The sequence below is a fragment of the Ammospiza nelsoni genome, chromosome 23 (genome assembly GCF_027579445.1).
Source record: "Ammospiza nelsoni isolate bAmmNel1 chromosome 23, bAmmNel1.pri, whole genome shotgun sequence".
NCBI lineage: Eukaryota > Metazoa > Chordata > Aves > Passeriformes > Passerellidae > Ammospiza > Ammospiza nelsoni.
Genome location: NC_080655.1, coordinates 2815669 through 2877406, shown reverse-complemented (window position 1 = coordinate 2877406; position 61738 = coordinate 2815669). Strand labels below are relative to the sequence as shown.

At 48.7% G+C, this 61738-nt stretch overlaps 3 protein-coding genes across 16 annotated transcripts in view; all 3 read right to left on the bottom strand.

The window, feature by feature from the left end:
* Positions 1-11994: 11994 nt before the first annotated feature.
* SNRPE (small nuclear ribonucleoprotein polypeptide E) lies at positions 11995-16117 on the bottom strand. 2 transcript variants are annotated; one of them, XM_059487999.1, is made up of 5 exons: positions 15891-16117; positions 15730-15756; positions 14951-15013; positions 14168-14246; positions 11995-12185 (listed from the first exon to the last, which is right to left on the bottom strand). In XM_059487999.1, the coding sequence occupies exons 1-5, from the start codon at positions 15942-15944 to the stop codon at positions 12130-12132; spliced, it is 279 nt and encodes a 92-aa protein (XP_059343982.1). In that variant the 5' UTR covers positions 15945-16117; the 3' UTR covers positions 11995-12129. The 2 variants fall into 2 exon arrangements, with proteins under 2 accessions (XP_059343982.1, XP_059343983.1); XM_059488000.1 differs by lacking the exon at positions 15730-15756 and having other exon boundaries at positions 15909-16005.
* Positions 16118-17626: 1509 nt separating this feature from the next.
* ZC3H11A (zinc finger CCCH-type containing 11A) lies at positions 17627-48929 on the bottom strand. 6 transcript variants are annotated; one of them, XM_059488125.1, is made up of 19 exons: positions 48838-48929; positions 46611-46676; positions 45612-45663; positions 41646-41821; positions 36251-36370; positions 33669-33792; positions 32410-32607; positions 32073-32189; positions 30901-30981; positions 30564-30674; positions 30159-30221; positions 29917-30018; positions 27628-27693; positions 25321-25815; positions 22802-22875; positions 22377-22680; positions 20600-20751; positions 20094-20158; positions 17627-18726 (listed from the first exon to the last, which is right to left on the bottom strand). In XM_059488125.1, exons 4-19 carry the CDS (start codon positions 41697-41699, stop codon positions 18426-18428), a joined length of 2427 nt encoding a protein of 808 aa, XP_059344108.1. In that variant the 5' UTR covers positions 41700-41821; positions 45612-45663; positions 46611-46676; positions 48838-48929; the 3' UTR covers positions 17627-18425. The 6 variants fall into 6 exon arrangements, with proteins under 6 accessions (XP_059344108.1, XP_059344107.1, XP_059344105.1 ...); XM_059488124.1 differs by lacking the exon at positions 46611-46676 and having other exon boundaries at positions 48838-48901; XM_059488122.1 differs by having other exon boundaries at positions 45612-46676; positions 48838-48893.
* A 3230-nt stretch (positions 48930-52159) lies between these two features.
* The window catches only part of ATP2B4 (ATPase plasma membrane Ca2+ transporting 4), a 65598-nt gene continuing 56019 nt past the window's right edge, over positions 52160-61738 (bottom strand). For 5 of the 8 annotated variants that reach the window (XM_059487928.1, XM_059487929.1, XM_059487927.1 and 2 more), the window contains one exon: positions 52160-56280. In XM_059487928.1, the coding sequence (XP_059343911.1) occupies positions 55984-56280 (297 nt within the window). In that variant the 3' untranslated portion in view covers positions 52160-55983. Of the gene's footprint in view, positions 56281-60542; positions 60733-61738 lie in introns of all 8 variants that reach the window. The other 3 variants (XM_059487932.1, XM_059487933.1, XM_059487934.1) reach the window with 2 other exon arrangements.

Sequence of the window (61738 nt, the reverse complement as noted above, 5' to 3'; positions counted from 1 at the left end):
GGACAGGGACAGGGACAGGGGATAGGGACAGGGACAGGGAGAGGAACAGGGACAGGGACAGGGACAGGGACAGGGGACAGGAACAGGGGACAGGGGACAGGGGACAGGGGACAGGGAACAGAGACAGGGGACAGGGACAGGGACAGGGGACAGGGGACAGGGACAGGGAGAGGGACAGGGGACAGGGACAGGGACAGGGGACAGGGGACAGGGACAGGGACAGGGGACAGGGGACAGGACAGGGACAGGGAGAGGGACAGGGGACAGGGGACAGGGACAGGAACAGGGACAGGGACAGGGGACAGGGGACAGGGACAGGAACAGGGGACAGGGGACAGGGACAGGGGACAGGGGCTGCCTCGGGCACTGTTGACAAGGAGCCTTTTTTTTTCCCCCCGCCGTGAAACCTTTAAAATGTTGTGTCAACACGGAAGGGCTGTTTATGTTTCAGCAGCCGGGAAAGTTCCCATTGACTCCCGGCTCTTTCCTCCCCCACACCGTTATTTTCTGTTATTTTCTTCCCTGGGAATTTCTTCTTTTTTTTTTTTTTTTTTTTTTTCCAAGTGTTGTTTCTTTTTTTTCTTCTTTTTTTTTTTTTTTTTTTTTCACTCAAGGGCAGGGGAGAAGAGGAAGCAATGGAGCTGCTGCTGGGATTTGGGGGTTGCTGAGCTGGGCTGGGGGTTCTGGAGGGGTTTGGGTGCCCACATCCCACTCCCAGAGCAGTGACCTGGGATCATTTCCCATCCTCACCCCGAGGATTTCACAGGAAATGGGGGAAGTGGCTGCACCCACAGCCCCCAGACCCTAAAGGGGCTTAGTGGGACATTCCCATTAAACCCTTTGGGACATTCCCATTAAACCCCATGGGACATTCCCATTAAACCCCAGTGGGACATTCCTGTTAAACCCTATGGGACATTCCTGTTAAACCCTGTGGGATATTCCTGTTAAACCCTGTGGGATATTCCTGTTAAACCCTATGGGACATTCCTGTTAAACCCTGTGGGACATTCCTGTTAAACCCTGTGGGATATTCCCATTAAACCCCAGTGGGACATTCTCATATTCCAATTAAACCCCATGGGACATTCCCATTAAACCCTGTGGAACATTCCCGTTAAACCCTGTGGGATATTCCCGTTAAACCCTGTGGGATATTCCCATATTCCCATTAAACCCTATGGGACATTCCCATTAAACCCTGTGGAACATTCCCGTTAAACCCTGTGGGATATTCCCATTAAACCCTGTGGAACATTCCCATTAAACCCTGTGGGATATTCCCGTTAAACCCTGTGGGATATTCCCATATTCCCATTAAACCCTATGGGACATTCCCATTAAACCTCAGTGGAACATTCCCATATTCCAATTAAACTCCATGGCACATTCCCGTTAAATCCCATGGGACATTGCCATTAAACCCCAGTGAGACATTCCCATATTCCCATTAAACCCCATGGGACATTCCCATTAAACCTCGTAGGACATTCCCATATTCCCATTAAACCCCATGGGACATTCCCACATTCCCATTAAGCCCTGTGGGACATTCCCATATTCCCATTAAACCCCATGGGACATTCCCACATTCCCATTAAACCTCTTGGGACATTCCCATTAAGCCCCATGGGACATTCCCATATTCCCAATCCCACCTGGACAAGTCCCCCCCAGCCCCTCTGAGCCCCCTCGCCGTCTGGGGGCACAGCTGGTCCCGGTGCCACCCCTGGCACGGGCAGCCCCGAGTGTCCCCAAAGCCACCCCCCCTCAGTGTCACCCCCTGACCCCGAGAGGACCCCGAGAGGCCCCGAGAGGGAGGGGGGTTTATGGGAGACCCCTCGACCCCAGAGGTCCCCAAAGCCACTCCAGGGCAGGGAGGGGACAGCAGGAGCGGTCCCCAGACTGGATGGGGACACAATTCCCAGAGTGACGGAGCCCAAAAAGAGGAGCGGGAGCTTTGTTGGGGTGGCCATGGCAGCAGCCGGCCCGGCCCGCTCAGATTTTCACTCTCCGTTCCTTCTGCGCCCACCCGGTGGCCCCGGGGCTGGTGGCTGTCCCCCAATGCCACCAGCACTGCTGGCACTGCCCATGGCATCCCTCGTGGGCCTGCTGGGCACTCCTGGGACCAGATGGGCATCGCCAGTACCAACTGGGCATCCTCAACATCCACTGGGCATTGCCAGGATGTGCTGGGCATTCTCAACACCTACTGGGCACCCTCAGGACCAGCTGGGCATCACCAGGACCTATTGGACACTCCCAGGACCTTCTGGGCACCTCAGGACCTCCTGGGCACTCCTGGGACCTGCTGGGCATCCTCAACACCCACTGGGCATTGCCAGGACCAGCTAGACACCCCAGAACATGCTGGACATCCTCAGGACCTGCTGAACACTCCCAGGACCTCCTGGCCATCCTCAGGACCTTCTTGGCATCCTCAACACCCACTGGGCATCCTCAGGACCTGCTGGGCATCTCCAGAACCTGTTGGACATCCCCTGGATCAGCTGGGCATCCCCAGGACCAACTGGGCATCCTCAACATCCACTGGGCATCACCAGAACCTGCTGGACATCTCCAGGACTTTCTGGACATTGCCGGGACCTCTTGAGCATCCTGCTGGGAATCCCCAGGACCAACTGGGCATCCTCATCGCCCGCTGGGCATCCCCAGAACCCATTGGACACTCCCAGGACCTCCTGGCCATCCTCAGGACCTGCTGGACACCCCAGGACCTGCTGGGCATCCCCAAGGCATGAGGTGCCAGGTGGGGACAAGGGCACGGCCTGGCTCCCATCGCTGCCGCTGCTTTCCCGGAGCTGTCGGGGCAGAGGAAGCCGGGACAATGCCCGGGGGGCCGGGAGCAGCCGGGCAGCGCTGCCAGGGCAGGGGGCGCGCAGGGCACAGGCTCGGCCAGGATCGCCTTCCTCTTCCTCTTCCCCTTCCTCTTCCCCTTCCTCTTCCTCTTCCTCTTCCTCTTCCCCTTCCTCTTCCCCTTCCCCTTCCTCTTCCTCTTCCTCTTCCTCTTCCCAGCCCCGCTCCCGAGCCCCCGCGACCGGCGGGGATGGGTCAGGGAAGGGAACCGGACACGGAACCAGCCCAGGGCAAAGCTGGGACAGCAAAGCCAGGACAGCAAAGCCGGGACAGCAAAGCCGGGACAGCAAAACCGGGACAGCAAAGCCAGGACAGCAAAACCGGGACAGCAAAGCCGGGACAGCAAAGCTGGGACAGCAAACCTGGGACAGCAAAGCTGGGACAGCAAACCCAGGACAGCAAACCCGGCCTGTGGGAATCCCGGGTTGATGCAGTGAAAGTGCTGCCACTGCCCACGAGCTCACTGCCACCCACTCCTAAGTGCCAGCAGCTGGCCTGGTGGCACTGGCCACCTTCCAGCACCCCAGTCCATGTTCCAGCACCCCAATCCCACCTTTGAGCACCCCAAATCCATCTTCCATCACCCCGATTCCATCCTCCAGCACCTCAATCCCACCTTCCACCACCCCAAATCAGCCTTCGAGCACCGCAATGCTACCTTCCAGCACCCCAAATCCATCTTCTAGCACCCCAATTCCACCTTCCAGCACCCTAAATCAGGTCGGACTCCAGGCTCATGCCCACCCTGGAGGTCCCCACCGTGTGTCCCCTCCATGTGACACCGCTTGTGCCAACCCTCCTGGGCACATCCAGCTGCCATCAGGGATCCCCTGGCTGAGGGGGGCTCAATCCCCGACCCGGGCGGTTCGGATTGTCCCTGTCCCGGTCCCTGTCCCTGTCCATGCCCTGTCCCTGTCCCCGTCCCTGTCCCTGTCCCGGTCCCTGTCCCGGTCCCTGTCCCTGTCCCCAGCCACACACCGCGGCAATGCCACCGCAGGGAGGGTGACACAGCCAGCCTGGCACTGTCCCCACCGCTGTCCCAGCCGTGCCCAGACCGCGGGGCAGGGGCGGCAGCGGGGCACGGAGGGGGTGACACTGAGCTGGGAGGGACAGAGGGACAGCGGGAGGGACACAGGGACAGAGGAATATCAGGAGGGACAGAGGGACAGAGGGAGGGACAGAGGGACAGCGGGAGGGACACGGGGACAGCGGGAGGGACAGAGGGACGGCGGGAGGGACAGAGGGACGGCGGGAGGGACACGGGGACGGCGGGAGGGACACGGGGACGGCCGGACCACACAGCGGGCCCGGGGGCAGCGGGGCCGAGCTGAGCCCCGACCTCCCCCGGGGCCCGAGCCCGGCGCTGCCGCTTCAAAGGCGACACCGAGGCTGTCCCAGGGCTGTCACCCTCGGCCAGCCCCGCTCCGGCGGGGACCCGGTGCCACCCAGCCCCACAGAGGGGCTTTTCTTGTCCCCCCGCCTTTGTTTTCTATTTGGTGCTTTTGTTCCCCCCTCTTTGGGGCTTTGTTCCAGCTCGTCCTTTGTTCCGACGCCTTTGGTTTCTCTTCCCTTTGATGCTTTGTCACTCCCTTCATCTTGGTGCTTTTCTTTCCCCGGTTTTTTAGGTTTTTTGGTTTGTGTTGTTGGTCCTTTTTTTCTTTTTTTCTTTTTTTTTTTTTTTTAAGCCGGCTCTTTGGTTTTTTGGGGGGATTTTATTGGGATTTTTTGTTGTTTTTTTTTTCTCCTGGCCACTCCGCTCTTGGCATTTTTCTCCTTTTCTGCTGCCTCGTCCACTCTCGGGTCACATGGACGCGGCCCGGATTGTCTCCAAATCCCCATTTGTCTTGTTTTGGTGCCTGCTTTTCCCTGCCTTTATGTCCTTTTTCTTAAGAGACTCTCAGCGATTTCTCCTCGGAGAGCAGAGAGGGGGGGTCGGGGATTAATTAATTAGCGAGTGTAATCGTGAGCTGCGGGATGTGCGGATCATCATTACGGCTGTCATTAGGGTGTTAGGGGTTAGCGAGGATTTAAACACCAGCTAATTGCAGCCAAGAGATCCTGACTCCGCCAAAAAAAAAAAAAAATAAATTCCAGAGGGATGAGTTTTGGGGAGAATTGGGAGAAATTCCCGACAAAAAGGGGGTAAAAGAGTGGGGAAAAACCTCACAATTGCCATTTGAGGGGTGTTCTTTGGGATTTTGGGCACTCCCTGGCACGGCAGAACCAGCCCAGGATGCCAGGGCAGCATGGAGAGGGTTAAACGCCCTGATATTGGCGATTTTCCCCCATTCCCATCAGCCAGGGAACCCTAAAAACCCCCAAAATTGTCACTTTAGGGGTGTTCTTTGGGGACTTTGGGGACTCCTTGGCACGGCAGAACCAGCCCAGGATGCCAAGGCAGCATGGAGAGGGTTAAATACCCTGATATTGGCGATTTTCCCCATTCCCATTACCCAGTGAACACTAAAAAACGCCAAAATCGTCACTTGAGGGGTGTTCAGTGTCACTTTGGGGACTCTGGCACGGCAGAACCAGCCCAGGATGCCAGGGCAGCATGGAGAGCGTTAAATACCCTGATATTGGCGATTTTTCCCCATTCCCATCAGCCAGGGAACCCTTTGGACGCGGAAATTCGGGCAGCGCTCGGTGCCGCAGCTGCGGCGGTGCCACGGAGGGGACAAGGACTTTAATGTCACAACAACCGTGACACGAACGGGCTCGGAGCCCCGCCGCAAGATCAGATACCGGGATTCGGGAGCCGTTTTCCCCCCCCCCGAGCGGCTCCGCTTTGATTTGAGCGCCCCAAATCAAGCTCTGGGCACAGCTGAGGTGTCGCATCACCCCCAAAAGCGAGCTCGGGGTCCTTTTTTAGGAGCCCCAAACCCTCCCCGTGCCGCAGTTTCGAGCAGCTGGCGGGGAAAGAGAGGAAACAGCCAAAATAGCAACAGGATGTGCCCCCAGATAAGGTGATCGATATCAGAAAGCGCCGCTTTTTCAAGTCACAGCCGAGCCCAGCTGCTCGAACAGGAGATCGGCCCCCGATAGGGGCGGCCCCGGCTTCTCGACACCCCGATTTCTCCTGTCCCCGCTGGTTTTCGGTAACGCGGTGACGTCCTCGGGGTTTTGGGGGTGTTGGTGTGGGAAGACAGGGCGGGTTTGGGATGGGGAGAAGGGCAGGAGGATCCAGGGAGATGCAGGGAGGGGTGGATGATCTGTGGGATGTCCTAAAGGAGGGATTGGGGTGGATCTGGATGCTGCTAACACACCCCAAAAAGTGCTGGAGGGGTAACCGTGATTCCCGGGCTGAGCCAGGCACTGGGAAGGTTCCAGAAGAGGAGTTTTTGGGATGCCACCTCCGTGATCCCACAAATCAGCGCAGGCACAGCCGGAGCTCTCCATGGGTGAGGAATTCCAGGGGATGGGCACAGAGCAGCCCCAAACAGCCCCTGCCAGCCCCAATCCCACATGGAAAAATGGGAACTGTGGCTCCAGGAGTGCCAAAACGCGAGCAGGACATCCCCAGGGACATCCTCACCCCTCCTGCTCCAGCACATTGTCCCCTCCAAACTGTGCCACCCCCCCGTGTCACCGGGCCCGGGTGGCTCCTCCGCGGCCGAGGGGTGCCAGGGAGCCGTGCCAGCCGTGCCAGGACCTTCAGAGGTTAAAAACCAACAAAAGGAGCCGCAAAACCCATCCTGCAGGTCTGCCCGGTCCTGCGGCTCTTCTAATGCAAACTCCGAGCCCATAAAACCCGGATTGTCCATCCTAAAACTGGATTGTCCATCCTAAAACTCCAGATTGTCCATCCTAAAACCCCAGACTGTTTATCCTAAAACTCCAGGTTGTCCACCCTAAAACTCCAGGTTGTCCATCCTAAAACTCAGGATTGTCCAACCTCAAACTCCAGATTGTCCCTCCTAAAATCCCGGACAGCGCATCCTAAAACTCCAGACTGCCATCCCAAAACCCCGGATTGTTTATCCTAAAACTCCATCCTACAACCCCAGACTGTCCATCCTAAAACCCCAGGTTGTCCATCCTCAAACCTGGGATTGTCCATCCCAAAACTCCAGATTGTCCACCCCAAAACCCTGAATTGTGCATCCTGAAAGTCCAGATTGTCCTTCCTAAAACCCCAACCTGTCCATCCCAAAACCACAAATCGTCCATCCTAAAACCCCGGATTGTCCATCCCAAAACTCCAGATTGTCCATCCTCAAACTCCAGATTATCCATCCCAAAACCCGGATTGACCATCCCAAAACCCGGATTGTCCACCCCAAAACCCCCGCGGCTCCCTCTGCGCCGTGCCCCGGCCTGGTGTCACCTCCTGCTGCCACCCCCTCCCCTGGCACTGCCACCAGATCACCCTCAGCTCGCTCTGCCGCGTCCTCCAAAGGGCTGAACCTGTTTTTATGGCAGAGCTGGCACCGGGAAAGGCTAAAAGAAAAAAAAAAAAAAAATCCCAAAAAAGCCTCCCCTGATCTCTGTATCTGCAGCCATGCAAGGAATATTGTTCAGCGCAGCACAAAAGCATCCCTGAAAATAGAAGCGCCAGGGCCAGGCCTGCCAGTGGCTGTGTGAGATAACGTCTACTTGCAAACAGTGTGTCTTTGTGCCGCTGTCACTGTCCCCATTGTTCAGGAGCCTATTGCCTCGGGGATATTGTTCCCTCCTTTTGTCTCAGCCCGGCTCCTTTTTGTTTGACTTTACCATTTCATTCCTCTCCTTTGTGCCGCCGTTCTTGCTTTTGTCTCCCTCTCTCTCTCTCTCTCTCTCTCTGCCTTTTCTCTCGCTGATTTGTATTTAGCGATTGTTCCCGGCTCGCTGCGAGCACAAAGTGCTCCGGGCTCTTTTCTCACTCCATTCATTCCCTATTCAGGTGCGTTTGTTTGCCCGTAGGTACCGGCAGGAGCGGATTTGGGGGTAGATTTGGGGTTTTAGGGGGTCCTGGAAGGCTGCAAAGGGAGCTGGAGGCTGTTGGTGGCCTTTGGGGACAGCCAGGTCCCCGTGTGCCCCATCCCCGTGCCAAAAAAAGCAGGGATTTGTCGGGAAAAGGACAAATGAGCCCCCAGGTGGAGCGGCCGAGGATGCTGGCAGGGACACGGGGGTGGCACCGCAGAGGTGACCGTGCCCGGTGCCAGCTGGGCCGATCCCAGAGCGGATCCGATCCCAGCCGAGCAGTCCCGACCCTGAACTGGCGGTGCCGGCTCCCCCAGCCCTGGATCAGCACCACGCCCGGGTTTTGGGAGTCCCGGGGGGCACAAGGAGAACATTCCGCGGCCTCTCCCCTGCTCTGCACCGCGGCTGTGCCCTCCCGGAGCGACCCTCGGGCTGGCACCACCCACCCCCGCTGCCACCCCGAGCTGGGATTCACCCTGCGGACCACAGGGACAGCGGGTGGATCCATGGAGATGGCTTGGGGACATTTGGGGAGCGGCTCAGAGGCTCCCGGGGCGCCCAAAACCCCGCAGGATTGGGGGGCACCCCCTGCCCCCCACGCCTTGCCGGCTGCAGGGAGGGCTCGTTCCCAGCGCCACGAGGAGGAGGAGGAGGAGGAGGGTTCGGATTCCCCAGGAACCCTTCAGGGCGAGCTGACAAGAGTGGCCACCCCCGGAGACAACAAAGCCCCGCTGTTCTCCGGGCACGGCCCGCGTGACCCGACGGGACTTTTCCATCCCCTCCCCGCCAGCGAAACCCCGGAGGATCCAAGGGAAAAAACCTTCCTCCTCCTCCTCCTCCTGCTTCACACAGCCCACGCGAAGCGGGAGAGGCCGCGGGGACCCCCCCAGACTCACCCCGGGAGCGAGGGACGGAGCGGGACGAGGGGACAGCGAGCGGCGACTCCGCGGGGCCAGCGGGAGCCCCCGGGGCCGCGGGGGGGGCGTGCCTGGGAATGGAGGGAGCGGACTGAGGGCCATTGTCTCATTGTTCGGGCTTCAAAGGACAATGGGCCATTGTTGTCCCCGGGGATGCCATTGTTTGCTTTCCCTGCAGAGCCCGGCCGCGCACGGAGCTTTCCCGAGGGCCGGCTCCGTGTGTGGGACGCTCCAGAACAACGAGGCAGGAATGTTGCTTTATTTCCTCACGCCCTGGTGTTTGGTTTTTTGGTTTTGTTTTTTTTTTTTGGTGTTTTTTTTTTTGGTTTTTTTTTTTTTTTTTGCACGGTTGTGCCATCCTGAAAAAAGGCACGGCCAGAGGGGATGGGACCACCCAGAGACCCCCTGGATCCCGCAGGGATAGGCTGAGAGCGGGGGGTTGATCCTCCATCCCCCCCATTCCTGCACATTCCAGGGTGAGGGCACAAAATCCAGCCGGGATGAAGCCACTTCAGGAGCATCCCCCAGGCTATATCCCGAATTTCCATCCCGTGGATCCCCCAAATCTGCCCCGGCACGGCGGCGTTTGGCTCCTGCAGAACCCAGCAAGGGACGGCCCGGCCCGGAGCGCTCCCGGAGCGGATTCCCGGGGCTGATCCCTCTGGGAAATTCAACAGAGGGGCCGAGGAAAGGCTGGAGGAGGGAGAAGAATTCCAGGAGAGGGGAAAGGAGCAGGGAAAGAAACAGAATTCTAGGAGGAGGGAAACGAGCAGGGAAACGCGCAGGGGAAAGAGCAGAATTCCAGGAGCAGAGGAAGGAGCGCAATTCCAGGCGCAGAATTCCAGCCCCTCCGCAGCCCGAGGCGGGCCGGGGGATGGATGGAGCAGGAAAGGGACGCGCTGTGCTCAGGGACACCCTCGCTGCCGCCAAGAGCCGGGAAAGGCAGGAGGAACTGCGGCCGGGAGCCCGGGATGAGCCCCGGGATGAGCCCCGGGAGGAACGGCGGGATGAGTACCGGGAGAGCTTCGGGGTAGCCCCGGGAGAGCCCCGGGAGCGCTCCGGGCTCTCACCGGGGGAGAAGGGGACGCTGCCCCTGCAGGATCAGGCTGGCCGCGGTTCCTCCCCTCCCCAGGGCTGTGACCACCCTCGGGATGAAGCCTTGGAGCGATCCCAGCCCGGCTGGAAGCGCCCCCGAATCCCTCCAGAGCCCCCCGAGCGCAGCCCCGGGGCTGAGGAGCCCCCCAAGCTCGGGCTCAGCCCCTCCAGAGCTTTGTCCCCGCGTGTCCCTGGGGGTCACCAAGTCACCCTGGGGGGTTCCTGGGTCTCAATCCCCTCCAGCCGCCAGCACGGGGAGGTGACAATGGCTGGGGACACGGGGAGGTGACACAAATGGGGATGTGGCCCTGGCTAGGGACACAGAGAGGTGGCAATGGCTGGGTACACGTGGAGGTGGCAGTGTCTGGGGACAGGCAGAGGTGACACAAACCTGGAGAGGTGGCAGTGTTTGGGGACAGGCAGAGGTGGCACAAACCTGGAGAGGTGGCAGTGTTTGGGGACAGGCAGAGGTGACACAAACCTGGAGAGGTGGCAGTGTTTGGGGACAGGCAGAGGTGGCACAAAAGCTGGGGAGGTGGCAGTGGCCGGGCACAGGGGGAGGTGGCAGTGGCTGGGGACATGGGGAGGTGACACAAATCGATGCCAGGTCCTTTACCAGTCCCCAGAAGTGATTTGCACACCTGCGGGGTGACACGCCCACCCTCAGTGCCCCCAATTTCCTCTCCCACCTCTGCTCTGCCCTTATCTCACCTCCCTTATCTCATCAGCCCTGCTGATAAGGGCTCGCGGCTGATGGGGCCCCCAAACGGAATTTTGGGGCCAGCTGTCCCCAAACCCCTCTGAGGGGCCCCGCTGCCGTCACTGCCCCCAAATCGGGGCTCCCTCCCTCCTGCAGGGCCCCGAGCGGCTCCGGGATCCGGGGGTGACAAAAAAGGGGTCGGGAAAAGAGGAGCCCCCGGGAATCCCAGCCCTGCTCCTCCTCCTCCTCCTGATCCCGGGAACTCCGGCCGGGATTGGGGTCGGGGAGAGCTGAACCGGGATTGGGGTCGGGAATTGCGGCCAGGACTGGGATCAGGAATACCAGCCGGGATTGGGATCGGGGAATTCCGACTGGGTTTGGGGTCGGGGAGAGGCGGGATCGGGAATTCCGGCCGGAATTGGGGCCGGGGAGAGCCGAGCCGCGATTGGGATCAGGACTTCCAGCCAGGATCGGGAATTCCGGGCGGGATCGGGATCGGGCACAGCCGGGATTGGGATCAGGAATTCCAGCCAGGATCGGCAATTCCGGGCGGGATCGGGATCGGGCACAGCCGGGATTGGGATCGGGAATTCCAGCCAGGATCGGGAATTCCGGCCAGGACTGGGATCGGGGAGAGCCGAGCCGAGACTGGGACTGGGGAGAGCTGAACCGGGATTGGGATCGGGGAACTCCGGCCGGGATTGGGGCCGGGGAGAGCCGGGATTGGGATTGGGGTCGGGAACCCCGGCCGGGATTGGGATCGCACAGAGCCGGGATCGGGATCGGGCAGAGCCGGGATTGGGATCGGGATCGGGCAGAGCCGAGCCCGCAGCTCCCCCTTCTGTCCGGAGCCCTCAGGAAGATTTTTCCCGTTCTGACAGAAATTTGGGTCGCCCCAGCCAGAATTCCCACAGAATTCCCGAGGCTCAGAACTAAAATATCCCAGGAGCTGCCCCTGAGTAAGGCAAAGCCTTAGGGGGAGGATGGGAAGGGATTTCTTGAGAAATAGGATTAAAAAAATCAAAATTTGGGGGGCAAAAAGGATTCTTTTTAGAATAAAGAGGTTAGTTATTGGGGAACAGGAATTGGTTTGGGAAAAGGATTTTTATGGGCTAAAGAGATTTGTTTTGTGGACAAAAAGAAGATTATTTTTGGGAAAAAGGGATTTTTTTTGTGGGGAAGAAGGGACTGGGTTGAGGAAAAAGGGATTTAGTTTGGGAAGAAGGGATTGGGTTTGGGATAAAGGGACTTTTTGGGGAAAGGGATTTGTTCTGGGAAATTAAGGATTATTTTTGGGAAGAAGTGATGGGTTTTAGGAAGATGGGATTGATTTGGGGAAGAGGGGATGGGTTTTAAGAAAATGGGATTGATCTTGGGAAGATGTGATTGGTTTTGGGATAAAGGGCTTGGTCTGGGAAAACCTGAACCCCCAGATCCAACCCCACAGGGAAAAACCTTAGGAAATCATTTCCCCCACCCCGAGACTGAAACCCCACTCCCAGATTTAGTTACAAAACCCCATTTTATTCCCCAAAGAAAAGCCCCAACTACAAAACACGGTTCCCAGAGGAGCTGTGGGGTTTCCCCCGTGGCTCATCCCGTTCTCCACGATCCCAATCCCATTCCCAGCTGGAGCCCCTAACTGGAGACGCTCTGCAGGAGGGTGATGTTGTCTCCCTTCAGCATGATCCGACCTGGAACCCAAAGGGAGCGGGATTGGGGGGGGAAGCTTTGGGGTGGGAGCGCCCCAAACCTGCCCAGAACCACAGCTGGAGCCCAGAACCACAGCTGGAGCTCAATCCCAAAATCTGAATTCCAGTCCCACAGCCGGAGCCCAGAACCACAGCTGGAGCGCAGAACCACAGCTGGAGCTCAATCCCAAAATCTGAATTCCAGTCCCACAGCTGGACCCTGGAACCACAGCTGGTACCTGACCCCACAGATGGAGTCCAGTCCCAATCCCACAGTGGGCTCCTAGCCACAAAACCCGGATTCCAACCCCAAAACCTGGATCCCAACCCTAAGACCTGTACCCCAGCCCTACAGCTGGATCCCAATCCCACAGCTGGATCCCAGCCCCAAAACCTGGAGCCCAATCCCAGAACCTGGACCCCAATCCCACAGCTGGACTCCAACCCCAAAACCTGGATCCTGGCCCCAAACCTGGATCCCAACCCCACAGCTCGATGCCAACCCCAAAATCTGAATTCCAATCCCACAGCCAGATCCCAGCCCCAAAACCTGGATCCTGGCCCTAAAACCTGGACCCCAATCCTACAGCTGGATCTCGACCCCAAAACCTGGATCCCAATCCCAAAACCTGAATTCCAAACCCACAGCTGGACCCCAACCCCACAGCTGGATCCCAGCTCCACAGGTGGATCCCAATCCCAAAGCCTGGACAAAACCTGCAGCCCAATCCCACAGCTGGAGTCCAGCCCCACTGCTGGATTCTAACCCCAAAACCTGAATTCCAAACCCACACCTGGTTCCCAATCCCAAAGCTTGGATCCCAGCCCCACACCTGGAGCCTGGCCCCACAGCTGGAGGCCAATCCCAAAACCTGGATCCCAATCCCACACCTGGATCCCAGTCCCACACCCAGATCCCATCCCAATCCCCAAAACCTGGATCCCAACCCCAAAACTGAATTCCAAACCCACAGCTGGAGCCCAGCCCCAAAACCTGTATTCCTGTCCTACAGCTGGATCCCAATCCCACAGCTGGATCCCAATCCCACAGCTAGAGCCTGGGCCCAAAACCCAGATTCCAAACCCAAAACCCAGATCCCAATCCCACAGCTGGAGACCAATCCCACAGCTGGACCTTGGCCCCAAAACCTGGACTTCAGGCCCAAAACCTGGATCCCAATCCCACAGCTGGAGACCAATCCCAAAACCTGGATTCCAGCCCCAAAATCTGGATCCCAATCCCAAAACCTGGAGTCCATCCCACAGCGGGACTCCAGTCCCAAAACCTGGATGCTGGCCCCAAACCCGGATCCCAATCCTACAGCTGGAGCCCAGCCCCACAGCTGGAGCCCAATCCCAAAACCTGGATCTCAATCCCAAAACCTGAAGCCCAGTTCCACAGCTGGATCCTGGCTCCAAAACCCAGATTCCAACCCTAAAATCTGGATCCCAATCCCACAGTTGGAGCCTGGCCCCACAGCCGGAGTCCAGTCCCAAAACTTCAACCCCACAACTGGAGCCCCATCCCACAGCTGGATCCCAATCCCAAAACCTGGATTTCAGTCCCAAAATCTGGATCCCAATCCCACAGCTGGAGCTCAACCCCAAAACCTGGATTTCAGTCCCAAAATCTGCATCCCAATCCCAAAACCTGGATTTCAGTCCCAAAATCTGGATCCCAATCCCACAGCTGGAACCTGGTCCCAAAACCTGGATTTCAGTCCCAAAATCTGGATTTCAGTCCCAAAATCTGGTTCCCAATCCCACAGCTGGAACCTGGTCCCAAAACCTGGATCTCAGCCTCAAAACCTGGACCCCAATCCCAAAGCCTGGATTTAAGGTCCCACATCCAGGTCCCAAGATCCCAAACCTGGATTCCAGGTCCCACAGCTCCATTTCACACCCCACACCTGACATTTAAGATCCCACCCCCAAATCCCCCATCCCACCCCCCAATTCCAGCCTTCCCCTTCCCCCTGCCCTACCCAGCTGTTTCCTGGATTTGGTTTTGGAGTGAATTTCCTCAGCATCGTCCAGCACCAGGTTCATGTACTCATCAAAGCCCTGCAGGAGCAGCACCAGCCTCAGTGAAACCCCAAAAAAAACCCCCCCAAAAAAAACCAAATCATCCCCCAAAAAACAAAAAATAAACCAAAACACCTCCAAAAAAAATAATTCCAAATAACCCAATAAACCCACCCAAAAAACCTGAAAAAAAAACAAAAAAAAACCCCAAAATTAAATTAAAAAAAAAAAAACCAAAAACAAAAAAAACCCCAAAAATAAAAAAAAAAAAACCCAAAAAACAAACAAAAAAACCCAAACCCAAAAAATCCCCTCAAAAAACCCTAAATATCTCCAAAACACACCAAAACACCCTAGAAAACAAACAACAAAAAAAATCCAAACCCCAAAAAACCCCAAAACAAAAAAACACCTCCAAAAAAAAAACCTTCAACCCCCCCAAAACACCAAATACAAAACAAAACTCAAAAAAACTTCAAAAAAACCCCTCAAAACCCCCAACAAACCCCAACCTCCCCAAAAAAAAAACAAACCAAAAAAAACCTAAAAAAAATCCAAAAAACCCCAACACCCTCCCCCCAAAAATACCAAAATAAACCCCCAAATCCTGCAATTACCAGGAGAAGAACAAGAGAGAAATGGGTTTAGGGTTGGGGAAAAGGCAGAGGGGTGACCCCAGAGCAGGGCAGGGGGTTTGGGGTGACCCCAGAACAGAGGGGTGACAAGGGGACAGTGGCACTCACGATGATGCAGCCCTCGATCCTCATGTTCACCTGCTCGTAGAGCCACACCTGGATCCTGGATCTCTGCAAGGCACCAAAATCACCTCTGAGGGGGCTCTGGGGGGGTCAGGGTCCATCCCCACCCCAAAATCAGGGGGGTCCCTGGGAATGTCCCGTGGGATGGCAGGGGGAGGAGCAGCAGGGACTGCTCTGGTGTTTGGGTGGATTAAGTGGGAAAAAATGGGGTTTAAATGGGTTAAAATGGGGTTTAAATTGGTTTAAAGGGAGTTTAAAGGGAGTTTAAATGGGTTAAAATGGGGTTTAAATTGAAAGAAATAGGGTTTAAATGGTGTTTAAATGGGATTTTGGGAAGGAATTTTTCCCTAGGAAGGGCTGGGATGGAATTCCCAGAGGAGCTGTGGCTGCTCCATCCCTGGGAGTGTCCCAGGCTGGGTTGGACAGGGGATAAAATGGATAAAATTATTAAAATGGATAAAAAATATAAAATTGTTAAAATGGTTTAAAAGCATAAAATGACACCTCTGTGTAGTGGAAGGTGTCCCTTCCATGGCAGGGGTGGAAATGGGATGATCCTTTGGATCTTCCAAACCAAACCACCCCATGATTCCATAAAAAAATCCCAGTTTAGAACTCCAGACTCATTCCCAGCCTGCCAATTCCCACAGAATTCCCATCCCTGGGTGTCCCAGGAGCAGCCTGGCCCAGGGGACGGTGTCGCTGCCATGGCAGAGCTGGCACCGGGTGGCATTTGGGGTCCCTCCCCGCGGTGATGCACTCACGTTCTGCAGGTAGCGGAAGATCAGGTTCTGGAGCCGAGCGTTAAGGGCAGAGCACAGCACAGCACAGCCGGGAGCCCCGGGCACCCCTGAGGGGACCCCGCCCGCCCCGCTCCCTTCCCGCCCGCGCTCCCCCGGTGCCCTGAGCGCTGGCGGCAGGATACGATGGGCTGCACCATCACCTTCTGCACCTTCTGGCCCTGCCCGCGGTACGCCATGGCTGCGCGGGGCCGCGGGGCGCTGGGGGAGAACGGCGGCGTGAGGGGATGGAGGGGCGCGGGGGACTGTGGGATAGCGGCGGAACAGGACGGGGAGGGAACACGGGGCACTGTGGGATAGCGGCGGTGTGAGGGGAATGGAGGAGCGCGGGGCAGTGTGGGATGGTGGCGGAACAGGATGGAGACACGGGCACTGTGGGATAGTGGCGGAACAGGATGGAGACACGGGCACTGTGGGATGGTGGCGGAACAGGAGCGGCACCGTGAGGGGCGCTGTGGGATAGTGGCGGTGTGAGGGAATAATGGCGGTGTGAGGGGATGGAGGAACGCGGGGCACTGTGGGATAGTGGCGGTGTGAGGGAATAATGGCGGTGTGAGGGGATGGCACCGCGGGGCACTGTGGGATAGTGGCGGTGTGAGGGAATAATGGCGGTGTGAGGGGATGGCACCGCGGGGCACTGTGGGATAGTGGCGGTGTGAGGGGAGAGCACCGCGCGGGGTACTGTGGGATAGCGGCGCTGTGAGGGCGGCCGTTTTTTCTTTTTTTATCATTATTTTTAGGACTTTTTTTGGCTCTTATTAGAGCTTTTTCTTGCTAGCATTACGGTTTTTTATGCCATTATTTTATTGGGGTTTAACAACCACAATTCATCGAAAAAAAAATTCCCAAAAAATATTCCCGTGGCTCAGAGCTATGCCCTAAAACACCCAACTTTAAAATAAAGTGATTTTTGTGCTCTTACAGCGTCGGAGCTTTCCTGTTTATTTATCCCTCAACAAGGAAGATAAAAAAATCCCTGAAACATCTCCCACACCCCCGTTCCCTCTCCTCCTGTCCCTGTTCCCTGGGATAAGATCCCAAATCCCCCCCGGCTGTGCCCTCCTGGCAGGAGTTGTGCAGAGCCAGAAATTCCCCCTGAGCCTCCTTTGCTCCAGGCTGAGCCCCTGCCCAGCTCCCTCAGGGCTCTCCAAACCCTTCCCAGCTCCCTCAGGATTCTCCAAACCCTTCCCAGCTCCCTCAGGACCTTTCCCAGGTCCCTCAGACCCTTCCTATTTCCCTCAAGATTTTTTCCAACCATTTCCTGGTCCCCTCAGCCCTTCCAAACCTTTCCCAGCTCCCTCAGGACTCTCCAAACCCTTTCCAGATTTCTCTAGACTCTTCCCAGCTCCCTCAGGATTCTCTAAACCCTTCCCAGCTCCCTCAAGATTCTTCCAAACCTTTTGCCCATCTCTCTCAGGATTCTCTCAAAACCTTTCCCTGGTTCCTTCAGGACTCTCCAAACCCTTCCCTGCTCCCTTAGGATTCTCCAAATCCTTTCCAGATTTCTCCAAACCCTTCCCTCAGGATTCTTCCAAACCCTTCCCCATCTCCCTCAGGATTCTCCAAACCCTTTCCAGATTTCTCCAAACCCTTCCCAATTCCCTCAGACTCTTCCCATCTCCCTCAGGATGTTTCCAAACCCTTCCCTGTTCCCTCAGGACTCTCCAAACCTTTCCTTGGTACCCTCAACTCCTCCAAACCCTTCCCAAGCTCCCTCAAGATTTCTCCAAACCCTTCCCAGCTCCCTCAGACCCTTCCCAGCTCCCTCAGGATGTTCCCCCCCTCATTAATTCCTAATTAACACTCAGCATTCCCAATCTCTTTGACACCATTCCTTAAAAAACCCCATGGACACCACACAGTGAGCAGCCTACCTTTAATCCCTTAAATAGAATCATACAAATATAAAATGGAAGAATAAAATATTTACAGAAAAACAAAAAACAAATCTCAAAACAAATCGAAAAAAAAAAACACCACGGGGATTTCACTCAATCCCATCTCCAAAGGGCTGGAAAAGAGGGAAGCAACCAAGGGGGAACATTCCAGGTGCTTTTTCTTTTTTCCCTCCCAAAACGATCCCAGCTGGATGTGGGAAGTTCATTGCAGGGAGAAATCTTCAGAACCCAGAGGCACTTGAAGCAATGTTCCTTTTCCCAAATCCCAGGAGGAATTTTTGCTTTCCCCCATGGAAAAAATCCCACAAGCCAGGCTCACCCTGGCAGGCTTTGGTCCAAAATCCTGCTCAGATTTTGCCTCTTTTCCCTGAATTCCCCCCAAATGCGAGTCCATCCGTGGCTCCCAGAGTTGACACAGTAACTCCAGGAATTTTTTTGGGATTTTCTGTCCAGGAGGGAGCTCTGGAGATGGGATCTGTGGCCCCTCAGGGCGTTCCAAGTGCTCTATCCTGTCCCGTGGGGGGACAAACTCAGCCCAGAATTTTGGAATAACTGAGAGCAGACTCTGCCTAATCCTAACAATCCAACTGTGCTTCCAGCTGGGGCAGGGTCTCCTCCACAGATCCAACAACATTTACAAGATTTTTGTGGGAGGTGAGGAGAAAATTTTGCTTTTTCAGGGTGGGTTTTTTTTTTTTTTTTTGGTGTCGCGTCTTTTTTCCCCGTTTTTTTTTTTTTTTCTTTCCAACAAAACCTCCCCTCTCAGCTGTCAATCATCTCAGACAGTTCCAGCAGGAGAGCATCCTCATCCTTGCCTGGATCCAGGTCGATTTCTGCCTCCAGTTTTCCCCCAGAGATTTCCCAGATGAGTTTCTCAAAGTCGTCCTCCACCGACAGCGCGGCCTTGGCGCCGCCGGCCGAGCTCAGGCGCCGCAGCTTCAGGGGAGCCTCCAAGGAGGAGGAGGAGGAGGAGGAAGATGTGGATGAGGAGGATGAGGAGGAAGATCCAGACACCTCTGACTGTGCCATGGAATCGCCCTGGGTGCCAGGCTGCAGCTCAGGGCTGGGGAGAGCAGAAGGGAGGAGTCAGTGTGGGGGAGACTGAGGGGAGACTGAGGGTTTGGCTTTGCAGGGGGAAGGGGATTGGAGAGGGTGGGGATGGGCTGGCATTGAATTTGGGGAGTCCTGGATTGGGTTTGGGGAATCCAGGACCAGTTTGGGAAACCCTGGATTTGGTTTGGGGAGTCCAGGACCAGTTTGGGAAACCCTGGATTTGGTTTGGGGAGTCCAGGACCAGTTTGGGAAACCCTGGATTTGGTTTGGGGAGCCCTGGATTTGGTTTGGGGAGTCCAGGACCAGTCTGGGGAGCCTTGGATTTGGTTTGGGGAGTCCAGGACCAGTTTGGGGAGCCCTGGATTTGGTTTGGGGAGTCCAGGACCAGTTTGGGGAGCCCTGGATTGGGTTTGGGGAGTCCAGGACCAGTTTGGGGAGCCCTGGATTGGGTTTGGGGAGTCCAGGACCAGTTTGTGGAGCCTTGGATTTGGTTTGGGGAGTCCAGGAGCAGTTTGGGGAGCCCTGGATTTGGTTTGGGGAGTCCAGGACCAGTTTGGGCAGGCCTGGATTGGGTTTGGGGAGCCCTGGATTTTGTTTATGGGACTGGGATTGGGTTTGGGGGCCTGGGGTTGGGTTTGGGGAGCCCTGGATTGGGTTTGGCGAGTCCTGGATCAATTTTAGCAGTTCAAGATCAATTTTGGCAGTTCAGGATTGGTTTTGGTGGGGCTGGGATTGGGTTTGGGAAGCTCAGGATCAATTCTGGCAGTTTAGGATCAATTTTGTCAGTTCAGGATCCATTTTGGAGTCCTGGATTGGTTTTGGGGGGCCCTGGATTGGTTTTAGGGGGATGAGATCAGTTTTGGGAAGTCCCGGATTGGTTTGGGAAGTTCAGGATCAATTTTGAGGCCTTGGATCAGTTTTGGAATGTCCAGAATCAGTTCTGGAGTCTGGGATTAGTTCTGGGAAGTCCAGAATCAATTCTGGCAGTTTAGGATCAGTTTTGGGAAGTCCCAGATCAATTTTGGCAGTTCAGAATTGGCTTTGGGAAGTCCACGATCAGTTTTGGCATCCTGGATCAATTTTGGGAGTCCTGGATCAATTTTGGGAGCCCAGGATCAATTTTAGGAAGTCCAGGATCAATTCTGGGGTCCAGGATCAGTTTTGGGGTGCAGGATCCATTTTGGGGAGTGTCCACATGCAGCATTTGTAGGAACCCCAAAGCACACACATGAATTGCAATTAAAGGTTCCTCTGTAGGATTTTGGCACTGATTTCCCCCAAAGCTGGGATTTCCCCTGGTGCCCACCCCACATCCCATCCCTGGGGTCAGGAGGGAAAAGGGGATTTGGGATTTGGGATGTGGGATTTTGGGGTTACCTGTTCTGGGAATTCTTCCTCCGAGGGTTGGAGTCCAGGCTGTCCTCAGAAGAAGGGGGAACAACCTGGCAATGAGGAGCAGGACAAGTTTTAGGATCTAAAAAATCCCAAATTTTTATTTTTCTGCTTCACCTGAAGCAGGACACTCCTGTAATGAGGAAAAATCCCAAATTTTAGGGATTCCTGAAATGAAGTTTCTGAAATGAAATGATTCCTGAATGAAATTTTAGGCATTTCTGAAATTAGAAAAAAAAATCCCAAATTTTAGGAGATTCTTCCTTTTCTGCTTCACCTGAAGCAGGGCAATGCTGAAATGAGGAATTTGGGTTTTTTAAGGAATTTCTGCCTTGGAAAGGACAAAATATTCCCAAATCCCAGCAGGGAATTCTGGAGATGCCTCCAAAGCAGGAATGTGCTGCCCCTGAGAGTTCTGGGGTGAAATGGGCTGGAAGAAAATGTAGAAAATTTCAGTTTTCAGGTTTTTTTTGGGGAATTTGGAGCCTCACCTTGGCTGGGGACCCCTGGGTGTGCCCGCTGGTGGCACTGAGTGGCTTCACTGCCACCACAGCAGGGGGGTGGCCCTCGGGGCCCTTCCTCTTCAGGGGCTGCTTGGGAGGGGCTTTGGCATCCAGAGGCTTCAGGGACAGCCTGGACTTGGCTGGGAAGAGGGAAAAAAAGGGAAAAAAATATCTATGAAACCTCTTCCTTTATCAATCAAATCCATTCCTTTATCAATCAAACACCTTTATAACATTACTTTATCTATCAAACCCCACAGAGCCCATCCCAAACCCAAACCATTGCCATAAATCCTGACCCCACACCATTGCCACAAACCCCAACCCCACACAGCCCATCCCAAACCCAAACCCAAACCCAACCCCAAATGATTCCCATAACTGCAGCCCCACCTGTGCCTCTCCTCTCGGGCAGCTGAGCTCCCTAAATGCCAACCCCACATGGGGCATTCCCATAAACCCCAACCCCAAAAAGAACATCCCAAACCCAAACCATTGCCATAAATCCCAACCCCACACCATTGCCACAAACCCCAATCCCACACAGCCCATCCCAAACCCAAACCCAAACCCAAACCCAACCCCAATCCCAACCCCAAATGATTCCCGTAACTGCAGCCCCACCTGTGCCTCACCTCTCGGGCAGCTGAGCTCCCTAAATCCCAACCCCACATGGGGCATTCCCATAAACCCCAACCCCACACAGCCCATCCCAAACCCAAACCCAACCCCAAATGATTCCCGTAACTGCAGCCCCACCTCTGCCTCTCCTCTCAGGCAGCTGAGCTCCCTAAATCTCCCTAAATCCCAACCCCACACAGACCATTCCCACAAACCCCAACCCCAAAAAGAACATCCCAAACCCAAACCATTGCCATAAATCCCAACCCCACACCATTGCCACAAACCCCAACCCCACAGAGCCCATCCCAAACCCAAACCCAACCCCAACCCCAACCCTAAATGATTCCCATAACTGCAGCCCCACCTCTGCCTCTCCTCTCAGGCAGCTGAGCTCCCTAAATGCCAACCCCACACAGACCATTGCCACAAACCCCAACCCCACACAGCCCATCCCAAACCCAAACCATTGCCATAAATCCTGACCCCACACCATTGCCACAAACCCCAACCCCACACAGCCCATCCCAAACCCAACCCCAACCCTAAATGATTCCCATAACTGCAGCCCCACCTCTGCCTCTCCTCTCGAGCAGCTGAGCTCCCTAAATCCAACCCCACATGGGGCATTCCCATAAACCCCAACCCCAAAAAGAACATCCCAAACCCAAACCATTGCCATAAATCCCGACCCCACACCATTGCCACAAACCCCAATCCCACACAGCCCATCCCAAACCCAAACCCAAACCCAAACCCAACCCCAAATGATTCCCATAAATGCAGCCCCACCTGTGCCTCTCCTCTCGGGCAGCTGAGCTCCCTAAATCCCAACCCCACATGGGGCATTCCCATAAACCCCAACCCCACACAGCCCATCCCAAACCCAAACCCAACCCCAAATGATTCCCGTAACTGCAGCCCCACCTCTGCCTCTCCTCTCAGGCAGCTGAGCTCCCTAAATCTCCCTAAATCCCAACCCCACACAGACCATTCCCACAAACCCCAACCCCAAAAAGAACATCCCAAACCCAAACCATTGCCATAAATCCCAACCCCACACCATTGCCACAAACCCCAACCCCACACAGCCCATCCCAACCCCAACCCCAACCCCAAATGATTCCCATAACTGCAGCCCCACCTCTGCCTCTCCTCTCGGGCAGCTGAGCTCCCTTTTTCCCCGGCTCCTTCTCTGGGCTTCCTGCTCCATCCTCGGGGGTTTTTCCTCCTCTCCTCCTGCCCAGCTGGGCTGAGCCCACAGCAGCCTCGGGGCTCCCTGATCCTGAGGTTTTCTCCTGGTTTTTCTCCTGGGTTTTTTCCTGGATTTCAGCTGGATTTGCCCCAGCTCCCTGCTGCAGCTTCTCCTCCTGCCGCTGTTTCTGCTGCCGCTTCTCCCACATGATTTCCTCCAGGCTCTTCACCTGAATTCCAGAGTTCCCTGAATTCTGACAGGGGAAAAACCACCAAGAGGGTTTTTAGGGGAAAAATCCAGGGATAAAAATCTATGGAAATGTGAGGAATTGATCAGAAATGTGAAATTTTTGTTATAAATTTGTTCAGACTCACCTCAGCAGCGGCAGAGCCACTTTTAGGGGAAGGTTTGTTCAGCTCCACGATCATTTTTTCTTCTCTTCCAGGTGCTTTAAACCAAGAAAAACATCCAAAAATTGGTTTTTTTTTATATTTTCTTGGGGCTTTTTTCCCTATTTTTATTAACAGGAAGCAATTCCTGCAGGAGTTTCTGTCTCCTTCAGTCCCATCACAGTCCCACCATTGAGTACCATCATCATTACTATTATTATTATTACTATTATTATTGTTATTATTATTATTATTATTCCTCAGAAATTGATAAATCCTTCCCAAACAATATTCCAAAGGGGAATGGGATGGATTCCAGCACTGGCAAGATTCCACCACACAAATCCAGGGCAGAATAAAAAGAAGGAAATTCCCAAGGAGGAGAATCAGAATTCCTAAAGGGAAGCACAATTCCCAAGGAAAAGCACAACTCCCAAAGGGGAGCATAATTCCCAAAAAAGAATCAGAATTCCCAAGGAAATGCAGAACTCCCAAGGGGAAAGGAGAATTCCCAGGGGAAAGCCCAATTCCCAAGGAGGAGCAGAATTCCCAGGTGGAAATCACAATTCCATGGGGAAACAGAATTCCCAAGGGGAACCAAAATTCCCAGGTAGAAAGCAGAATTCCCAGGGGGGCAGCACAATTCCCAAGGAGGAGCAGAACCCTCAGGATGAGCAGAACTCCCAAGGGGGGAATCAGAATTCCCAAAGAGAAGCAGAACCCCCAAGGAGGAGCAGAATTCCCAGGGGGAAGCAGAATTCCCAAGGAGGAGCAGAATTCCCAGGGGGAAGCAGAATTCCCAAGGAGGAGCAGAATTCCCAAGGAGGAGCAGAATTCCCAAGGAGGAGCAGAATTCCCAGGGGGAAGCACAACTCCCAAAGGGGAGCACAACTCCCAAGAACAATCAGAATTCCCAAAAGGAAGCACAATTCCCAGGTGGAAACCACAATTCCCAGGGACAAGCAGAACTCCCCAAGGAGAATCAGAACTCCCAAGGAGGGGAAGCAGAATTGCCAAGGGACAATCACAATTCCCAAGGGACAATCCCAACTCACAGGGACAATCAGAACTCCCAGGGGACAACCAGAATTCCCAAGGAGAATCAGAACTCACAGGGACAACCAAAATTCCCAAGGACAACCAGAATTCCCAGGGGACAGTCCCAGCATTCCCAAGGGACAATCCCAACTCCTAAGGACAATCACAAGTCCCAAGTGACAACCACAACTCCCAGGGACAACCAGAACTCCCAAGAACAACCATACTTCCCAAGGGACAACCCCAGCATTCCCAAGGGACAATCCCAACTCCCATGGACAATCAGAACTCCCAAGGGACAACCAGAATTCCCAGGGGACAATCCCAGCTCACAGGGACAATCAGAACTCCCAAGAACAACCCCAACTCCCAGGGGACAACCACAACTCCCAGGGACAGTCCCAACTCAAAGGGACAATCAGAATTCCCAGGGGACAACCACAACTCACAGGGACAATCAGAACTCCCAAGGACAATCCCAGGGGACAATCCCAACATTCCCAGGGGACAATCCCAGCTCCCAGGGGACAATCCCAGCTCCCAAGAACAACCACACTTTCCAAGGGATAATCCCAACTCCCAAGGACAATCCCAGCTCCCAGAGGACCACCAGGGCTCCCAAGGAGAATCAGAACTCCCAAGGACAACCAGAATTCCCAGGGGACAATCCCAACTCCCAGGGGACAGTCCCAGCATTCCCAGGGGACAATCCCAGGGGACAATCCCAACTCCCAAGGGACAACCACAACTCCCAAGGGACAACCAGAACTCCCAAGGAGAATCAGAATTCCCAAGGACAATCCCAGGGGACAATCCCAGCATTCCCAAGGACAATCCCAGGGGACAATCCGAGCATTCCCAGGGACAATCCCAGCTCCCAGAGGACCACCAGGGCTCCCAAGGAGAATCAGAACTCCCAAGGACAACCAGAATTCCCAGGGGACAATCCCAACTCCCAGGGGACAGTGGGACAATCCCAACTCCCAAGGGACAATCCCAACTTCCAAGGAACAACCACAACTCCCAAGGAGTATCAGAATTCCCAAGGACAATCCCAATTCCTAGGGGACAATCTCAGCATTCCCAAGGACAATCCCAGCTCCCAGGGGACAATCCCAGCTCCCAAGGACAATCCCAGCATTCCCAAGGACAATCCCAACTCCCAGGGGACAATCCCAACTCCCAAGAACAACCACACTTCCCAAGGACAATCCCAGCTCCCAAGGGACAATCCTAGGGGACAATCCCATCTCCCAAGGACAATCCCAGCTCCCAGGGGACAATCCCAGGGGACAATCCCAGCATTCCCAAGGACAATCCCAGCTCCCAAGGACAATCCCAACTCCCAAGGACAACCACACTTCCCAAGGACAATCCCAGCTCCCAGGGGACAATCCCAGCTCCCAAGGACAATCCCAGCTGCCAGGGGACAACCCCAGCATTCCCAGGGGACAGTCCCTGCTCACCCAGCAGCTTGGTGACCCTCAGCAGTTTCCTGCCCCTCCCAGCAGCCTCGGCAGGGCCGGGGGCAGCCGGGACGTTCTCCCCGCTCTGCTGCAGCCTCAGCGCCTTCTCCCTCTTGATCTCCTCCAGGGTTTTGATCCGAACTTCTGCAGCTCCCCTGGCTCTGCCAGCCTCTGCCAGCTGCACCCTGCCAGCAGCTGGGGCAGGAATGTTCTGTTTCCTGGCATCTCCCTCACTCCTGGCCCTGCTGCTCAACTCCTCAGCTTTTTCCTTCTCCTCTCCCAACCTTTTGTGGTTTTTCTCCACCAAGGCTCCCATCAGGGATTTGCTGCGAGCAGCAGGGGAAGGTTTTGCTGCTGAATTTGTTTCTTCGGTTTTCCTTCCTTCTGCTGGGATTTTGGCTGGGGGTTCTCCTGCCCTCCTCTGCTTGGCTCTCTCCAGGCGGATTTCCTCCAGGGTTTTCACTCTGATCTCCTCGATGGGTTTGGCAGCTTTGTCTGAGGGCACAAAAAGCCAGGAATGAAACAGAGAGCAAGGAGAGGGGGAAAAGTGTCCAGAATTGCTCCCAGCACTGAGGGAATTGGGGATTGAGGGAATTTGGGATTAGGGAATTTGGGATTGAGGGAATTTGGGATTGAGGGAATTGGGGATTGAGGGAATTGGGGATTGAGGGAATTGGGGATTGAGGGATCTCAGTGCTGCTTGGGTTGGAAGGACTTGGAGGAGCATCCAGGGACACTTTTCCCTGTCCTAGGTTGCTCCAAACAGGACTGGGACACTCCAGGGATGGGGAAAACACAAAATCTTTGGGAATGAATCAGGAGTGCTGAAATTGGGATTTTTTAATAGGATCATGGAATAGTTTGGGTTGGAAATCCTGAGGATCATCTCATTGCCAGCCCTGCCATGGCAGGGACACTTCCCATGGTCCCAAACCCCATCCAGTCCTGGGATGGGGCAGCCACGGATTCTGTGGGAATGAATCAATTCTGAAATTGGGATTTTTTTTATGGAATCATGGAATGGTTTGGGTTGGAAGATCCTAAGGATCATCCCATTCCCAGCCCTGTCACTTCCCATGGTCCCAGGGTCCCCCAAACCCCATCCAGCCCTGGGATGGGGCAGCCACAGATTCTCTGGGAATTTGCAGGCTGGGAATGAGTCTGGAATCCTGAAATTGGGATTTTTTATGGAATCCTGGAATGGTTTGGGTTGGAAATCCTGAGGATCATCTCATTGCCAGCCCTGCCATGGCAGGGACACTTCCCATGGTCCCAAACCCCATCCAGCCCTGGGATGGGGCAGCCACGGATTCTGTGGGAATGAATCAATTCTGAAATTGGGATTTTTTAATAGGATCATGGAATGGTTTGGGTTGGAAGATCCTAAGGATGATCCCATTCAGAATGGGACCATGGGCCATGGCAGGGACACTTCCCATTGTCCCAAACCCCATCCAGCCTTGGGGACTCCAGGGATGGGGCAGCCACGGCTTCTGTGGGAATGAATCAGGAGTGCTGAAATTGGGATTTTTTAATAGGATCATGGAATGGTTTGGGTTGAAAATCCTAAGGATCATCCCATTCCCAGCCCTGTCACTTCCCATGGTCCCAGGGTCCCCCAAACCCCATTCAGCCTTGGGATGGGGCAGCCATGGATTCTGTGGGAATTTGCAGGGAATGAGTCAGGAGTCCCGAAATTGGGATATTTTTAAAGAATTATGAAATAATTTGGGTTGGAAAACCCTAAAGATCATCCCATTCCCACTCCATGCCACTTCCCATGGTCCCAGAGTGCTCCAAACCCCATCCAGCCCTGGGATGGGGCAGCCACAGATTCTGTGGGAATTTGCAGGCTGGGAATGAGTCTGGAATCCTGAAATTGGGATTTTTTTTTATGGAATCCTGGAATGGTTTGGGTTGGAAGATCCTAAGGATGATCTCATTGCCAGCCCATGCCCCATCCCATGGTCCCAGAGTGCTCCAAAGCCCATCCAGCCTTGGGAGCTCCCAGGGCAGGATTTCTTCCCAATATCCCACCCAAAGCAGCCCAGGGAATGCTGGAATGGGTTGAGTTGGAAGGGATCATCCAATCCCAAGGGCAGGGACACCTCCCACCATCCCAGGGTGTAATTTGATTAATTTTCTCCATTTTATTCTTTTTATTCACTGTCCAACCTGGCCTGGGACACTCCCAGGGATGGAGCAGCCACAGCTCCTCTGGGAATCCCATCCCAGCCCCTGGGAGTTCTTGGGAAGAAAAAAAACCCAAAAAACTGAATATTTCAATTTCAATATTTTCATTTTTACCTGTCTCAGTGCTGCTCTGCTCAGAGGGCAGCCCCAGCCTCTCCTTCAAGGACTTCAGGACTTGAACTAAAAAACAAGAGAAAAAGTTTTAAAAAGAAACCCAATTTTGGGTGGGAAATGAGACAGGAGAGCACCTCAGTGGGAATCAGAGTGATCCTGAAGCCTCAGTCAATGTGCAGAAAGAAGCAGGAGAAAGGAGGAACAGAAATCCCAAAGGGATAAAGCTGGACAGAAAATCCCAAAGGGAAAATCCCAAAGGGAAAAGCTGGACAGAAAAATCCCAACAAAAAAACTGGACAGAAAGGGAAAAGCTGGACAGAAAATCCCAGAGGGAAAAGCTGGACAGAAATCCCAATACAAAATCCCAATACAAAATCCCAAAATAAAACCCCAATACAAAATCCCTATATAAAATCCCAGTACAAAACCCCAGTACAAAACCCCAATACAAAATCCCAATACAAAACCCCAATATAAAATCCCAATATAAAATCCCAATATAAAACCCCAATATAAAATCCCAATATAAAATCCCAATACAAAACCCCAATATAAAATTCCAATACAAAATCCCAATATAAAATTCCAATACAAAACCCCAAAATAAAATCCCAATACAAAACCCCAATATAAAATTCCAATACAAAACCTCAAAATAAAATCCCAATACAAAACCCCAATATAAAATTCCATTATAAAACCCCAAAACAAAACCCCAATACAAAACCCCAAGATAAAACCCCAAGATAAAACCCCAATACAAAATCCCAATACAAAACCCCATTATAAAATTCTAATATAAAACCCCAATATAAAATCCCAATACAAAACCCCAATATAAAATCCCAATATAAAATCCCAATACAAAACCCCAATATAAAACCCCAATATAAAATCTCAGTACAAAATCCCAGTACAAAACCCCAATACAAAACCCCAAAATAAAATCCCAATATAAAACCCCAATACAAAACTCCAATACAAAATCCCAAAATAAAACCCCAATATAAAATCCCAATACAAAACCCCAATATAAAATCCCAATATAAAACTCCAATATAAAACCCCAATACAAAACCCCAATATATAATCCCAATACAAAACCCCAATACAAAATCCCAATAAAAAACCCCAATATAAAATTCCAATACAAAACCCCAAAATAAAATCCCAAAATAAAACCCCAATACAAAATCCCAATATAAAATCCCAATACAAAACCCCAATATAAAATTCCAATACAAAACCCCAATATAAAATCCCAATATAAAATTCCATTATAAAACCCCAATATAAAATTCCAATACAAAATCCCAATACAAAACCCCAATACAAAACCCCAATATAAAATTCCAATACAAAACCCCAATATAAAATCCCAATATAAAATTCCAATACAAAACCCCAAGATAAAATCCCAATATAAAATTCCATTATAAAACCCCAATATAAAATTCCAATACAAAATCCCAATATAAAATTCCAATACAAAACCCCAATATAAAATCCCAATACAAAACCCCAATACAAAACCCCAATACAAAACCCCATTATAAAATTCTAATATAAAACCCCAATATAAAATTCCAATACAAAACCCCAATATAAAATCCCAATACAAAACCCCAATACAAAACCCCAATATAAAATTCCAATATAAAACCCCAAAATAAAATCCCAATACAAAACCCCAATACAAAACCCCAATACAAAACCCCAATATAAAATCCCAATACAAAACCCCAATACAAAATCCCAGTACAAAACCCCAATACAAAACCCCAATATAAAATCCCAATATAAAATTCCAATACAAAACCCCAATACAAAACCCCAATATAAAATCCCAATATAAAATTCCAATACAAAACCCCAATACAAAATTCCAATACAAAACCCCAATACAAAACCCCAATACAAAACCCCAATATAAAATCCCAATATAAAATCCCAATACAAAACCCCAAGATAAAACCCCAATACAAAATCCCAATACAAAACCCCATTATAAAATTCTAATATAAAACCCCAATATAAAATTCCAATACAAAACCCCAATATAAAATCCCAATATAAAATTCCAATACAAAACCCCAATACAAAACCCCAATATAAAATCCCAATATAAAATTCCAATATAAAACCCCAATATAAAACCCCAATACAAAACCCCAATATAAAACCCCAATACAAAACCCCAATACAAAACCCCAAGGGAACATCTGGCGCCAGCCCCCAGCGGGATCCAGCTGTTCCAGCTGTTGCAGCTGTTGCAGCTGTTGCAGGTACCTGTGCCTCTCCTCGGGGCCTTCTCAGAGCTGTGCTGCAGCTCTGCCTTCCTCCCCAGCCTGTCTGCCACGCTCCTCCTCAGGGGCAGGAACGTCTTCCCACCTTTCCAAATAAACAAAAAACAGAAAAATTCCTTCAGCAAATTCCCCTGCGGGAGCTGAACCCTCCCAGGTGAATCTGGAGTTGTTTTGGGCTTTGGTTATTTGCTGGTTTTGGTGTAAATATTTCACAACAATTCTCACCCATGAGGGTTTTCCTTTTCGCCAGTCTGTCAGGAAGGTTCAGCTGGATCACAGGGTCCTCCCCTAAAACAAAAACAAAAAAAAAAAAATCAAATTTTTGCACCAAAAAATCTCCTTATCCCCCCAAAAAATGCCATTTTCTGGCTGCCAAACACAGGAATTAAAGAAGGATTTGGAGGGAAATTGGTTTTAATGATAAAAATTCCTGAATTAATCCCAACCTACAAAAATTCCTAATTTTCCAACGTAAAATTCAAATCAGGAAAGGCAGCAGTGAATCTCAGGATTATGAGGATAATTATCCTAATTAACCATTTTAAGATTATTAAGATAATTATCTTAAGGATCAGTGATTGGATTTAGGGATTTTCTTATTTAAAAAAGGGAATTTTGGGATTTTTTTACCTTCCTTGGAGGAGAGGGTCACAGTTCTCAGCACTGTCCTGACATTTTCCTTCTCTGGCACAGGAATGTTCCTGGCTTGGAGAGGATCCACAGCCACTCCTGAAGGACCTTCTGCAAAAAAACAGCAAAAAAAATCAAAATATTTAGGATTTTTCCTCAGAATTCCAAGCAGAAAATTCACCTGCCACATACCAGCGTAGCCCTTCTAAAAAAAATTAAATTTTGTCCCATTAGGATCTCCCAATTTGAAATAAAAAAAATTAATTTCTTGTAAATTATTCAAGGGAAATCAGGATGAAGAGAAGGATAAGGAGGGATTTTAGGGATTTTAACTCACCACCTTGTTTTTTGGCTTTTTCCTTGAGTTTTTTCAGTTTGATCTCTTCCAAGGTTTTGATTCCAAAATTTAAGTTGTCATCTAAAAGCACAGAAAATTCAGGAAAATTGAGGTGAATCCTTCCCAGAATATTGGGAATAAATTCTCCCAACACTCCCCAGGAATTAAAAACCCCAGGACAGGGGGGATTTGGGATTTTGGAAAATTGGGAGATTTTTTCACCCTCCAAGGGAAAATTCACATTTTCAGCATAAAGTCAGGGAGAGGGATCAGAGATTGCTGAATTCCTTGGATCTGGATTTGCACAAGGCCTGAAGGGATTTTTTCAGGAATATTTTGTTTTAATTTTAGGAATATTTTATTTTTATTTTAGGAATATTCTGTTTATTTTAGGAACATTTTGATTTTAATTCCCAATCCCAGCCCAGGATTACCTTGCTTTGCACTGGGGTTGGGTTTCCTGGTGGAAATCACCCTCAGGAATATTTTGGTTTTATTTTAGGAATATTTTATTTTTATTTTAGGAATATTTTATTTTTATTTTATGAATATTTTGTATTTAATTCCCAATCCCAGCCCTGCATTACCTTGCTTTGCACTGGGGTTGGGTTTCCTGGTGGAAATCACCCTCAGGAATATTTTGTTTTTATTTGAGGAATATTTTTATTTCAGAAATATTTTGGTTTTATTTTATGAATATTTTGTATTTAATTCCCAATTCCAGCCCAGGATTACCTTGCGTTGCAGTGGGGTTGGGTTTCCTGGTGGAAATCACCCTCAGGAATATTTTTGGTTTTATTTTAGGAATATTTTATTTTTATTTTATGAATATTTTGTATTTAATTCCCAATCCCAGCCCAGGATTACCTTGCTTTGCACTGGGGTTGGGTTTCCTGGTGGGAATCACCCTCAGCCCATTGTGGGAATATTTTGTTTTTATTTCAGGAATATTTTGGTTTTATTTCAGGAATATTTTACTTTTATTTTATGAATATTTTGTATTTAATTCCCAATTCTAACCCCAGGATTACCTTGCTTTGCAGTGGGGTTGGGTTTCCTGGTGGAAATCACCCTCAGCCCATTGTGGGAATATTTTGGTTTTATGTTAGCAATATTTTACTTTTATTTCAGGACTATTTTGTATTTAATTCCCAATCCCAGCCCTGCATTACCTTGCTTTGCACTGGGGTTGGGTTTCCTGGTGGAAATCACCCTCAGCCCATTGTGGCTCTCTGGGGCTGGGGGCTGCACTGGGGTTTTGGTTTCTTCTCCTTCTTCAGAAAGTTGGTCTGGAAAGGAAAATCAAACCCAAAATGAAATGATTTATGTGGTTTCAATGCAATATTTTTGTTAAATTAGGGATTTCACCAACACATTTCATTTTCATATAGCTCAATATTCCAAGAACAACAAAAAAATTATCATTTTTCCGCAGCGTAAACATCGAATTTTATGGTTTCTATTTGAATTTTCAGCAGAAATCAATGAAATAAACTCCAGATTTCTCACCATCATCATCCTCATCATCATCAGCAGCGTTGATGACCACGGGGGGGTGGGTGGGGCTGGGCACATTCTCAGAATTCTCCACTTTCATCACCCCCCTGAGCTGAGGGGAGGGGTTGGACTGCACGGAGAGTTTGTTCTGCTGCAGCTGCACCAACTTCACCTCGTCCTCTGCGGCCTCTGGGGGGCTGGCAAGGGTGGCTGGAAAAGGGAAAAAAATATCCTAAATTTTATCTGAGAATGGGGGGATTTGGTAAAAAACACTGCTGGGTTCAGTTCTGTGTTCTACAGCCATGAAGGGGTTAAAGGAGAAGGGAAAAGGGAAAAGGGGAAGGGAAAAGGGAAAAGGAAAGGAAAAAGGAAGGGAAAAGGAAAAGATAAAGGAAAAGGAAAAGATAAAGGAAAAGAAAAGGAAAAGGAGAAATATCCCAAATTTTATCTCAAATGGGGGAATTTGGTAAAAAACACTGCTGGGTTCAGTTCTGTGTTCTACAGCCATAAAGGGGTTAAAGGAGAAGGGAAAAAGGGGAAAAGGGAAAAAGGAAAAGGGGAAAAGGAAAAGGGGAAAAGGGGAAAAGGGGAAAAGGGGAAAAGGGGAAGGGAAAGGAAAAAGGAAGGGAAAAGGAAAAGGGAAAGGGAAAGGAAAAGGGAAAGGGAAAGGAAAAGGAAAAATATCCCAAATTTTATCTCAAATGGGGGAATTTGGTAAAAAACACTGCTGGATTCAGTTCTGTGTTCTACAGCCATAAAGGGGTTAAAGGAGAAGGGGAAGGGAAAAAGGGAAGGGAAGGGAAGGGAAGGGAAGGGAAGGGAAGGGAAGGGAAGGGAAGGGAAGGGAAGGGAAGGGAAGGGAAAAGGGAAAGGAAAAGGGAAAGGAAAAGGGAAGGGAAAAGGGAAGGGAAAAAGGGAAAGGAAAAGGAAAAGGGAAAAGGGAAAAAGGAAAAGGAAAAATATCCCAAATTTTATCTCAAATGGGGGAATTTGGTAAAAAACACTGCTGGATTCAGTTCTGTGTTCTACAGCCATAAAGGGGTTAAAGGAAAAGGGAAAAAGGGAAAAAGGGAAAAAGGGAAAAAAAAGGAAAACGGAAAGGAAAGGAAAAAGGAAAGGAAAGGAAAAAGGAAAGGAAAAAGGAAAGGAAAAAGGAAAGGAAAAAGGAAAGGAAAAAGGAAAGAGGAGGAAAGGAAAGGAAAGGAAAAGAAAAAGAAATATTCACCATAAATTTTTGGATATTTTGATGAAAAATGAGGTGGAAAACTCACTTTTGCTGGGGGGAAGGAAGAGCCCATCCACGTATCTGCCCTTGGTGTGGTGGAAGGCACAGTTGTGCTTCTGGCAGCCCCCAGGTTGGTTCTCCCAGTAACAGGCGATCTCACTGCGTTTTTTCTGGGCAAAAAACACAAATAAAAACTCAATATTGGTGGGGAAAACATAAATAAAAACTGAAATATTGGTGGGGAAAATAACAAATAAAAATTGAAATATTGGTGGGGAAAGCACAAATAAAAACTGAAATATTTATGAGGAAAACATAAATAAAAACTGAAATATTGGTGGGGAAAATAACAAATAAAAACTGAAATATTGGTGGGGAAAATAACAAATAAAAACTGAAATATTGGTGGGGAAAATCACAAATAAAGACTGAAATATTGGTGGAAAAAAAAACATAAATTCAAACTGAAATATTGGTGGGGAAAATCATAAATTCAAACTAAAAATATTGGTGGGGAAATCACAAATAAAAACTGAAACATTGGTGGGGAAAATCACAAATAAATCTGAAATATTTATGGGGAAAACATAAATAAAAACTGAAATATTGGTGGGGAAAAACAGAAATTCAAACTGAAAATATTGGTGGGGAAAACACAAATAAAAACTGAAATATTGGTGGGGAAAATAACAAATAAAAACTGAAATATTGGTGGGGAAAATCACAAATAAAGACTGAAATATTGGTGGAAAAAAAAACATAAATTCAAACTGAAATATTGGTGGGGAAAATCATAAATTCAAACTAAAAATATTGGTGGGGAAATCACAAATAAAAACTGAAACATTGGTGGGGAAAATCACAAATAAATCTGAAATATTTATGGGGAAAACATAAATAAAAACTGAAATATTGGTGGGGAAAAACAGAAATTCAAACTGAAAATATTGGTGGGGAAAACACAAATAAAAACTGAAATACTGGTGGGGAAAAACATAAATTCAAACTGAAATATTGGTGGGGAAATCACAAATAAAAACTGAGATATTGGTGGGGAAAAAACATAAATTCAAACTAAAAATATTGGTGGGGAAAACATAAATAAAAACTGAAATATTGGTGGGGAAAATCACAAATAAAAACCAAAATATTGGTGGGGAAAAACAGAAATTCAAACTGAAATATTGGTGGGGAAATCACAAATAAAAACTGAAATATTGGTGGGGAAAACATAAATAAAAACTGAAATATTGGTGAGGAAAACACAAATTCAAACTTAAAATATTTCTGGGGTGCTCACATCGATCTCCATGTGCCTGAACCTGCAGACATTCCTGAAGCACTCCAGAATTCCCAGAGCTCAGGAGAAAAAAAATTTGGGAACAATTTCAGCTCTCAAGAACTCCAGGAGCTCAGGATAAAAAATTCAGAAGGAATTTTAAGAGCTCAGGATAAAAAATGTGGGAAGAAATTTCATCTCTCAGCAATTCCAAGAGCTCAAGATAAAAAAAATTAGAGAAAAATTTCAGCTCTTAAGAATCCCAAGAGCTCAGAATAAAAATTTCTGAAGGATTTCAGCTCCCAGGAATTCCCAAAGCTCAGGATAAAAAATCTGGGAAGAAATTTCAGCTCTCACAAATTCCAAGAGCTCAGGATAAAAAATTCAGGAAGAATCCCAAGAGCTCAGGAGAAAAAAATTGGGAACAATTTCAGCTCTGAAAAAGTGCAAGAGTCCAGGATAAAAAATTCAGAAAGAATTTTAAGAGCTCAGGATAAAAAATGTGGGAAGAAATTTCATCTCTCAGCAATTCCAAGAGCTCAAAATAAAAAATTTAGCGAGAAATTCCAGCTCTCGAGAGTAAAAATCTGGGGAAATTTCCAGCTCTCAGGAATTCCACAAATTTTCAGGAAAATTATTTAGGGAGAAATTCCAGCTCCCAGAAATTTCTTTCCCACCACATTTAAAGCCTGAAATCTGATCAAATTTAAGCAATGCCATCATGTAACACCACTGAAAAACACCTTAAAAAATGGAATTTTTTCCTTTTTCTTGCTAACAAAACCCCTATAAATTTTTGCTGGGTGAGGATATTGATCCCCTAAATGTGTGGGAGGGATTTTTGGGGTGCTCACATCGATCTCCATGTGCCTGAACCTGCAGACATTCCTGAAGCACTCCAGAATTCCCAGAGCTCAGGAGAAAAAAGTTTGGGAAAAATTTCATCTCTCAGCAATTCCAAGAGCTCAGGATAAAAAATTCAGAAAGAATTTTAAGAGCTCAGGATAAAAAATGTGGGAAGAAATTTCATCTCTCAGCAATTCCAAGAGATATAAAATTTAGCGAGAAATTCCAGCTCTCGAGAGTAAAAATCTGGGAATTCCACAAATTTTCAGGATAAATCATTTAGGGAGAAATTCCAGCTCCCAGAAATTTCTTTCCCACCACATTTAAAGCCTGAAATCTGATCAAATTTAAGCAATACCATCATGTAACACCACTGAAAAACACCTTAAAAAATGGAATTTTTTCCTTTTTCCTGCTAACAAAACCCCTATAAATTTTTGCTGGGTGAGGATATTGATCCCCTAAATGTGTGGGAGGGATTTTTGGGGTTTTGGGGTGCTCACATCGATCTCCATGTGCCTGAACCTGCAGACATTCCTGAAGCAGCGCCCCTCCTGCCACAGCGTGCACACGGTCTCACTGCCCAGCGCCGCCTCGCAGTGCCGGAACGAGCACGAGTCACCCTGGGAGCACAAAAATCAGCAAAAAATGGGCTTGGGGAACATGAAACTCACTGGAATGCACAGAAATGAGGAAAAAAAAAGGGATTAAATAACAGGAATCTGACTGGGATGCAGAAAAATCGGTAAAAATGGGATTGAGGAACGGGAATCGCCCTGAAATTCACAGGAAAAAATGAGCAGGAGTCTGCCTAAAATCACAGAAATCAGCAAAAAATGGGGTTAGGGAACATGAAACTCACTGGAATGCACAGAAATGAGAAAAAAAAAAGGGATTAAATAACAGGAATCTGACTGGGATGCAGAAAAATCGGTAAAAATGGGATTGAGGAACGGGAGTCGCCCTGAAATTCACAGGAAAAAATGAGCAGGAGTCTGCCTAAAATCACAGAAATCAGCAAAAAATGGGGTTGGGGAACATGAAACTCACTGGAATGCACAGAAATGAGAAAAAAAAAAGGGATTAAATAACAGGAATCTGACTGGGATGCAGAAAAATCGGTAAAAATGGGATTGAGGAACGGGAGTCGCCCTGAAATTCACAGAAAACAGCAAAAAATGGGGTTGGGGAACATGAAGCTCACTGAGATTCACAGAAATGAGGAAAAAAAAAGGGATTAAATAACAGGAATCTGACTGGGATGCACAAAAATCGGTAAAAATGGGATTGAGGAACGGGAGTCGCCCTGAAATTCACAGAAAACAGCAAAAAATGGGGTTGGGGAACATGAAACTCACTGGAATGCACAGAAATGAGGAAAAAAAAAGGGATTAAATAACAGGAATCTGACTGGGATGCAGAAAAATTGGTAAAAATGGGATTGAGGAAGGGGAGTCGCCCTGAAATTCAAAGCAAATCAGGAAAAATGGGGAACAGGAGTCTCCCTGAAATTCACAGAAAACAGCAAAAAATGGGGTTGGGGAACATGAAACTCACTGAGATTCACAGAAATGAGAAAAAAAAAAAGGGATTAAATAACAGGAATCTGACTGGGATGCACAAAAATCAGTAAAAATGGGATTGAGGAATGGGAGTCGCCCTGAAATTCACAGGAAAAAATGGGATTGAGGAACAGGAATCTCCCAAAAATCATACAAAAAATGGGGTTAAGGAACAAAAATCTCAATGAAATTCACAGTAAAAATGGGGCTAAAGGAGCAGGAGTCACCCTGAAATTCACAGGAAAAAATGAGCAGGAGTCTGCCTAAAATCACAGAAATCAGCAAAAAATGGGGTTGGGGAACATGAAACTCACTGGAATGCACAGAAATGAGAAAAAAAAAAGGGATTAAATAACAGGAATCTGACTGGGATGCAGAAAAATCAGTAAAAATGGGATTGAGGAAGGGGAGTCCCCCTGAAATTCACAGGAAAAAATGGGATTGAGGAACAGGAATCTCCCAAAAATCATACAAAAAATGGGGTTAAGGAACAAAAATCTCAATGAAATTCACAGTAAAAATGGGGCTAAAGGAGCAGGAGTCACCCTGAAATTCACAGGAAAAAATGAGCAGGAGTCTGCCTAAAATCACAGAAATCAGCAAAAAATGGGGTTGGGGAACATGAAACTCACTGGAATGCACAGAAATGAGAAAAAAAAAAGGGATTAAATAACAGGAATCTGACTGGGATGCATAAAAATCGGTAAAAATGGGATTGAGGAATGGGAGTCGCCCTGAAATTCACAGAAAACAGCAAAAAATGGGGTTGGGGAATATGAAACTCACTGGAATGCACAGAAATGAGGAAAAAAAAAGGGATTAAATAACAGGAATCTGACTGGGATGCAGAAAAATCGGTAAAAATGGGATTGAGGAAGGGGAGTCGCCCTGAAATTCAAAGCAAATCAGGAAAAATGGGGAACAGGAGTCTCCCTGAAATTCACAGAAAACAGCAAAAAATGGGGTTGGGGAACATGAAGCTCACTGAGATTCACAGAAATGAGAAAAAAAAAAGGGATTAAATAACAGGAATCTGACTGGGATGCACAAAAATCAGTAAAAATGGGATTGAGGAACGGGAATCGCCCTGAAATTCACAGGAAAAAATGAGCAGGAGTCTGCCTAAAATCACAGAAATCAGCAAAAAATGGGGTTGGGGAACATGAAACTCACTGGAATGCACAGAAATGAGAAAAAAAAAAGGGATTAAATAACAGGAATCTGACTGGGATGCAGAAAAATCGGTAAAAATGGGATTGAGGAACAGGAATCTCCCAAAAATCATACAAAAAATGGGGTTAAGGAACAAAAATCTCAATGAAATTCACAGTAAAAACGGGGCTAAAGGAGCAGGAATCGCCCTAAAATTCACAGAAAACAGCAAAAAATGGGGTTAGGGAACATGAAACTCACTGGAATGCACAGAAATGAGGAAAAAAAAAGGGATTAAATAACAGGAATCTGACTGGGATGCACAAAAATCAGTAAAAAATGGGGTTAAAGGAACAGGAAATTCACTGAAATTCACAGAAATAAACGGGACTGAGGAACAGGAATCTCCCTGGAATTCACAAAAATCGGTAAAAATGGGATTGAGGAACAGGAAATTCACAGAAATTCACAGAAATCAGCAAAAAAAAAAGGGGGGAAACAGTTTCAAAGGAGAAATGGGTTTGGGAAGGAGAATTATAAAGGTAAAAAAGTGGGATGGGAAAAGCACACAGGTTAAAAAATGGGATGGAGAGGAAAAACAGGTCAAAAAATGGGATGGAAAGGAAAAGCATCAAGGTTATAAATGGAATGGAAAGGAAAAGGACACGGGTTAAAAAATAAACAGGTTGGAAAGGGAACAAAAATCCAAATTTCAGCACTGGGAGACTCGATAATCAATAATGAATTAATCAATGAATGAAGAGGAATTGATTTTCTGCTCAGAGCCCAGGCAGGGAATGAGGAATTCCTGAGGGAATTGGATCTGAATGAAAATCACAGAGCTTAAAAAATGGGATGGGAAAAGCACACAGGTTAAAAAATGGGATGGAGAGGAAAAACAGGTCAAAAAAAAAAGGGATGGAGAGGAAAAGCATCAAGGTTATAAATGGGATGGAAAGGAAAAGGACACAGGTTAAAAAATAAATGGGTTGGAAAGGGAACAAAAATCCAAATTTCAGCACTGGGAGCACAACAATGACTCAATAATCAATAATTAATTAATTAATGAAGAGGAATTTGTTTCTTCCCTCTCCCTGCTCAGGGAATGAGGAATTCCTGAGGGAATTGGATCTGAATGAAAATCACAGAGCTTGAAAAGCACACAGGTTAAAAAATGGGATGGAAAGGAAAAACACACAGGTCAAAAAAATGGGATGGAGAGGAAAAACATCAAGGTTATAAATGGAATGGAATGGAATGGAATGGAAAGGAAAGGGAAAAGGAAAAGGAAAAGGACACGGGTTCAAAAATAAACGGGTTGGAAAGGAAACAAAAATCCAAATTTCAGCACTGGGAGCACAACAATGACTGGATAATCAATAATGAATTAATCAGTGAATGAAGAGGAATTGATTTTCTGCTCAGAGCCCAGGCAGGGAATGAGGAATTCCTGAGGGAATTGGATCTGAATGAAAATCACAGAGCTTAAAAAACGGGATGTGAAAAGCACACAGGTTAAAAAATGGGATGGAGAGGAAAAACATCAAGGTTATAAATGGAATGGAATGGAAAGGAATGGAATGGAAAGGGAAAAGGAAAAGGAAAAGGACACGGGTTCAAAAATAAACAGAGCTTAAAAAATGGGATGGGAGAAGCACACAGGTTAAAAAATGGGATGGAAAAGGAAAAACACACAGGTTAAAAAATGGGATGGAAAGGAAAAGGACACAGGTTAAAAAATAAATGGGTTGGAAAGGGAACAAAAATCCAAATTTCAGCACTGGCAGCTGAACAATGACTCAATAATCAATAATTAATTAATCAATGAAGAGGAATTGATTTTCTGCTCAGAGCCCAGGCAGGGAATGAGGAATTCCTGAGGGAATTGGATCTGAATGAAAAGCACAGAGCTTAAAAAATGGGATGGGAAAAGCACACAGGTTAAAAAATGGGATGGAGAGGAAAAACAGGTTAAAAAATGGGATGGAGAGGAAAAACACACAGGTTAAAAAATGGGATGGAGAGGAAAAGCATCAAGGTTATAAATGGAATGGAAAGGAAAAGGACACGGGTTAAAAATAAATGGGTTGGAAAGGGAACAAAAATCCAAATTTCATAACAATGACTGGATAATCAATAATGAATTAATCAGTGAATGAAGAGGAATTGATTTTCTGCTCAGAGCCCAGGCAGGGAATGAGGAATTCCTGAGGGAATTGGATCTGAATGAAAATCACAGAGCTTAAAAAACGGGATGGGAAAAGCACACAGGTTAAAAAATGGGATGGAGAGGAAAAGCATCAAGGTTATAAATGGAATGGAATGGAAAGGAATGGAATGGAAAGGGAAAAGGAAAAGGAAAAGGAAAAGGACACGGGTTCAAAAATAAACGGAGCTTAAAAAATGGGATGGGAGAAGCACACAGGTTAAAAAATGGGATGGGAGAAGCACACAGGTTAAAAAATGGGATGGAAAAGGAAAAACACACAGGTTAAAAAATGGGATGGGAAAGGAAAAGGACACAGGTTAAAAAATAAATGGGTTGGAAAGGGAACAAAAATCCAAATTTCAGCACTGGCAGCTGAACAATGACTCAATAATCAATAATTAATTAATCAATGAAGAGGAATTGATTTTCTGCTCAGAGCCCAGGCAGGGAATGAGGAATTCCTGAGGGAATTGGATCTGAATGAAAAGCACAGAGCTTAAAAAACGGGATGGGAAAAGCACACAGGTTAAAAAATGGGATGGGAAAGGAAAACACAGGAAAAGTGATGGAAAAAATGGGATGGAAAGGAAAAACACACAGAGCTTAAAAAATGGGATGGAGAGGAAAAACAGGTCAAAAAATGGGATGGAGAGGAAAAGCATCAAGGTTATAAATGGGATGGAAATGAAAAGGACACGGGTTAAAAAATGGGATGGGAGAAGCACACAGGTTAAAAAATGGGATGGAGGGAAAAAACACACAGGTTAAAAAACTGGGATGGGAAAGGAAAAGCACACAGGTTAAAAACTGGGATGGAGAGGAAAAGGACACAGGTTAAAAAATAAATGGGTTGGAAAGGGAACAAAAATCCAAATTTCAGCACTGGGAGCACAACAATGACTGGATAATCAATACTGAATTAATTAATTAATGAAGGGGAATTGATTTTCTGCTCAGGAGGATCTCTGGCCTCACCTTGGTGCAGGTGGAGTAGAAGTAGAAGTAGCAGTCGTCCCCCTGGCTGGACATGCTGCAGATCCTCACTCCCTGCTCAGGGTTTGCTCCTCCCAGGGCTCTCCTGCTCCAGCCTGGGCAGGAACCTCAAAGGCTTCTCCTGGCTCAGCTCTGACAGCTTCTGCTTAAAAGTAACCCTGGAGAACAAAAATTGGGGGTTTAGAGTTGTTTCCTGTTCAATTCCTGTGGATTGATCTGGGTCTGGAAGGAGCAGTGAGCTGAAATCTGCTGGGCAGAAAGATGAAAAAGAAATTGTTGAAAATTCAATTTTTTTAAACAAATTTTTAGGCAGATTTGGCCCAAACTGCAGCATAAATTGTAATTTGTGACCTTAATAACAGTTCTGACAGAAAAATTTAGGGGGTGACCCACAAGAGAGGCACTTCTTCAAAAACTGGGTGTAATACTGAATAATTGATGATACAATATCTTAATAATAAATTAAGTATTGTAAAATTATTATCATGTGTTATTTCATATTACACTATGAACGCCAATCCCAGGGGATTTTCCCCCAATCCCATTCCCTGATTCTGTTTAAAAGTAACCCTGGAGAACAAAAATTGGGGGTTTAGAGTTGTTTCCTGTTCAATTCCTGTGGATTGATCTGGGTCTGGAAGGAGCAGTGAGCTGAAATCTGCTGGGCAGAAAGATGAAAAAGAAATTGTTGAAAATGTAATTTTTAAACAAATTTTTAGGCAGATTTGGCCCAAACTGCAGCATAAATTGTAATTTGTGACCTTAATAACAGTTCTGACAGAAAAATTTAGGGGGTGACCCACAAGAGAGGCACTTCTTCAAAAACTGGGTGTAATACTGAATAATTGATGATACAATATCTTAATAATAAATTAAATACTGTAAAATTATTATCATGTGTTATTTCATATTACACTATGAACGCCAATCCCAGGGGATTTTCCCCCAATCCCATTCCCTGATTCTGTTTAAAAGTAACCCTGGAGAACAAAAATTGGGGGTTTAGAGTTGTTTCCTGTTCAATTCCTGTGGATTGATTTGGGTCTGGAAGGAGCAGTGAGCTGAAATCTGCTGGGCAGAAAGATGAAAAAGAAATTGTTGAAAATTCAATTTTTTAAAGCAAATTTTTAGGCAGATTTGGTCCAAACTGCAGCATAAATTGTAATTTGTGACCTTAATAACAGTTCTGACAGAAAAATTTAGGGGGTGACCCTAAAGAGAGGCACTTCTTCAAAAACTGGGTGTAATTTTGAGTTAGTAACGATACAGCAGCTCAAGAATAAATTAAATAAATATTGTAATATTATTATCATGTATAATTTCATATGACACTGTTAACACCAATCCCAGGGGATTTTTCCCTCATTCCCAGGAGGATTTTTCCCCAATCCCAGAGGATTCTTCCCCAAATCCCAGGGGGATTTTTCATTGATCCCATGGGATTTTCCCCCATCCCATTCCCTGATTTCAAGGGGATTTTTTTCCCCACTCCCAGGCAATTTTTCCCCAATTCCATTCCCTGATCTCATGAGAATTTTTTCCCCTCAATCCCAGGGGAACTTTTCCCCAATTCCAGAGGATTTTCCCCTCAATCCAGGGCCATTTTCCCCCCAATTTCAGAGGATTTTCCCTCAATCCCAGGGCATTTTGCCCCTGATTTTTCCCCTCAATCTCATGGCAATTTTTCCCCTCAATCCCAGGGCATTTTTTCCTGATTTTTCCCCCAATCCCAGAGGATTTTTTCCCTGATCCCAAGGCATTTTTCCCCTGATTTTTTCCCCAACCCCAGAGGATTTTCTCCTGGAATTTTCCCCTCAATCCCAGGGGAATTTTTCCCCCAATTCCAGAGCATTTTCCCCTGAATCCCAGAGGGATTTTTTTCCTGATTTTCCCCCTCAATCTCAGGGCATTTTTCCCCTCAATTCCAAAGGATTTTTCTCCAGTCCCAGGAGATTTTTTCCCCTGATTTTCCCCCTCAATCCCAGGAGGATTTCTCCCCCAATCCCAGGGCAGTTTCTCCCTGATTTTTCCCCTCAATCCAGGGCCATTTTCCCCCCAATTTCAGAGGATTTTCCCTCAATCCCAGGGCATTTTCCCCCTGATTTTTCCCCCAACTCCAGAGGATTTTCTCCTGGAATTTTCCCCTCAATCCCAAGAGGATTTTTCCCTGATTTTTCCCCTCAATCTCAGGGCATTTCCCCCCAATCCCAGAGGATTTTTCCTCCAGTCTCAGGAGATTTTTTTCCCTGATTTTCCCCCAATCCCAATGAATTTTTCCCTGATTTTTTCCCCAATCCCAGGGCATTTTTCCCCCATAATTTTCCCAATCCCAGAGGGATTTTTTTCCTGATCCCAGGAGGATTTTTCCTCTAATCCCAGGGGCATTTTCCCCACTCCCAGGGGCATTTTCCCCCTGATTTTTCCCCCCAATTCCAGATGAATTTTTCCCTGATTTTTCCCCCAATCCCAGGGGCATTTTTCCCTGATTTTCCCCTCAATCCCAATGAATTTTCCCCTGATTTTTCCCCAATCCCAATGAATTTTCCCCTGATTTTTCCCCAATCCCAGGGGCATTTTTCCCCTGATTTCCCCCCAATCCCAATGAATTTTTCCCTGATTTTTCCCCAATCCCAACGAATTTTTCCCTGATTTTTCCCCCAATCCCAGGGCATTTTTCCCCCATAATTTTTCCCAATCCCAGAGGATTTTTCCTGGATTTTTCCCTGATATTTCCCCTCAATCTCAGGCCATTTTCCCCCAATCCCAGGGGGATTTTTTTTTGCCTCATTTTGCCCCCAATCCCAGGGCATTTTTCCCCTGATTTTTCCCCTCAATCCCAATGAATTTTTCCCTGATTCTTCCCCAATCCCAGGGCATTTTTCCCCCATAATTTTCCCAATCCCAGGGGCATTTTCCCCTGGTTTTCCCCTCAATCCCAGGGCATTTTCCCCCAATCCCAGGGGGAATTTTTTTTGGCCTCATTTTTTCCCCAATCCCAGGGTCATTTTTCCCTGATTTTTCCCCAATCCCAATGAATTTTTCCCTGATTTTCCCCTCAATCCCAATGAATTTTTCCCTGATTTTTCCCCAATCCCAATGAATTTTTCCCTGATTTTTTCCCCAATCCCAACGAATTTTTCCCTGATTTTTCCCCCAATCCCAGGGCATTTTTCCCCCATAATTTTTCCCAATCCCAGAGGATTTTTCCTGGATTTTTCCCTGATATTTCCCCTCAATCTCAGGCCATTTTCCCCCAATCCCAGGGGGAATTTTTTTTTGCCTCATTTTTTCCCCAATCCCAGGGTCATTTTTCCCCTGATTTTTCCCCCCAATCCCAATGAATTTTTCCCTGATTTTTCCCCAATCCCAGGGCATTTTTCCCCCATAATTTTCCCAATCCCAGAGGGATTTTTTTCCTGATCCCAGGAGGATTTTTCCTCTAATCCCAGGGGCATTTTCCCCACTCCCAGGGGCATTTTCCCCCTGATTTTTCCCCCCAATTCCAGAGAAATTTTTCCCTGATTTTCCCCCCAATCCCAATGAATTTTTCCCTGATTTTCCCCTCAATCCCAATGAATTTTTCCCTGATTTTTCCCCAATCCCAATGAATTTTTCCCTGATTTTTCCCCAATCCCAATGAATTTTTCCCTGATTCTTCCCCAATCCCAGGGCATTTTTCCCCCATAATTTTCCCAATCCCAGGGGCATTTTCCCCTGGTTTTCCCCTCAATCCCAATGAATTTTTCCCTGATTTTTCCCCAATCCCAATGAATTTTTCCCTGATTTTTTCCCCAATCCCAACGAATTTTTCCCTGATTTTTCCCCCAATCCCAGGGCATTTTTCCCCCATAATTTTTCCCAATCCCAGGGGATTTTTCCCGGATTTTTCCCTGCTATTTCCCCCAATCCCAGGGGGATTTTTGCCTCATTTCCCTGGCTCTCACCCACCTGGCCACGCTGAGCCCAGCCCTTGTTCTTCCCAGCCATGCAGTTCCCTCTCCTGTAGGCCGAAGGATTCCGTGAATGAATAACAAAGGGGCAGAAAGAATTTGTGAATTTTGCCTTTTTTTTTGCTTTTTTTTTTGTTTTTTTGCTTTTTTTTTTTTCCTCCTGACAATTCCAAGGGAACCTCTCAGCCAACAAAATTCCAAAAACTCTGAGGTTGCTCTCAGAAACAATGGAGGAGGAATTGAGTCCATTGCAAATCTGGAGACAGCCAGGGATATTTTAGCTCTTCCAATAAAAAAAAAAAATTAAAAAAATAAAAAAATTAAAAAAAAAAATTATATAAAAAAAATCCCCAGCGATTCAAAGTGGCTCAGGATTCAAAAAATGAAGCTCCATCTTCCACAGCTGGGGAAATTTTTAGTTTTTTTTTAAAAATTTTTTTTAAATTATTTAATTCAGTAAGTTGCAATTTCTGGTCTTCTGAGATTTCTTCACCTATTAAGAAAACACAAAAACCTTCCCCCATATTTATGACAAAACCCCCTCCCAAAATTTGTGTGTATAAACCCCAAAATTGTGTTTATACACACCCCAAAGGAGGCAAGGACAGCAGGACAAGGAGAAAAACAACAAAAAATCAGAATTTTAACCCATAAATTCCAACTGAGGGGAAAATGAGATTATTGGGGACAGCACAGGGACAAACTCACCCATCCCCAACCCAGGAATTTTTGGGAATTTGGGGCAGAATTTCCAAGAAATTTCCCCAATTTATCCATTTGTGCTGTTCCCTGATCATTCAGCAGCTGATTGGGGTTTGGGTGCCACCAAAAATTGATTTATTCTGAGTTTTTATCCCATTTTTCTTTTAGATATTCTGCTAAAAACCAAATAAAAATCAATTTTACCCCTGGCATGGTTCTGACTCTTTGGGGAGGGCAAAACTCAAGAAATTTTTCTTTGCAGCTTAAGAAGAAACACTTGGAACCTTTTACTCACACAAAGAAATTTTGTGAATTTTCCACGATTTTTTTTTTTTTTTTAGGCCAAGGAATTTTCCCAAATCTAAAATAAAGAGAGGAAAAGTTGGGTTTTCATATTAATTATTGGTTTTTTAGGGGTTTTTTTGAGTGATTGAAAAGGGAATAAAAAGAAATCAGGATTTAAGTGCAGGGTTCCCTCCAGTTCTTCTCCATGGGGTTAAATTCAATTTTGGAGCTTCAAAAATCAAATTTTGCCTCATGGAATTTAATCCTAAAACTCCTGGAGCTCCTTTTGGTGGAAATTCAACTTTTCCCAAGGAATTCAAATCAAATTTCAACCTGAATTCTTCTGTTTGCTGAAATCCTGGGAGTGAGGGGTGAGAAAAGCAGAAATTCCAACCCAAAGCAGGAATTTCCACATTTAAAATTCAACATTTCTACATCCAACACCCTGAGGGGAGAGAAAACCCCTTCAGATTGAATTATTTTAAAAAATAAATCAAATTTTTGCCTTCATTATTCCATATTTCAGTGTGGATCTTGTTTAAATTGGAATAAACCTTGAAAATAAACAACAATAACAGAAAAGAATCAACCAAACCCACCCAAAACCTTTAAACTTCGTTAGAGTGATTTAATTATTAAAAAAAAGTTCATTAAAAAACATTTTTGTTGAATTTTTAAACTGGTAAATTTAAAATAATCTGAATAAAAACGAGTAACTCTGGTGCACTCAGTAGGTTTTGAATGAATTCAAGTTAATGTAAAATTTTAAACAGATTTTTGTTCTGAATCCATGAAATTAATGAAAATTGGTGTAAAAAAAAAATAAAAAAATCAAATCAATTAAAAATGCAGCAGCAGAAACCAGGCCATAAAAACCAACACAACTTTTATATTTTTAAAGGGAAAATAAAGAAGTTTTCCTGCATTTCCCTGTGAGGAATTCTTGGATTTTAAACTCTCAAATTTCCCTGGAAAAATTTCTCTTCATTTGTGCCTTAAATTCCTTGGATGATTCATTTCCTGTTTATCAGGTGGCAAAGAAGGAAAAGCAGCAGGAATTTCACATTTTTACCAATTTTTTCTCATTTTTTCTCTCTCTTTCAGCTTTTTCTCATCAAAAATCAACCCCAAACCAAGGCAGGCTGCTCCTTTCGCTCTTGAATAAAACAGCAATAATTAAATTTAATTTAATTTTTGGTATTTCTGAGCTTAACCTCAAAGCCTGGCAGCAATTTCCTATAAAAATTTCCTATTCCTCTCCCTCATGGAAATATTTTCTTAAATACAAAAAAAAAAAATCGATTTTCCAAAAAAAAATTCGATTTTCACCTTGGAAAATGTCATTAGAGCTGGGAAATGTCACCACCAGGAAGTTTTAAATGGAAAATTCTTCCTGCTCTGCTTCAGCTGTGCCCAAATTCAACCCTAAAATCCTTTATTTTATTTATTTCTATTTTTTACAGCCAAATAAAGCTGTGATTTATTCAGGAAATGCGACCCTGATGCAATTCTGGGAATAACCTGGAGGATTTGATCCCTTTAACAACAACAATAAATTTTCTTTTTTGGCGTTTCCATAACAAAAATTGGCGTCAGAAAGCAGAACCTTTAAAAAAATAAGAAAAACACCACAAAAATTCACAGAATCGCGTTGTTTTAACAACATCCGGGAGGGAAAACCTTTAAAAAATAAGGAAAAAACACCAAAAATTGGCGGATTCGCGTTGTTTTTAACAACCTCCGGGAGGAATTGAGCCCGGCTGCATCCAGAGTTACTCAGCTCCTGAAGTTCCTTTAGGGAATTACGTTAGAAATGCCCCTCGGACGCGTTGCTACAACAGGAAAAAAGGAGTTTTGATGTGAAAAATGAGGAGATTTAGGAAATATCTGAGCTGGGTTTGGAGAGGGGACAGCGCTGAGGGAAGGCCTCGGGCCTACCCCGGGCCCTCCCCAAAACCCGGGGGAGCAAACCCGCCTCACCCGGCTTCATTCCCACATAATCCCGGCTTTATTCCCACATAATTCCGACTTTATTCCCACTCAATCCCGGCTTTATTTCCTCTTAATTCCGCCTCGCCCCTCAGCGTTCCCCTGCCGCTGTGGGGCCGCGCGGCCTTGCGGAGGAGCCGGGGTTGAGCCAGCAGCGCCCCCCCGCCTGTTCCTCCCCATCTCCCACCAGCCGCCGCAGGGCTCCGAAGCCGCTCTATTTACGGTCGCTCAGGGAGTTTGAGTTTTACCGAGCCCCCGGGGGCCGCCGTGTCGCTGTCGCCGCGCTCCGCCGGGGCCGCCGCTGCCGTGTCCCGGTGCCCGGCTCAAAGATGGCGCCCGGTGCCCGCGCAGCCTCAGCGCGCCCGCGGCCAAGATGGCGCCCGGAAATGGCTTCACCCGCCCGACAGGAAAAGAGGAGGTCTGAGGGAAAACATGGGTGGATTTTGCTGTTTTATTGGCTCCTCGTACTTCAAAAAGAGGATAAAGATTTTTTTATTAAGTAAACAGGGCCGTGTTTCTCCATCTTTCCGGGATCGGTGCTGCCGTGTCCCCGGTGCCCGGCTCAAAGATGACGCCCTCAGCCAAGATGGAGCCCGGAAGTGGCTTCACCCGCTCGACAGGAAGAAAGGGGGTCTGAGAGGGAATAGGGGAGGATTTTGCTCTTTTATGGCTTCCACACTATTCAAATAAAGATTTTTTAATTAAACAGGGCCGCGTTTTTCCATCCTGCTGCGATCCGTCGGCACCGCCGCCGTGTCCCGGTGCCCGGCTCAAAGATGGCGCCCCCCGCCAAGATGGTGCCCGGAAGTGGCTTCACCCGCGCGACAGGAAGAGAGGGAGTCTGAGGGGGAACGGGGGTGGATTTTGCTGTCTTATGGCTTCCTCGCACTTCAAAACTCCTTCAAAAATAGAATAAAGATTTTTATGAAGTAAACAGAGCCATGTTTCTCTATCCTGCCGCGATCCATCGTCACAGCCGCCGTGTCCCCGTGCCCGGCTCAAAGATGGCGCCCAGTGCCCGCGCAGCCTCAGCGCGCCCGCTGCCAAGACGGCGGCCAGAAATGGCTTCACCCGCCCGACAGGAAGAGAGGTGTCTGAGGGGAAACGGGGGTGGATTTTGCTTTTTTTTTTTTTGGCTTCTCCGCGTTTCGAAAAGCCTCAAAAAGGACAAAGCTTTTTCCCCTGAAACGAACAGGGTGGTGTTTGTCGATCCTGCCGGGGCCGCCGCCGCCGTGTCCCGGTGCCCGGCTGAAAGATGGCGCCCGCTGCCAAGATGGCGGCCGGAAGTGGCTTCACCCGCCCGACGGGAAGGGAGAGGGTGGGCGGGCGCCTGAGGCGGGGCGGGGGTGGATTTTGTTGTGGTTTTTTTGCTTCCCCGCATTTCAAAAAGCCTCAAAAAGGGGACACATCTTTTCCCTGTGTAGCGAACATGGCCGTGTTTCTCCATCCTACCCTCTGCTCGCAAAATTTAGCTTGGAGAATCCCTCCCAGATCATCCAACTTTCCAGCGCCCTCAGTGCCACGTCCAATCCTTCCTTGTCACCTCCAGGGCTGAGGGGGACTCCAAACCTCCCTGAGCAGCCACTTCCAAATCCTGGCCGCCCTTTCCATTAGGAAATTCCCCGCGATGTCCCAAAAATGGTCCCCAGTCCCAGGTGCCATCCCCTCCCTCACGCCCCCTCAGGGATGTGAATTCCTGGGCAGGGTTTGGGACAGACAGACCCCCCCCGAGCTGCCGGACACACGGAGCACGGCACTGTTACACATTTTATTCTGTGAATGTAATAAAAGCCAAAATCTTTTCACTGCCTTTTCCCCAGGAAAAATCCTGGGAGAGAGAATTATGTGTCTCTGAATACCACACATTGATCTATACCAATTATTTAGCCAGGGCAGCCCCTCACAGCCCAGCAGCACCATTTGGGTAGCATTTGGCACCAATTTGGACACTTTTCTTGTAGATTGTGGAAGAATAATCAATGAAATAACAGAAATCCCACACTGAGGGGAGTTTGGGTTGGATCCCCATCCATTTCCACCCCACTGGAGCTATTCCTGAGGAAAGTTTGGGACAGACAGATCCCCCGAGCTGCCGGACACACAGAGCACGGCACAGTTACACATTTTATTCTCTGGATGCAATTTCTGCTCAATAGCCAAAAGCTTTATTGATTCCAAACCATTCCCCTTCTCCCTCTTCATTTCTTTTTTCTTACTGCACCCATTTTCCCACCCCTCAAGCACTCTGCTGCTTCCATTTTGGACTTTTAGCTCTGCTTGGAGTTTGTTTTCTCAGAAGAAGCCAACGGACAAATCATTCAGATTCTTTTTTTTTTTCTTTTCCTCCCAAGATCCATATAAATTACATGCAAAACATTGTACATAGAGATTAATATCAAAATGCAATACAGATCAGGTGCACTTTAAGCTGGACTCTAGGATATGGCAAACACACCAGGGTACATATTGCTTTGAAACCACCATTGTTTTGTTTTTTAATGTCATGCATACCACATAATATTCAGTCTTTTGTTTTGTATTTTGGTTTTTTTTTTCTTTTTTCTCTCTCCTGTTTTTTTATACAAAAATACCAGTGCTTATTATACTGAGTTACTGGGGAAAAAAAAAAAAAAAAGAAAAACTCGGTTCCACATGCCCTCTTCAAAAGAAAGGGGTTTTTTTTGTTTTGTGAGAGCATTGGATAAATATATATACACACACATAAATGTTCAGTTCAGACTGTATATATATATATATTTATTGAAGGGGAGGAAATAAACTAAAGGCAGTTTTAACCATGGGTTTTGCTGGATGAAAATTGGGGAGTTTGGGGAGAGCAGAGTTGGGGTGAGGGGGGGATGCTGGAGAGGAAAAAATGGCAAAATCCCCGTTTGGGGGGGAAACAAATCTTGTTTGGATGGAAAAAGAGCAGGAAAAGGAGAAGGAAAAGGAGCAGGAAAAGGAGAAGGAAAAGGAGCAAAGGCCCCAGGGGAGATTTGGGGGTGCAGGTGGCGTTTTGGGCTCAGGGGGTTGGCGATGGAGCAGAAGCCATGCAGACCCAGGTGTGCCCACAGAGGGACAAAAACCTTCTCAGGTGGTGCCAGAGGTGCCAGGAGCTGGCAGTGGAACCTGGAGATGCCATTTGGGCATTTGGGATGGGATTTTTTCCCAGTTTAGGTTTTTTTCCCCTCAGAGAGGAGCTGAGGCCTCCAGGCCCAGGCGTGAGGGGGAAAATGGCGCCCATGCTCAAACGCGGTTTAGTTTATTTCCTTCTTGAGATCGCCTGGAAAATTTCACTTTATTGCACGGAAAACCTTTGGGAAAAAATAAAAAAAAAGAAAGAAATAAAAGAAATTAAACCCCCTCCCCACACCCTTCTCCCTGTGCAAATCATAAAAAAACCTCAGCAGGAGAAAACCTCAAGAGCTGCCTGGCCAGCGAGCCGCGCACAGGCCGCGGTGTCTTTGGTACCAATCCGCCAATTCCACGGAAAATCCACGGAAAATCCACAGAAAATCCACGGAAAATCCGCAAATCCGCCCTGCTGGGATCAAGAACTGGATGCAGAAGGATGTTCAGAGTGTTTTAATAACAAAGCATTCCAAGGCAAGTTGATCACAAGGAGGAGGGAGGGGTTGGCTTTGCTTCCTGCCGGCCCTCCCCTGCTCCGCGCGCACTCGTGGCAGTTCAAACAAAGCAAAAAAACCCCAGAAATTATTCATAATAATATATATTTATATGGATATTTATATCTCCCCCTAGTCAAGGCATGTTGCAGAAAGTCCCCAAAAGTCCGTGCCGCCGACCATGCCTTTGTTTTTGGAGCACCAATCTCCCCCAAATCTCTTTTTTCTTTTTTTTTTTTGTGTAATGTCCTCAATAACTTAAGCCAAGAGTCAGCTGCTGCCAGGATATCACTGAAACTTAACCCAAAAAAACAAAACTTTACATGAAATCTGCACAAGAAACATTTATACTTGAAGCAACCAGCCATACACCAACATAATTTATAGATATTTATATATATAAAAAAACCCCATTTGTGTCATCCAACTCACGGCTAGTAGAAAGATGGCTGCTCAGAGAAAAGGAAGCTGACTGGCATCCGATGGCTGAATTAATTAATCCACGGAATTAATTAAAGTGTCCCTTGCAACTGCCCTCAAGCAGCGGCGGGGACTCGAGATCTCTTTATTTTCTTTATTTTCTTTAAACAAAATACATATGGCTGACGTAAAAATATCAGTTTCTGAGCTAAAGAAAACTAGATTTTTTTTCTTTTTTTTTTCCTTTTTTTCTTTTTTTTGCATAATATTTATATAGCATTATTTCTCCCTCCCCCCCCCCCCACTCCTAAAATGGAAACTAGAACGACAAAAATAGAGGAAAAATAAACTAAAGGAACGACCAGACCCTTTGTGGCAAACCCTGCCAGTCACAGATTTCTGGGAGTGACTTTGAGAGCCTCCAAAATTGGCTTGAAGTTGTTGTTGGTTTGAGTCCTTTTTTTTTTTTATTTCTTTTTTTCAACAGGTCTGAGGTATTAAAAAAAATATCAAAATGAAAAAAAAAAAAACTTGGTGCATCCCCCCAAAAAGTATTTAATAAATATTTATGTAAGCTTGTAAGAACACCATATCTTCTCCCTTTTTTTTTTTTTTTTGTTTTTTTGTTTTTTTGTAAGTATTTAAAATAGAAAAAGTGAATTTTTTTTTAGGTTTTTTTTTTAAGCAACGTCACCTTTAGCACAGAACCAAAACCCCACAACCACCCCTCGTTTGGGGATTTTTTTTTTTTTTGTGTGTTTAACCCAACATCCCCTCACTCCCCTGGGTTATTTTTTTGTGGGGAGGGAGGCAAGGAGGAGCCAGGCATGGGGTGGACACTGAATTTGCACTGGGGACGGGCAGTGGTGGCAATTTCTTCTTGCTGTTGGCAGTGAACAAAGCCCAGCTCGCCAGCACCAGGGTGGGTTATTCAGGATATTTGGGATTTTTGGGATAAAGACCTTTCCTCAGCAGGAAAAAGAAGCTCATCCTTCCCTCCTCCTCCTCCTCCTCCTCCTCCTCCTCCTCCTCCTCCCAGCCCAGGGAAGGACACAGAGACACTTGGTTTGTGTTTGTGGTTTAAGGAACACTTAAATCTTGGCAAAGATCTGGGCCTGGCGTGGCAGGAGGTGCTGCAGGCAGTGCTCGGACAAGGCACGGGAGATTCCGCTGTGCGTTCCTGGTGGGGCAGGGGAGGAGAACCCAGCCAGAACCAGCCTTTCCCAAAAAAAAAACCAACAAGAAAACCCTCAGGGTTTGGAATCCAGGGGTGGGAATCGCCTCGTTTCCAGCTGGTTCGGTCTGCTTCCTTCAGCCAGAGGGGATGGAGGAGAGCAGGGAGGTTCCCAAGGGGAGGAGAAGCCAGGGATGGAGGGAGGGACAATCCAGGGCCAATTCCAAGGAAAGGGACTCTTGTTGGGTTGTTCTCAGGGCTGGAGGTGAGGAAGGGCTCAGGGAGATGGAGGGAGGTGGCTCCCAGGAAGAGGAGAAGCCCAAGCCCTGATTCCAACTCCAGGGATGGCCAGAGGGACAATCCAGAGCCAATTCCAAGGAAATGGACCCTCACTGGGCTGCTCCCAGGGCTGCAGGTGTTGAGGGCTCAAAGGGAGGGGATGGAGGAGGCTCCCAGGAGGAAGAGAAACCCAAGCTCTGGGATGTCCAGAGGGACAATCCAGAGCCAGTTCCAAGGAAAGGGACCCTCACTGGGTTGTCCCCAGGGCTGGAGGTGAGACAGGGCTCAAAGGAAGGGGATGGAGAAGAGCAGGGAGGTGGCAGAGCTTCCTCCAAGGGGAGGAGAAGCCCAAGCCCTGCCTCCAGCTCTGGGATGTCCAGAGGGACAATCCAGAGCCACCTTCAAGGGACTCTCACTGGGTTATTCCAGGGGTGGAGGTGAGGAAGGGCTCAAGGGAAGGAGATGGAGGAGAGCAGAGAGGTGGCAGAGCTTCCCCCAAGCTCCAGGGATGGCCAGAGGGACAATCCAGAGCCCATTCCAAGGAAAGGGACTCTCACTGGGTTGTCCCCAGGGCTGGAGGTGAGGAAGGGCTCAAGGGCTCCAAAAGAAGCAGCCAAGCGAGGCCAAGCCTCCAGCAGCTCCTCCTCAGGGAGACCTGCAGGCATCCAAACCAAACTCCAGGAAAATCTGGGATCATCCAGGGGCATCCCTGCCTTCCACTGGGCCATGAGACAGCTGGGGTGATCCTTCCCAGGATTCAGGAGATCCCCACTCATCCTCCCATGGCTTTTGGGCATGGCTGGAGCCTCCTCCCAGATCCCTGTGAGGCTGAGGGGACCCCAAAAACACAGAAAAAAGGGCAAAAATCCCTCTGTTCTGGAGGGCAGGAGCTGGAGAGCTGCAAAAATCCTCCAGGAGTTTCCCCCCTGACCAAGAGCAGCAGAGAGGTCTCTCCTAGAGGAGGAGAAGAGAATTCCTCAGGAAGAAGCTGCATCCCTCACAGCCTGGGGGTTCTCCCCACCTTTACCCTGGCAGTTTCACCTCTACCTTTGCAGGAAAATCAGAATTTATCCCTTCATTTCTCATCTCCCAGTTTGGAATCAGAGAGAGGAAAACGTGTGGGCACACACAGAGGGGGAGCTGGAAGAAGCCCAGGTACCATTTTTCAAAGGTGGAAGACTGGTGGGAACCCTGCATCTCTGAACCTTGCAGTAAACACCTTCCCCTGGCTGGGATTTTTTAGTTTATTCCTTAATTTCTGCACTGGAGCAGTGACTTCCCCTCCCCACTTCCCATAGGTTAGGGGGGGAAAATCCCACAAGCAAAGAGCAAACCCCAACATTAGAAGGAAAAAACCCCTAAAAACCACATGTGAAAAAAACAAACCCACAAAAAAAATAAAATCAAGTCACAAGTGCACCCCCAGCCTCAGGGCTGAGGGAGTGTAAGACTACAACAATTTGAATTTCCTTGGAACATGCATTTCTCCAAAGTGAAAACCCCAAGTGAAAAACCCAACTCTTGGAGAGGAAAGAACCTGGCAGCTTCCCCTGGGTGAGTACCACGGAAAATCAGGGATGGAGATGCACAATTGGTTTGGTTTTGTTTTTTTTTTTTTTTGGCTTAACCTCTCTCCCAACACCCAGCTTGGTGGTACTCTGGTTCCCACTGCTAAATAACGGTAAAAAAACCCAACAAAATGAACCAAAAAAAAAGAAAAAAACACATTAAACCCCCAACCCCACCCCCAAAAAACCCCTCAATGACGATACAGGCATGAGCAGTTTGACCGCAGCAGTGTGATCAGTTACTGGTGCTGGGATCACACAGGGCCCAGGTGGATGAGGACGAGGAAGAAGAGGAGGAGGAGGAGGGGGAAACTCCAAGTTCTAAGGTCAAACTGAGGTCTCCAGGCTGTGGAAGGGGCTCCCGGGCTCGGGGAAGCTGAACTCGCTGTCCACGGCGTTGTTGTTCCTGTTGAGGGCCGTGGAGCCCCCCAGGCTGCCCCCACCTCGCTTTTGGAGTCCCTCAGGCTCGGGCTCGTCTTCGGCGCCGTCAAGGAATGGTGTCCGAGGCTCGTCTTCCTCCAGGATGAACTCTGGGTGAGTCATGAAGTTATGGATGGAGCTTCTGGATTCGGGTTTCTCGAGGCCTTCGTAGAGCGAGCTACGGAACGCATTCACCACTTTGATCTGGGCGGGCGTGGGGAGAAAAAACAGAGGGTCAGTGGTGCTGCCAGAGGGCAGGGCCGGAGGGAGAAAGTGAAATAAATGATGAGAGACGACCACCAAACAACAAAAAAAGAAAACAACGGCACGACCACAGCGACAAAATCACCACTGAACAGACAGCTCGGTCAAAAATGAGACATCTACGGTGAACTGGGGGCAGTCAGGCACTACGGGGGTGCTGGGGAGCCACCAGCCTCAGAAGCTGCAAGAAAAGACAAAGGACGACTCCAAACCTCCCCCCCAACATCACCAGTCTGGATGGATGGAAGCCACGAGGCGTTAATTAGTCATTAATTGGTGTGGGGGGTGCGCGCGCCCCGCGGTGGACGGACGGACGGACACGAGGACGAGGGACGGACGAGGTGGGGGAACTACGGCTCCAAAGGAGGTGGGTTAGGCAAAGAGCAGGGGAAATCTACTGTGGGAGGGTCCTTCCTACAGCTCTGCAGGGGAATGGGGCTTCCAAAGGTGTCTCCAGCTCTTCTGGAGCTCCTGGGAGCAGATCCAGGTGGGTGCTGTGAGGATCCAGGTGAAGGTCCAGGGCCCTCTGGAGCTTTCCCTGAACCTGCAGGAGACCCAGTGGTTTTCCCAGTTAAAAATGGGACTTTGATGGAGCTGGAGACCAATTCAGACTCTGTTGGATATGCTGAAGGAATTCCTTCACATTCCTGGGAAAGCTCCACTGAAATCCAGGCTCAAGGAGGAAATCAGAGCACCAGGATATGGCTCTGCCACCTCCCCTGCACTGGGAGGGAGAGCTCTGGGAACACACCTGGACAGTGGATTCCCTCCAGATCCTCTGGAATTCCAGCCCCAAACCCTTCCAGCTCACAGGTTTGGGCTCAGGGGGGTGACAAGTGTCACAAGTGTCACCTCCCAGCCCTGCTGGGGTTCCAGGGAAGCAACAGAAGCCTCAGCTCTGTGGAGCAGAGCTCATGTGGGAGCAGATCTCCTGTCCCAGACCCCTGGGAGCAGCAGGGAAGACTCCCTGGAGCAATTTCACTCTTTGGACCCATGGAAGGAGCTTTGCATGAGTCTGGAGCACCACTGGCCTGGAAAAACGGGAATTTGAGGGAGCTGGGAACCAATTCCGAGCTGGATTTGTGCACTGATGACCTTGGATCAATTCAGGTGAACGCACAGGACAAGGGACACTACCGGGGCCACCTCATCTGTCACATCAGCCACGACTTGACATCAGCAAATCCTGAGCCCTAAAACACCAACTGAACCAAGGAGAACAATCCCACCAAGCCAAGGAGAGCCAGGGACTGTCACAGCCACAAGGTGGTGGCATCTACAATTCAGATTTAGGAGCAGCTCCACAGAAGCCTCCCCCTCTCACGTGAGATCTCTCCCAAGGAATCACCTCCAGAGCCCTGGAGATTTGTCCAGCACTGCCAGGAGCAGCAGGAAAAGCTCCCTGGAGCAATTCCAGGGATTCTGTGCTCAGTCTCCTGCTCAGCCCCCTCAAGCAGCTCCTGCTGCAGTTTCCCTCAGACTTTCCTCCCTTCTCCATCACCTGCTGCGAGATGAATTCAGCTGTTCCCTCTCAAAGGAAGGGAACAGGGAGGAAATGTGTTCTGAATGAGGCAGGGAGCCCAGCAGAGCTGAATTCCAGCCTGGAGCCTCCCCTCCCTCCTTCCCTCCCTCCCACGGCCGGCTCCTCCCGCCTCCTCTCCACCTGGAAGCTTCAAATGCAACCTCCAGGCTTGGGATCGATTCCTGTGAAACGTGAAACCTCCACGTGCTGGGTGAGAGCCCCTTGGGATGCCATCCCGTGCCCTGGCTCTGCCCAGCCCCTCAATCCAGGGCAGAATTCCCAGCAGGAGCAGCTGGGCTCTGCCAAAACCTGCCCATGGATCCCTGAGAGCTCCCCACACGGCAAATCCAACCCTGGAAAAACTCATCCACGGGAGAAGAGACACCACAGATCTGCGTGGAGGGAAGAGGAGCTTTGGGAGAGAGGGAAGCAGCAGAGGGAAACAAGAGAAATCCAGGCAAGAAAACAGCAGGAGATTTGGAGACCTGGGTTAGCTCCTGGGGAAGTCTGCACGAGCTATCCAAGTTTTCTAGTCCCTCACTGCAAAATGGGGGGAAAATATGGATCCACAGACTGCAAAAAAGCTGCATTTTGGTCTCCTCCCCACCCCTGCTCTGAGCCCCTCTAAGCAGATTTTATTCCATCAGAAAATCCTGGAGGTTTTCCCAGATGCAGGCGGGAGCAGGAGGCAGCTGTGCTGCTCCAGCATCGCTGGGGTTAAACCCAATCAGCTGCCAGCCTCAGAGTCAGCTAAACAGAGAGAAAACAAAATTATCCCAAATTCTCTCTCCTCCCCCACAGTGCATAAACAGCAGAGCCTGAAAGCTCTCCAGAAAGTCACCGAGGGTATTTCTCTAATCAGAGGAGAACGGGGATAAGTGAGTGTGCAATAAAAGAGCCAATTATCCAGCAGAGCCACACTCCCTGCTCCCAGCCTGCAGACAGAACCACGGCCACGTGCTCACCAGCCCCAACACCCCACACACAGAGGGTTCTACATCACACAGGGCCTTTTATGGGGGGCTGGAAAGCCAGGATCCAGAATTCCCGTTGATTTGTGGCCTCTGTGCCCATTTCCATGTCCAGTTGTGTGTCTGCACACCCTGGGATCCAGCATGTGCAGAGCAGCCCACAATAACAAAGAGAGAGCCCTGCACCAGACAGGGCCTTTTTTAGGGTCTGGAGACCCAGTGCCAGATCCAGGACCCAGAATTCCCATTGGGATCCTGCAGGAATTGTTTTCCATGCCCATTTCCATGCACAGTTGTGTGTCTGCACACCCTGGGATCCATCATGTGCAGAGCAGCCTGTGATGAACACAGACAGGGCCTTTTTTAGGGTCTGGAGACCCAGTGCCAGAACCAGGACCCAGAATTCCCACTGGAATCCAGCAGGAATTGTGTTCCATGCTTTTTTTAGGGTCTGGAGACCCAGTGCCAGATCCAGAACTCAGAATTCCCACTGGGATCCAGCAGGAATTGTTTTCCATACACAGTTTTGTGTCTGTACACCCTGGGATCCAGCATGTGCAGAGCAGCCTGTGATGAATAGAGAGCCCTGCACCAGACAGGGCCTTTTTTAGGGTCTGAAAACCCAGTGCCAGATCCATGATCCAGAATTCCCACTGGAATCCAGCAGGAATTGTGTTCCATGCTTTTTTTAGGGTCTGGAGACCCAGTGTGAGATCCAGGACCCAGAATTCCCACAAGAATCCTGCAGGAATTGTTTTCCATGCCCATTTCCATGTACAGTTGTGTTTCTGCACACCCTGGGATCCAGAATGTGCAGAGCAGCCTGTGATGAACAGAGAGAGAGCCCTGCACCAGACAGGGCCTTTTTTGGGGTGTGGAGACCCAGTGTCAGATCCAGAACTCAGAATTCCCACTGGCATCCAGCAGGAATTTGGTTCCATGCTTTTTTTAGGGTCTGGAGACCCAGTGTCAGATCCAGGACCCAGAATTCCCACTGGCATCCAGCAGGAATTGTTTTTCATGCCCATTTCCATGCAGAGCAGTGTCTGCACACCCTGGGGATCCAGAGTGTGCAGAGCAAGGTGGGCACTGAGGATCCTCTGGCTGCCCAGGGCAGCACAGGGATGTCCCCAGGCCATGCAAGTCCCCAGGTGGGGACAAAGAGGGGGGACAGCAGCCCCGAGGTGTCACCAGCTGAGCCACAGGCAGGAGCAAATCCTGTTTGTCCCTCCTTGCTGTGGCTCAGCCAGCCTTGGGGACAGTCCCAGCGGCCACTCTGCCTCCAGAAGAGATTTCAAGCAATTCCTCTGCCCATCCTTGGGCTGTCCCAGGGCTGGGCAGAGGGAAGAACCAGCAGGATTTGGGCTCAGCCTTGCCCTCCTCCCAGCAATGCTCGTGAACTTGGGGGGGTTTTGAGCAAGAACTGCAATTTTGGCTCACCCTGAGGAGGGTGGACACAAACACCAGCCCTGCAAAGGAGGAGAAGAGGTAAAACTGGACAAAGCAACAAGGAACTGGGGGGGAAAGGACCAGAAAGGTTCATAATTTTGTTAAAAATTGGGGTTTTGAAGGGTTTCCCACCCCATCCTTCAGGTTTGGGACTGAGTGTGCGAGTCAAGGCTGAGAGGGAGAGAGAGCAGGCGGGGTTAGGGGGGTGCAGGTGCTCTCTGTGCTCATTAAATCATGCATTGTAATAGACCATCACTCACTGCCCGCAGGAGGAGATGCAGCAGCAGCAACAGCAGAAGTGGTGGGAGTGGAATTGACGGAGGAAAGAGCTACATGGGTTGGGCTAGAAACATTTTTTACATCGTGGTGCTGGCTCACGATGGAAGGCTGTCTCCTGAGGGCTCCCTGCAAAGAGGAGGCGCCGGTCTGGAATGTGTAAACTACGTCCATCTGCAAAGAACCAGAGAGTGAGATAGCGACACCCGGCCAGGGACAGGGACAGGGACAGGGCCAGGGGACAGGGGAGGGCGGGCAGACACACAGACAGCAAGGAAAGAGGAGGATGGAGAGGCGAGGAAGAGGAGGAGGAAGGAGGAAAGAGCCCACCCCGCACTCCCCAAAACCCACGTGGGGTTTTGCTGTTGGAGCAGAGAGAGAGTCCAGCTCTGCCCTTCCCAGAGCAGCAGGGTCAATCCCCCCTGTGGTGGGAGGCAGTGGCAGAGGAGACACCTGGGGGTATCCAAAAATCTGCAGGAGGAGCAGAGAGAGACAGAGAGAGTGGGCAGAGTGCGAGTGGGAAGGGCTCCTGGTGCCTCAGCCCTGTGGGGCACTTTGGGGACACTCCAAGGGCTCCCCACAGCCCCTGTGGCAGCAGGAGATGTCCCAGCCCCTCTCCCAGGCCTCAGGGCTGCTGGGGATGCAGCATCTGCTGGTGGGGCCGTGGTTGTCCTGTGGATGTGTCACAAGGCTTGAAGAACAGAGCAGCTTCCTGGGCACTTTGTGGCTGGGTGATGCCAACCCTGTGGCACCTTCTGGGCACCTCCTCCAGCCCCGGCTCTGGCTGAGCAGGTGTTTCACAGGTGTTTCACAAACAACTTCACTCCTGCCCCACTCTGATATCCTTCTTCTCACCTGTGTCCTTTACACACACCCCAAATGGGGACAGGAGCCCCCCAATGCCAGGTTGGACCCCACAGACGCCCCAGGACGTGCCAGCACCCATTTCTCACATGGCAGGAGCTCATCCCAGCTCCAGCACAGGGAAACACCCAGGAAGCTCCAGGCTCAGCCCAGGGGCACCTCTGGCACTGCAGCCCTGCAGAGCTCCCGGATTTCCAGCACATCTGCACCACTGCCAGGAGAGCCTGGATGCTCCCAGCACGTTCCTCGTGTCAGAGAAGCTCTGGTTACCCCCACACAGAGCCCAGCTGCCCCTCAGGGCTCACAGCCAGCCAGG

Bases quoted from the DNA above. Each gene is read 5' to 3' on its own strand.
- SNRPE (XM_059487999.1), bottom strand. From the start codon at position 15,944: ATGGCGTACCGCGGGCAGGGCCAGAAGGTGCAGAAGGTGATGGTGCAG. The intron at 15,757-15,890 runs GTATCCTGCCGC...GCTCGGCTCCAG, and splicing joins AGGTGATGGTGCAGCCCATC to AACCTGATCTTCCGCTACCT. The intron at 12,186-14,167 runs GTAGGGCAGGGG...TTTGGGTTCCAG, and splicing joins CAAATCCAGGAAACAGCTGG to GTCGGATCATGCTGAAGGGA.
- ZC3H11A (XM_059488125.1), bottom strand. From the start codon at position 41,699: ATGTCCAGCCAGGGGGACGACTGCTACTTCTACTTCTACTCCACCTGC. The intron at 22,681-22,801 runs GTGAGTCTGAAC...TTCCCCTGTCAG, and splicing joins GTGGCTCTGCCGCTGCTGAG to AATTCAGGGAACTCTGGAAT. The intron at 20,752-22,376 runs GTGGGGCTGCAG...CCCTCTTCCCAG, and splicing joins GCCCGAGAGGAGAGGCAGAG to CCAAGTCCAGGCTGTCCCTG.